The sequence below is a fragment of the Phoenix dactylifera genome, unplaced genomic scaffold (genome assembly GCF_009389715.1).
Source record: "Phoenix dactylifera cultivar Barhee BC4 unplaced genomic scaffold, palm_55x_up_171113_PBpolish2nd_filt_p 001227F, whole genome shotgun sequence".
NCBI lineage: Eukaryota > Viridiplantae > Streptophyta > Magnoliopsida > Arecales > Arecaceae > Phoenix > Phoenix dactylifera.
The window spans coordinates 1-59,981 of record NW_024068562.1 but is presented as its reverse complement, the minus strand read 5'-3'; the positions used below and the strand labels follow the sequence as shown (position 1 = coordinate 59,981).

The 59,981-nt window shown below is 38.0% G+C and overlaps 4 protein-coding genes, 1 long non-coding RNA gene and 1 pseudogene across 5 annotated transcripts; all 6 read right to left on the bottom strand.

Annotated features, from left to right (window-relative positions):
* Positions 1 to 25,667: 25,667 nt before the first annotated feature.
* Positions 25,668 to 28,087, bottom strand: LOC120108212 (NAC domain-containing protein 2-like). Its single transcript, XM_039121792.1, has 4 exons — positions 27,395 to 28,087; positions 27,173 to 27,292; positions 26,478 to 27,066; positions 25,668 to 26,372 (listed from the first exon to the last, which is right to left on the bottom strand). Exons 3-4 carry the CDS (start codon positions 26,781 to 26,783, stop codon positions 25,992 to 25,994), a joined length of 687 nt encoding a protein of 228 aa, XP_038977720.1. The 5' UTR covers positions 26,784 to 27,066; positions 27,173 to 27,292; positions 27,395 to 28,087; the 3' UTR covers positions 25,668 to 25,991.
* On the bottom strand, positions 27,017 to 27,931 carry LOC120108210 (NAC domain-containing protein 68-like). Its single transcript, XM_039121791.1, has 3 exons — positions 27,787 to 27,931; positions 27,395 to 27,702; positions 27,017 to 27,292 (listed from the first exon to the last, which is right to left on the bottom strand). The coding sequence occupies exons 1-3, from the start codon at positions 27,929 to 27,931 to the stop codon at positions 27,017 to 27,019; spliced, it is 729 nt and encodes a 242-aa protein (XP_038977719.1).
* Positions 28,088 to 34,406: 6,319 nt separating the features above from the next.
* Positions 34,407 to 34,854, bottom strand: LOC120108215. The gene is made up of 3 exons (XR_005509676.1): positions 34,722 to 34,854; positions 34,559 to 34,634; positions 34,407 to 34,462 (listed from the first exon to the last, which is right to left on the bottom strand). It is a non-coding gene; the product is annotated as an uncharacterized LOC120108215 (long non-coding RNA).
* Positions 34,855 to 39,596: 4,742 nt separating this feature from the next.
* LOC103698141 (vacuolar protein 8) lies at positions 39,597 to 40,682 on the bottom strand. The gene is given in 3 exon segments (XM_008780129.4): positions 39,597 to 39,892; positions 39,895 to 40,398; positions 40,401 to 40,682. Coding segments are annotated over 3 exon segments (783 nt in total). The 5' UTR covers positions 40,507 to 40,682; the 3' UTR covers positions 39,597 to 39,719.
* Positions 40,683 to 40,863: 181 nt separating this feature from the next.
* LOC120108211 lies at positions 40,864 to 52,704 on the bottom strand (annotated as a pseudogene).
* Positions 52,705 to 57,248: 4,544 nt separating this feature from the next.
* LOC120108214 (regulator of nonsense transcripts UPF2-like) lies at positions 57,249 to 58,888 on the bottom strand (the record flags this gene model as incomplete). Its single annotated transcript, XM_039121794.1, has 3 exons — positions 57,249 to 57,426; positions 58,401 to 58,528; positions 58,736 to 58,888. Coding segments are annotated over 3 exons (417 nt in total), but the record flags the coding sequence as incomplete, so codon positions are not given.
* Positions 58,889 to 59,981: the final 1,093 nt, after the last annotated feature.

The following is a 59,981-nucleotide window of genomic DNA, read 5'->3' as shown; positions in this document are numbered from 1 at the left end:
CCACCCCCCATCGCCTCCATAACACCACTATGCACTATCATCACTATCTCTACCATAGCACCACCAACCTCGCTACCAACATCATCATATTCTTTATTGCCTCTTGTTAAAAGAAAAGTTTCAGCTCCATTGCAATCAACACCCCAAGAAACGCAAGCAGAGAATAGAGAAGGAGCAGAGGAAATGCCACGTAGTTGGAAGGAAATGAAAGAATGGTTTATTCTGCTCTTTTTCAGTTACATCTGTGTATTTATTTACAATTAAAAAAGCTAACTCTATGTTGTACATTAAAAGAATAACATGAGGTAAGTGTGTGTGCCTTCTATTACAGCTGTACAGAAAACTAACTTCACCAAACATGTGTCCTTGCAAGTGTGTGATCATGTTGACTCTTCTAAAACCTCCACTACTACCCCAATTATCTTTGCTTCCATAGTTATATTTATGTTTATAATAATCGATTATACAATACATATTTATATTTTAAAAAAATAAAAAATATTTCTAAAAATAAAAGATTAAAAGTGATAGCGAAAACATCTAAATAGAGATTCAAATTATGAAAATGAAATTCAGATCGAGCTCTCTAAACTAAAACCTCATTACCAGCCTTCTCTTGACATCTCTCTTTGCAATACTTTCCCATGTCTCTCCTCTCTCTCTCTCAAAAATTATCTAAATGGAATAGGATAGATGCTTTTTAAACTTTAAATTCATGGCCTACCTTGTCATAGCACACACCTCCCCCTCTCCCCTTCAATGTGCATGTGAATGTGTTGGGGAGCCCTTATGCAAGCTATTAATAGTCATGGGAAAGAGTTGGTTTTTTGAATCTAGTTTAATTGCAATTTGTTGTTAAGTTTAACTGGTTTTTTTAGCAAAATGGAATTATTAGAACCCTCCACAATGGCCAGATACAGACCTAAATTTGAACAAGTGTTTTCCGAAAAGAACAAACAAAGACTTGGATAATTTGCAAAGGAATTTGTGATTATACAATTTATGTTTATTGAAATGAGCATGATATTACCCTAGAAAAACCCTGTAGAGGGAATAATGCAGTTTCAAGTCACATAAAACACCTTAGATCAAAAAAAAAAAGAAAAAAAAAACCTCAAACTTTGTGCCTCAACACTCGTGACTCACTGCATTAATGAACAACCATATAAAGAAGCAGTTGTCTTGTAAAAACAACATAACAGTTGATTAGAATTTGTCAGTTAATGATTTTTATGGGATCACTGTGTAAACTATTATACTTCCTAATTTTTTGATATTGTCCATTTCAATCTGGCTTTAGTATGCTTAAGAGTATGAGATGGAATGCTATAATATTTCGAGTGCCAAACTACTGTAAAAGTACCCAAAACTAGAAACACAAAGCTTGGCAATATAACAACAAACCAAATACTAAGTCACTGAGCAGCCCAACCCTGATTTTTATGATTACAGTAGCTTATGACTTCCTAATTGATCACCAAGCCCTTGGATCAATTGATTTGGGTGCCCAATAACCATAGTAAAGAAGGGGGCAACAAAATCGTCCTAAGGCCAACACCATTTAAAATAAGTTTGAAGTGAACTGTGATCTAGGTAGTTTGCTAAATAAATTGGTTGCTTTAAAATATTTATTAAAATAAAGTATTATATTTAAATATTTGTCATACCTCGAACCCAACACCTAGGTCGGCTACGTATTAGTGATCTGTGCCTAGGTATTGAGATGAAAACTAAGAAAAATGGTTAAAGGATTGTTTCGATACGGAGTGTATATCATCACATCTCGAACCGATACTGGTATCGTACCTGGTATCGATATTGCTGCACTTGCAATGAATAGCTTCCATTAGAGAAATATTTCATTATGATCCTTACAAACTTTTCTAGTTAGGTCACAGTTATAATGAAAGGGTGCTCTTTCTCGTATGAAGCCTACTTTACCCTAATGGTGTTGTCTTGCGCTATAAAGAGGCAGAAAAATGTTGTAATTGTATTGCTTTGTAGTATATATATATTTTTTAAAAAATCAAGCTTACTCTTTTCATTTTAGATCTCAATGCTTCACTGTCTTTGCTTTTATTTGGGCCAAGGATTGCACCTTTTGGACAAAGATTGGAACATACCAGCTGATATCATTCCTGATTTGTTGTTTCTTTCTCAGCAACATAAATAGTTATATTGGATAATGTTTCTATTGTAGATTGTCATCCAAGGTTGCACTACATAGGTTTAAATTACTTCTCCCTTGAGGATGATAGTGTTATTTTGATGATTAACAAGCAATTATCTAGAGTATGCTATAAGTTAAATTGATACTTCATTTATAAGTTCATTACTCTCAGTATATTTGGTTAATTGAAAATAGATACATGACCTTGTTCATTTGAATGAATCTAACCTTGAGAATGCAGCAAAGTGTGGATTGAGTCAACCCAAAGGTTGATTGGGTCAACCCCGGCACATCAAGAAATCATTTGGCACACTCCTGCAAAAATGGCACAAATGAACAGTGAGTTGGGTCGACCCAAGGTAAGCATGAGTCGACCCAACCTTGAAGAACCTCAAAAACACAACTGAAGAATGCTCTCTGGATTTACTGAGAGGGTCGACCCAAACAGTGGTTGAGTCGACCCAAGCTTGAGTCGACCCAAACCCTGAGAGGGTCGACCCAAAGGCAAGACAGAAAGACAGACAGAAATTGGTTCTCTGGAATTACTGAGAGGGTCGACCCAAGAAGAAGTTGAGTCGACCCAAGTGGACTTTGAGTCGACCCAAAGAATGGTTGGGTCGACCCATGGGAAGGAAGGCTGAAATTGAAGTTTCTGTGGTTTCTGAGAGGGTCGACCCAAGGAATGTTTGAGTCGACCCAAGGCAAAGTTGGGTCGACCCAAGGACAGGTTGAGCCGACCCAAACACGGGCTGAACAGTAACGGCTAGTTCTGCAACTGTACTTTTTGTCCTTTCCAAGGTGAGTAACGGCTAGTTTTTCAAATCTAACCATTGGGACTTGTCCTAAGAAGGTGGGAAGCTATTTAAAGGGGCACTATTCATCAGAGAGAACAACTTTTGAGTTGAATATCAAAGAGTACCCAAGAATACAAAAGTGCCCTAATCTTCTTCATCAAGAGCTTCATTCAAGAATCAAAGAAAGGGATTGAGCAGATTCAAAGAGGCATCAAGAGCTCCATCCCCTTTAAAGAGTGAAGCATCCTTGACAAAGAAGAGCAAAGCGACTTCAAAGCGATAAATACTTTCTAACTCTTCCTTGTAGCTTATATTGTTTCATATGCTCATTTAGGAGTTTGAATCTTTCCTTTTGTTAATTAAACACTTTGTAAAGGTTCGTTGGTGAGCCCGCAAAACCAACAAAGGTTTTTGGTGAACCCGGAAAACCAAAGTGTAAAGGTTAGTTGGTGAGCCCGCAAAACCAACAAAGGTTTTTGGTGAACCCGGAAAACCAAAGTGTAAAGGTTAGTTGGTGAGCCCGCAAAACCAACAAAGGTTTTTGGTGAACCCGGAAAACCAAAGTGTATAGGTTCGTTGGTGAGCCCGTAAAACCAACAAAGGTTTTTGGATTGTGAGCCCGGAAAACAATCCAACTGTAATCCGCGAGATTATAGTGAATTTCCAAGGGGACGCTTGGAGAGTGGACGTAGGTGCTAAGGAGAGCACCGAACCACTATATATTGTTGTGTTTGTGTTGTGCTTGTGTTTTCATTTACTCTTGCATCATCTTCTACTCTTGCGTTAGTTTAACTCACTCAAATAGCTTAAGAAAGCATCCACCGCACTTAATTAAGAAAACGTTTAAAGCATCAAAATTTAGAAGAAACCAATTCACCCCCCCCTCTTGGCTTGTCACCTTGGGCAACAAGTGGTATCAGAGCGAGGTGCTCTAATAGTGCTCATTGATCTAACAATCAAGAGTTAAAGATCATGACAACCCAAGTGGGATGTGCAATGAGTGAGAGGCAATCCACAAATAGACCACCTCTATTTAATGGCACAAACTACACATATTGAAAAGCTAGAATGAAGATATTCATTCAAGCTTCGGACTATGAACTGTGGCAAATCATCACTAGAGGACCTCACATACCCACACTTAACATAGATGGCACTATCATACCCAAACCAGAAATAGATTGGAATGAAAGTAATAGAAGATTAGCACAGTTAAATGCAAAAGCTGTAAATACACTTTACTGCTCTTTAGATGTAAATGAATTTAATAGAATATCCACTTGCACCACCGCCAAAGAAATTTGGGATAGACTTGAGGTCACACATGAAGGGACCAATCAAGTTAAGGAGTCCAAGATAAACATATTAGTACACAAGTATGAACTGTTTAAAATGGAATCTACTGAGTCCATAACTGATATGTTTACTCGTTTTACTGATATTATAAATGGGCTTAAAAGTTTAGGAAAGTCTTATTCTAACTCTGATTTGGTGCGTAAAATTCTCAGGTCTCTACCAAGGAATTGGGAGGCCAAGGTAACCGCTATTCAAGAGGCAAAGGACCTCAACACACTGCAGTTAGAGGAGCTCCTAGGATCTCTCATGACCCATGAGTTGACAATGAGGCAAAATTCAGAAGATGAGGTCAAGAGAAGAAAACCCATTGCCCTAAAGACTACTACCCCTAGACAACAAACTGAATCGGAAGATTCAGATGATGATGAAGATATTGATGAAGAAGGGATGGCAGTGCTTGGGAGAAAATTCAGAAGATTCATGAGAGGTAAGAATAAGTTCCATAAAAAGAAACCCTTTCTTAAAGGTAACTCAAGCAAAGAAAAGGTTAAGGATAAGGAAAAAGAAAAGGAGACTCCCATTTGCTATGAGTGTAACAAACCCGGGCATTATAAGATAGATTGCCCAGATTTGAAGAGGATGGCAAGAAAGTTGACAAAGAAGAATTTTATGGCCGATTGGAGTGAAAGTGAGGAATCAAGTTCGGAGGACGAAGATCATCAAGACACGGCCCAAATATGTCATATGGCCAATGACGATGAGGTAGATTCTGAACTTGACTGTGATTTTACTGTTGATGAATTGCATGATGCATTCTTAGAACTCATGGAAGAACATAAGAAAGTAATTAATAAAAATAAAGCTCTAAAAGAAGAAAATCAATCTCTCATTAAAGATAAGATAAAACTGTCTCATAACTATGAAACATTAAGTAGGAAACTTGAAAATGAAACCAAAAATCTAATTGCTGAAAATGTCAAGCTAAAAGAAGATGCTGAAAAATATAAATCTTTGGTAGATAGATTTACTCTTAGTTTCACCAAATTAAACTTGATTCTTGATAGCCAAAAAGCTGTATATGATAAGGCCGGTTTAGGGTATAGAACAAATAGGAAACAAAAACTCTTAAAGAATATTTTTGTAAAAGCTAAAAGGGAAAATATTACTTGTTATTGTTGTAATAAGATAGGACATAGAGCATATGAATGTAATTTTAGAAAGTCTAGTCAAAACAGATCAAGTAATAATCAAAAGATAAAATTCAAGAAAGTTTGGGTTCCAAAAGGAACATGGAGTACTAACCCTAAAGGACCCAACTTAGCTTGGGTACCTAAAGGTTCTTCTTGATCTTGATTGCAGGTGTGTCTTGCAGCTGATAAAATGGAAAAACGATGGTATCTAGATAGTGGCTGTTCAAGACACATGACCGGTGACGAAGATCAATTTGTCACCTTGGAACCAAAGAAAGGTGGAGTAGTGACCTATGGAGACAATAGTAAAGGGTATATCATTGGAAAGGGTAAAATTTTCATTGCTCCATCTATTTTTATAGAAAATGTTTTATTAGTTAAGGGTTTGAAACATAACCTTCTTAGCATAAGTCAATTTTGTGATAAAGGATTTAAAGTTACATTTGAAGCATCTGTATGCATAATCACAAATCCTAAAGATAATAGCATTGTACTTGTAGGACAAAGGCAAAGAAATATTTACTTAGTAGATCTTCATGAGTTAGGCAAGAAAAATGGTTTATGCTTAATTACTAATGAAGAAAAGAAAATTGAAACTAGTTGGCTTTGGCATCGAAGATTAGGACATGCTAGTATGGAATTAATATCAAAACTAGTTAAGAAGGAATTAATAAAGGATGTGCCAAAATTGATTTTTGAAAAGGACAAAATATGTGGACCATGTTCATTGGGAAAACAAACTAAGTCATCTTTCAAATCGAAAAACGTAGTATCAACAACTAGACCATTTGAACTCATACACATGGATTTATTTGGACCTACTAGAACTACAAGTCTAGGAGGAAAGAAATATGGACTAGTTATTGTTGATGATTTTTCAAGGTATACATGGGTTTCATTTTTGGCACATAAGAATGAAGCATTTTCAGAATTTTTGAAACTATATAATAAAATCATAAATGAAAAGAAACTCACCTTAGTAGCCATTCGAAGTGATCATGGTACTGAATTTGAAAATCAACACTTCGAGGAATTTTGCACTAAAAATGGAATATCACATCAATTTTCAGCACCTAGAACGCCTCAACAAAATGGGATTGTTGAAAGGAAAAATAGGACATTGGCAGAAATGGCACGCACAATGTTGTGCGAGTCAAATCTTCCAAAGTACTTTTGGGCTGAAGCTATAAACACCTCTTGCCATATTCTAAATCGAGTTTTAATACGACCTATAACTAAGAAAACTCCTTATGAACTTTGGAAGAATAAGAAACCAACTGCAAAATATTTTAAAGTGTTTGGATGTAGATGTTTTATCTTAAATAATGGCAAGGAGGACTTAAGTAAATTTGATGCCAAGTCAGATGAAGGTATCTTCTTAGGATACTCCACATCTAGCAAGGCATACAGAGTATTCAACAAAAGAACCTTAGTAGTAGAAGAGTCAGTCAATATTATATTTGATGAGTCTGATAGTGAGTCTGCTAGGAAAGAAAATACTATTGATGATGATACAGGAATTATCGACTTTGAAAAGTTGAAAATTGATGACGTGCCAAATCAAGATAAGGGAGATGATTGCGTGCCACCACAACCCCAAGACGTGCCAAAAGAATGGAGGTATGCACATGGACATCCTAAAGATTTAATCATTGGTGATCCATCTCAAGGGGTAAGAACTCGATCATCTCTTAGAAATTTAAATGATTATCTTGCTTTTGTTTCACAATTAGAACCTAAAACTTATGAAGAGACTGAAAAAGATACTAACTGGATAAATGCCATGCAAGAGGAATTAAATCAATTTAAAAGAAGTAATGTATGGACATTAACTGAAAGACCAAAGCATAATTCAGTAATTGGAACAAAATGGGTATTTAGAAATAAATTAGATGAAAATGGATTAGTTATAAGGAATAAGGCTAGACTTGTAGCTAAGGGATACAATCAAGAAGAAGGAATAGATTTTGATGAGACATTTGCTCCTGTAGCTAGATTAGAGGCTATTAGATTGCTTCTGGCATTTGCATGTTTCATGGATTTTAAATTATATCAAATGGATGTGAAGAGTGCATTCTTAAATGGTATTATTGAGGAGAAAGTATATGTAGAACAACCTCCAGGATTTGAAAATCATGAATTGCCAAATCATGTGTTTAAACTACATAAGGCATTATATGGATTAAAGCAAGCACCTAGGGCTTGGTATGATCGACTAAGTAAATTTCTGCTTGAAAATGATTTTTGTAGAGGAAATGTAGATAAAACTTTATTCATCAAAAGAAAGGACAAAAATCTATTAGTGGTGCAAATATATGTAGATGACATAATCTTTGGTGCCACTAATGATACTCTATGCAAAGAATTCGCTGATTTAATGCATGGAGAATTTGATATGAGTTTGATGGGAGAACTAAGCTTCTTTCTAGGATTACAAATCAAACAAACCAAAGAAGGCATTTTCATTCATCAAACTAAGTATACAAAGGAAATACTGAAGAAGTTTGGGAATGAAAATCATAAGGGAATTGGCACTCCAATGAATCCTACTAGTAAGCTAGACAAAGATGAAAAAGGAAAAAGTGTTGATATTAAGCTCTATAGAGGACTAATTGGATCCTTGCTCTATCTTATTGCTAGTAGACCCGACATTGTATTTAGTGTAGCGATATGTGCTAGATACCAATCGGATCCTAAGGAGTCACATTTAAGTGCTGTTAAGAGAATCCTTAGATACTTAAGAGGAACTACCACCATTGGATTATGGTACTCGAGAGACTCCTGTCTAGATTTGCTTGCATATTCAGATGCTGACTTTGCTGGATGCAAGTTAGATAGGAAGAGCACAAGTGGCACATGTCAATTCTTAGGAAATAACTTAGTATCATGGTTTAGTAAGAAGCAGAACTCAGTGGCACTGTCCACAGCTGAAGCTGAATACATAGCTGCTGGTAGTTGTTGTGCTCAAGTATTATGGCTCAAGCAACAACTAGAGGACTATGGAGTCAAACTAGATAATATTCCTATTAAGTGTGATAATACTAGTACTATCAATCTCACTAAAAATCCAGTTCAGCACTCTAAAGCCAAACACATAGAAATAAGGTACCATTTTATTAGGGATCATGTGCAAAATGGAAATGTATGTATTGAGCATATATGCACGAAAAAATAATTGGCCGACATATTTACCAAACCATTGAGTGAAGATAGATTCTGTATGCTCAGGAGGGAATTAGGCATATGTGATCCTTTTTATTAAAGAAATATAAAAGGGAGATAGTAGTCTCATGATACATTCCTCTAATTTCAAAAATCCCATGAAACATGAGTCAAATTTGTTATCTATAGATTTCTTACTCATGTATCATTGTTCCATAAAGAGTTTATAAGGATTGGAAGCAAGGAAAACTTTTTAGAAGCAAAAAGGAAGAGAAAAGAAAATTTCTGCACTTGGGTCGACCCAACCCAGAACATGGGTCGACCCAACGTTGAGTCGACCCAAGAAAAATCTTGAGTCGACCCAACGTCGGGACCCCACTGTTAAAAGGGGGCCCGAGAGCACATCTAGGGCACTGTTTGCCCTTTGTCTTCTTCCGAAAAGACTAGCCCCCACTCTCCAATCTCCACTAAACTCCTCCAAACAGTAGATTTCCTAAGGATCTTGGAGAAATGGGACCCAAACGAGCCGTAGCCAAGAGATCCGGAAGAGTGACCCGGGTCCAACAAGAGGAAAAGCACCCTACCGAGCCTTCTCCCGTGTCTCCAAGACGTGAGGCACGTGCGGAGGTCCCTCCTCCTCCTTCCCCCTTAGTGATCCTTGCAAGATTTGCGAGGAGGCCGGTTACTACCGGGAGAAGGATCCATTCGGAGTTTTTCAATCAAGAAGGGTTTCGGATTTGGGAATGGATCCAAAGACAAGGTTGGGAGTATCTTTGCTCCCTAGATGTGGTCATCTACCCCGGGTTGGTACAAGAGTTCTATGCCTTCCTCAAGACTGGTATGGGAGGGCTTGTGTCGGAAGTTCGAGGGGTTCGGATCCGTGTATCCGAGGAGAGCTTGAGTGAGTTACTACACCTACCCTGCATAGGAGCCACTCCGGAGAGGCCAGAAGACAAAATAAGAGCTCTGCAATTGATCATGGAAAACGAGAACTTCGATTTTTCTCAGAAGGTAATAGCTAGTTCTCTTTCCGCTGAGATGAGGTTATTGCTCAATATGATAAATAGGATTTTATTTCCGAAGACCGGGAGATTTGATCTCATCTCAGAGCGAGATCTAGCAGTTATGGAGTGCATGATTCGGGGGACTCCTCTAAATCTTCCGGCTATGATATTAAGGCAGATGAGGAAGGTGATGTGCAGCAACAGGGTATCACTACCTTATGGTATGATACTTACATTGATCTTCCGTCAGCATGGTTTACCTCTTGAGGAGGAGGCATCCAAGAGTCTGCATCACACGGACACGTACACTGCACGGACACTCATACGCATGGGATATGCGAAAGTGAACGGGCAGTGGATTCACACCGGTGCAGGCATTCAGGGTGAGGCACCAGAGGGAGAGGCACCAGAGGATGAGGATGAGGAGCCTATGGATCATCCTACTGTACCCTCAGAGGCTGGACCATCGTCATCCGCTCCTCCGACAGATACGGATGACTTCTGGAGCAGGATGACAGAGCTCATGACAGCTCAGGCGAGGACTATTACTGACGGGCTCACGAGCCGATTGGACGCCCGGTTGGATGTCATGTCTGCTGAGATCAGTGATCTGAGGCAGCAGATAGGAGCACTCCGGAGAGAGAGAGAGACACATGGACCGTCTATGCCACAGGCTGCTGAGTCAGAAATATCGGCACAGAGTCATCCCGCTCGTCGTGCTCCACGCCAGACACAGTCTCACCAGGCTCGACCTCCCCTCGCCACGTATGCTAGGAGGATGAGGACTAGATCCCAGCCATTAGATTCCCCCTAGGCTGATCTTAGCGTCTATGTTTAGAGCCTAGGCTAGATATCTAGTTCTCACATGTATCTTGCTTTTCTCCTATGTATCTTGTTTTTATCTTATGTATCTTTAAATCTTGATTAAGGAACATTGTATCTGTCTTTGTTTTTGACATGAATGTATGAAAATGTTCCTATTTTGATCAATGAAGTTTGAAGTTTATTATTTATTGCATCTTTTCCCATATATATATTTTTGATGATAACAAAAAGGGGGAGAAGAAAAGAAAGAGTATTTAAGAAAAGAAAGAGTATTCAATTTAAGTAAAGAAAGAGTATTTTATTTAAGAAGTAAAGAAAGAGTATTAATTTTGGGAGAAGTAAAGAAATATAACAAAAAGGGGAGAAATAAAGATAAAAGTTATGTAAAGAAAAGAGAAATAAATGGGCAAACAAATTGAAAATCATATAAGAAAGCTTATACATCTAAGGGGGAGCAATTTGTAACAATGAAATTGACTAAATCAAAAATTTCCATCAAAGTTCAGAATTTGGCACATATAAATTCAGAATTTGGCACGCACCTCTCGCACCCCGATACATAACCTGAAACTCAGAGTTTATCTCCAATTTTTGAAGTTTCATTGCTAATGAATTATAAATGAAAGGGGGAGCAATTCAAAAAGTCAAATTGGCAACATTTGAATGATATAGGGGGAGATTTCACAAGTATATATGAAAAGCTGAAATTCAGCAATTTAATCCCTTTTATAAACTGATTTTAAAGACAAGTATCAATAGACTTATACTCTTTATTTTGTAATCATCAAAAAGGGGGAGATTGAGGATGATAGTGTTATTTTGATGATTAACAAGCAATTATCTAGAGTATGCTATAAGTTAAATTGATACTTCATTTATAAGTTCATTACTCTCAGTATATTTGGTTAATTGAAAATAGATACATGACCTTGTTCATTTGAATGAATCTAACCTTGAGAATGCAGCAAAGTGTGGATTGAGTCGACCCAAAGGTTGATTGGGTCAACCCCGGCACATCAAGAAATCATTTGGCACACTCCTGCAAAAATGGCACAAATGAACAGTGAGTTGGGTCGACCCAAGGTAAGCATAAGTCGACCCAACCTTGAAGAACCTCAAAAACACAACTGAAGAATGCTCTCTGGATTTACTGAGAGGGTCGACCCAAACAGTGGTTGAGTCGACCCAAGCTTGAGTCGACCCAAACCCTGAGAGGGTCGACCCAAAGGCAAGACAGAAAGACAGACAGAAATTGGTTCTCTGGGTCGACCCAAGAAGAAGTTGAGTCGACCCAAGTGGACTTTGAGTCGACCCAAAGAATGGTTGGGTCGACCCATGGGAAGGAAGGCTGAAATTGAAGTTTCTGTGGTTTCTGAGAGGGTCGACCCAAGGAATGTTTGAGTCGACCCAAGGCAAAGTTGGGTCGACCCAAGGACAGGTTGAGCCGACCCAAACACGGGCTGAACAGTAACGGCTAGTTCTGCAACTGTACTTTTTGTCCTTTCCAAGGTGAGTAACGGCTAGTTTTTCAAATCTAACCATTGGGACTTGTCCTAAGAAGGTGGGAAGCTATTTAAAGGGGCACTATTCATCAGAGAGAACAACTTTTGAGTTGAATATCAAAGAGTACCCAAGAATACAAAAGTGCCCTAATCTTCTTCATCAAGAGCTTCATTCAAGAATCAAAGAAAGGGATTGAGCAGATTCAAAGAGGCATCAAGAGCTCCATCCCCTTTAAAGAGTGAAGCATCCTTGACAAAGAAGAGCAAAGCGACTTCAAAGCGATAAATACTTTCTAACTCTTCCTTGTAGCTTATATTGTTTCATATGCTCATTTAGGAGTTTGAATCTTTCCTTTTGTTAATTAAACACTTTGTAAAGGTTCGTTGGTGAGCCCGCAAAACCAACAAAGGTTTTTGGTGAACCCGGAAAACCAAAGTGTAAAGGTTAGTTGGTGAGCCCGCAAAACCAACAAAGGTTTTTGGTGAACCCGGAAAACCAAAGTGTATAGGTTCGTTGGTGAGCCCGTAAAACCAACAAAGGTTTTTGGATTGTGAGCCCGGAAAACAATCCAACTGTAATCCGCGAGATTATAGTGAATTCCCAAGGGGACGCTTGGGGAGTGGACGTAGGTGCTAAGGAGAGCACCGAACCACTATATATTGTTGTGTTTGTGTTGTGCTTGTGTTTTCATTTACTCTTGCATCATCTTCTACTCTTGCGTTAGTTTAACTCACTCAAATAGCTTAAGAAAGCATCCACCGCACTTAATTAAGAAAACGTTTAAAGCATCAAAATTTAGAAGAAACCAATTCACCCCCCCCCCCTCTTGGCTTGTCACCTTGGGCAACATCCCTTCACAACTATTGCTCCTTCACCCTAATGTAATACCTATAACAAATTTGGGTAGCAAAATCTCAACAGATGACAAAGCCTGAATCCTTTCCCTTCATCAATTTAGTATCAAAGTGAACTTTTGTTAATAGATAGATTGATTATCTAAACAATCCTTGGCAAGAATTTTTAGAATTTGTAGCGAACATTGACAGGAGATGTTGAGATCTTGATGAATATCATGGAGGAATTAAATGATAAGCTCAAGCACCTAGCATAAGGGATTACGTGCCATGATGAAACTCCTTTCCCACCAGATGAATCTAGCCCATTTCACATTATATTGCTCTCATTCATTGAGATTTATAAACCACCATAACATTAGGAAACTTCTTCTCCGTGTCATTATGCTCCCATAACTGTGGTTAGCAAGACACAATCCATCCCTTTCCACTACACATAAATGTGTTTTGAAAGGAAAAAGTTCAGGACCATCCTTAATCTAAAGAATAGTGTGATCGGTGATGGATTTTCCGTATCCCCTTGAACCACAAGAAGAATTTCCATGGTGATGTGTAGTTTGCTAGAAATGCATATTAAATCCTACATTCTTGCATACACAAATGCATCTTAAATAGTAATTCAAGAACTGAGAAGTTAAACTGTGAAAAAAAACTGAATATATTGTTGAAGAAAGAGATCAACGAAGTGCACACCTTATTTTTGATACTATTAAGCTTGTCAGGTTGCTGATTTACAGAAAATATATCAAAAGGTTAAGCACAATTATAACAAAAGGTTTGTTGTACCAACCGTACCGACGTACCGGTGGGCACCGGTACCGGTACGGTACCAGTACCATACCAAACCGAATCGATACTGTACCGGTTCAGCTGGTTTAGGCCAAAAGCCAAAAAAAAATTGAGGTCGGCATGGGCCGATACCGGTCGGTACGGGCCGGAACCGAGTCGGTACGTACCGGCCCATCCGGTACCGGTACGGAACATACCGGCCCGTGCCGATCCGTACCGATCGGTACGGCAGACTTGACTCAAAACTCTAGTTCCTGAAAAAAATAGCTTTTCATTGGTTTCCTTTTCATGGAAACTTTTAGTGCTTTCAACGGTTTCGCTCCCGTCCTTTCAAAACCTCCCCTAAAAACTGAAATTGTGATTTATTGAATCAATTTACAAATAAACAATCCAAAAGAACCATAGAAAATCACATCAATGCAAAGCTTAATGCTGGTCGTGAAGCACAATTTCTTTATTTCTCTTAGTGTAAAACTGCTTCTATCTTCTGGAGAAAACAATTACAAGCTCAACATAAATCGTCAATATTTTCACCTTCAAAATTGTCGTATATATATTTCATGACATAAGAAATCACCAGCCTATGTAGGACTAGGTGGTGTTTCCTGCAGCTTCTATTCAAGTATGCAAAATCTCTTGCTAAATCACAGGATCTTGCTAATCTGTGATCATCCTATAACTCTGAATCTTTTTAGCCAAACTATGATTGTTAGAGCTATCCTAGAATTACTGCACTAGCAAAATATCTCAAGATTGCATAATTGATTGACTGGAATAGTAATGCTAAATTGAAGGTTTTCACGTATATATACATTCTCGTTCCATTTCTCTTACTTGTTTCAAATAAAATAAACTAAAAAGGTTGTTTTAGGATGTCTGGATTGTGAAGGGGAGAGAGAGAGAGAGAGAGCTAAGAAGGAAAGTGTATGAAGGAAGGGGTTGTGAGCTTGAATGATACTACTCAAATAAACTCTCAGTTGCATGATCTTGTCATTTTTCTGAATTTACAACATGCAGCCAAACTTCATTTCAGATAAAAGCATACATTGCAAAATCACAAAATATCATGATTATGAATTACATTCAAGCGGGTGGGTCGCTGCCAGCCTTTTCTTTCGTTATCGGAAGCTCATCGGTACATCACCTATATTCTCAAACAAGCTACCTTCCCATTCAAGAAGTTACCGAGGTTCCCCGCCGAGCATGGAGAAAAAGATCTTTTAAGATGACAGACTAATAGAATTGTTAAATAAATAACAAGAACATGATGCCCGAGAAAGTTGTTTTTATATGTTTGGTTAACCATGAAAAGTGGTACATTCCAAAGTAGCTTATATTTAGTTTACAAATGAGACTCTTGGTGTCGATTTAGTTGGGTTTATATGGCTGGTTGGGCGGATACGAGTGGATGAAGGGCGAGGAGTTGGGCCTGATCTCGTTCCCACGGGATGGCTTAGTATTTTTTTTTTTCAAGAATGAGTCTTCGTGGAAACTAAACGTCTCCTAAAAAGTGAAACTGTAGTTTATTGAATTAATTTACAAATGAACAATCAAAAGGACCATAGAAAATCACATCAATGCAATGCTTAATATTGGTTGTGAAGTGCATAATTTGTTTATTTCTTGCTGTGTAAAGCTTGGAAAAAATGATTACAAACTCAACGTAAATAGGCAATATTCTCATCTACAAAATGGTCATAAATATATTTCATGATATAAAAAATCACAACCTATGTAGAACAAGGTGTGCTTCCTACAGCTTCTATTCAGGCAATTAAGGAGAAAAGCTCATCATGCCATGTTGCTCAACACCGACGTCTTCATTGGGTGCAACCTCTTTGCTCCAGTTTACTTCCTCTTCCTTTTGATTGGCATATGTGGCACAGGCAGAGGGTTATAAAATTCCATATTTTGTTTCTCGACTTTAGCTAGCTGACAAGTATGAAACTGGAAAACTTTCAGCTGACTCCTCCAACGCTTGGCATGGTCTAGCTGGTCATAGTACCTGTTGGTTGTACCCTTTGCTGCATCACATTGCATACACAAAATAATTGTAACTATAAGGTATGACAAGTGCATTGACAATTCTAAAATAACCTTACATGCTAGGAGGCTCAAAGCAACTTACTGGAAATAGGATTACCACTATTGGATGATAGAAAAATAAATAACTACTTGACAAGCAAATTTTAACTAACCTGAATGTCAAACTCAATATCTAGTGGTATTGGACCTTTGCTAAGGACGTATCTCTGAAAATATATCAAAAATCTATCAAGTTTCCTCTTTGAAGAACCTCGATCAAAATAGCGACCGCATGTCTGAAGAAGTGTTATTATCATCCTGATCCGAAAGTAGTCTTCTGGTGGATCCAGTGCATCTTGCTTTACAATAAGAAAAATAAAAAAATGCACTAATAAGAAAAATTGGCCAAAGAATATTTCCATCATGTTACATGAAGTAGAAAAATGAAGGAAAAGAAAAACTTGATTTCATGAACAAGGACAAGTTCAGATTGCAAAGTTAAAATGCTATTCACAACACCAAATAACTGAATGAATTAAAACAACATCATGTTTTTGATGTGTTGGGCATATTGCAGTCAATGCTTGTGCCATTCTTGTATCGAATATATGCATCTACCAATTATGATTCTGTCAATATCTTAACTTTTGAACAATGATGCAGTTTTTGTCTTTACCCCCGAGATTTCTAGAAGTTACAGTAATAAGATAAGGAACAACAGTTGGCAATTTGTGCATTCAGACTTCAGAGCATTAGTTCTCTTACCCTCTTTCTTATTCTCCTTCTCTTTGTTGTACTGCCTTTATTTTTTCACATAACTAGAAAAGCTGTTGTTTGATCGCAACACACTATCTCCATGCATCTTCATGTCTGATTTTTACATATGTTAATATAGTCCCTATGTACCCCAAAGAAAATTTATTGCTTTATGATGAAAGTATGCAAGATACGGATATGCACAAGCAGTATACTATTGAAAGAATCGCATGTTATATATTTCCACAAGAACCATATTCTGTCAATATATCATGGCTAAACTGAAGAGTGCTCCGGACCTCGAGTAATTAGGTGGGTATTCAGTATATCTCAGCCTCCTTGTCTATAATATTGAAATTCTGTCTTAGTTACTTTCACCTTAATCTGCCAGCCATGTGGATCTGGCCATTCAATCTGATCACTAATAACTAGCAGAAAATTAAAGTTTCCTGGCCTCTACTAAACTGCAATAGGACTAATTATCTTCATAAAGGCTATGTATTTTAAAGTACATAGTGCTCAAAGTTAAAGATTTCCACACTTTACATATGATGACTGAGAATTAGCAGTTTCCTTCATTCGAAATAATGATGATCCCATTGGTTTAGAGTTCCATTAAATGAACTGGAACTCCCATGTGGGACTCTACAAGCTTATGCCTCACCAACATCAGCAACAAAGGGTACATGACATTACTTTTATCTGTTTTTCATCTGTACTTTATAATTCTTTATGAACAACCTCAAATCTTGACCATAATTTTTTTAAATTATGTCTTGATTGACTAAACTTGATTGTAACAAATTTTTAGATTGTTGATTCTGTGGAATGCCCAAGCCTGCTCACAAGAAACTGAAAGAGCATGAAATGAGAAGGAAGTGTCTTTATGTACATTGAATCCAGAAGCTATGTAGAAACATCAAGCTTTGGTAGTTGGTTACACCAGTTCTCTCCTAGCGACCATTTCACATCGCATTTTTAACATCGTGACTAACTGGAGCAAAGCTTCCTGTTTTCATGATCATAAACAGTTAACTTAAAAATGCCCCAAGTAAGAACAGTTTCAAATAGTATTACATGGTTTGGCAAGAAGGAAAAAATAATAGAGAAACAGCAAAAATAAAACGCTAGTAATTAATGGGAGAAAAGTGATTAGGACACAAGTAGCATGAGAAGAAAGCATTTCTATTATAAATCTATTATCCAGGATTTTATAAAATTAAAAGACATTTCATGATTATGTAACAACTAGGATAAAGTCATGCAAAAACATTGGAAACAAGGATCTAATTAGAACTTGCAATCAGAAGATTTTAAGCTTGACCACAATTATTTAACTTTTTGTCCATTTAAGTCATTCATCACCAAAATCTAAGAAGCTTTAAGCTTCAAATTTCAAAAGCATCATAGATCAGTCATCTGTATACATGAATCCCTCAAATGCAGGTCAACAAGGTTATCAATTTGTAGAACCCATAACATAATAGATATAAAACCTTGGTGAATATAATAATTGATAATTTTTTTTTAACTTCTGGTATGCAAATTAACCAAGTATATAGTGCAATAGAATTGTTAGTCAAATAACCAACCCTTGCCAAATCCCAAAAACCAGATATGGCTTTAACTTTAATCATTCATGTAATGTTTTCCACTATGCCAGCAACAAAATTTCTACAAACATTAATATAAAAATTGAAAACTTGAGGTAAGAAATACAAATAAGAATTTCAATAATCAATAATAATAAGGCACATTACTTACTTCTGGTGTTCCATGGCTGAAAATGATAATCAAGTATAATGTTTCAAAAATTACAGATGAATCAATATGCTCATAGTTGTATAGCTCTCCTAAGAGTCGCATGTAAGCAAGGCGCTGCTGCTGCATTCCATAATCATTCAATTCTAACCCAATTCTAATCTCCTCCAAAACCTGAAATTGTTTATCATTCTTTTTTAAAAATAATTATACAATGATATTTTTAAATGCACCAGCCATTAACTGAAAAAAATAAAGCATAGTACCTTTGGGGCTGGAAAATTCTACTGAGCATCTTAATAAGTGTTCTGATATTTAGGTTTAAGGGTTGAAAAGCAGAATAGGAGACCAAAGAAGATGGATGGATATGGCGAAATATGATATTGTGGTTCATAAAACTTCGGATGTCTAGGCTTTACATATGTCATGAACATTTATTGGCTGCTTATTTCTTGTTTATCTCTATATTCAGTATGTTCAACACATTGTAATTTCCGTCGGCCATCTTTTACATATGGCCCCTCGATACATATTACATATGTCATGTGATTACATGACTTGTACTCAAAATATGAACTTCCATACGAGTTGAAACGAAAAATATGCAATGTATGTGCAATGACTAGATCAAAAGTGTATACATCTAATGACCAGATCACGCTGATTCTTCAAAAGAAACCCAAAAATGATAGAAGGCTTAAATGGCCAACAAGCCTCCTTGTAGTTTCATCGACTTCCAAAAATGCTGAGATGAAACTCCAGAATATGGTCAGCGGAACCATCCCGAACCGCCCGGTTCAGAGCGTACCAAGCCGTATCGGCGGCGAACTGGGACGGTTCCAGCAACCAAACCGAAATGCCGTCTTCGGAGGGATAGAAGGAGAAAAAAAAAGGAAACGAGAGAGAATGGGGGAGGGAGGGAGAGGGAGAGGAGGGAAGAGAGGTCGTCCCAAGGCTTGCCGGCGGAGGCCGGGGAGCCTCTGCGTGGAGGAGGCAAAGGCCGGAGAGATGCGGAGGCGGGGCTCCACCTCCAGTCCCTTGTTTCGTTCGAAATAGGGGCCTGAAGGGGAGCCCTTTTATTTTTGCATATTTCAGTTGAAGCCGGCAAACCTATTGCCAACTTCACTTAATTTTTTAAAAATTTTTTTGTAAACTTCACTTAAAAATTGCAAAATTTTTTAGCGGTCGGACCCTATTTCGAACGAAACAGAGACCTAGCCGCAGCCTCCGCCACCTATCCGGGCACTGGCCTTCGCTAGCGCTCCTCTCCCCCTCCCTCTCTCCCTTTTCTCTCACCTGTTCACTCTCTCTCCTGCCTCCTCTGCTGTGTCAGTACAGGCTCGGCACAGCATGGCGTGGGCCCGTACCGACTCATGCCGCCAGGCAACTAGTACGATGCCCGGTACCAGAACAACAGACCTTGCTTAGAAAATAACAAACTCGCCACTCATTTAACTCTGACCAACAAAGCATAAAACTCAAAACCTACATATGACAAATCATATAATTGAGAAATCTAGGGGAAGGTCTCCATTAAAATTATGAAAGCCAGAGAAATCATTCTTTCCTTATCAAATGAAAGGCACCGAACTTGTTGAAATAAAAGCTAAATGAAATGTAAAAGGAGCTTTTTGTAGCAATTCTAGCAAATTATATTAATCAATTCAGATTTAACAAGATAAAGAAAAAAAATCAAATCTGAGGATACTAAAAACTTTACATATCTCAGGATCCTAAACAGGGTCGGTGAAACCATCCCGAATAGGGTGGTTTCGGCCGTTCCGAGTCGTTCCGACGGCTGACTGGCACAGTTCCAGCAACAGAAACAAAATCCATTGCCGGAGGGGGAGAAGGAGAAAGAAATAGAGAAAAAGAGAGCGAGTGGGGGAGGGAGAGGGAGTGGAAGGAAGAGAGAGGAAGAGGTGGAAGCCATCCGGCGGAGGCCGGTTAGCCACGCGAAGGACGCTCCTCCGGCCTCTGCAGTTCCACAAACAAAAAATAGGGTGGGTCTCTTGTTTCGACCCCTTTTTTTATTTTACAATTTTTAAGTCAAGTCGAAATGATTTGCTTTCACTTAAAAACCGCAAAATAAAAAAAAGGGTCGGACCCTAGTTTCGAACGAAACAGGGGACCCGCCCTGGTTTTTGGCAACGAAGGTTTCCTCCGTCTCTTGCCCGGGTCGCCGACCTTCGACGGCCCTCCGCCGGCCTCCACCGGCCCTCCGCCGGCCTTCACCACCCTCCGCCGGCCTCCCTCCCTCTCTCCCCCTTCTCTCTCTCTTTTCTCTCTCTCCAGCCTCCTCTACTGTGTCGGTACGGGCCCCGTACGGCACGGAATGGGCCGAAACCGACTTGTCCCACCAGGCAACTGGTATGGTGCCCAATACCAGTTCATCCGACATCGATCACATTTTAAGATGGGGATCCCCTTAATTTTTTTAAAACAAAAAAAACATTTTGAAGATGAGGAGTATACACTTCCACAAATTACACCCAGCCTAGATATACCTAATCCATAAAAGAATACAGCTGAACAAGAGACGAGTCAGAATAATCTGCTAAACTAACTTGAATGCTCAATTTTGAAACTATAAAATCCACATGTATCAGAACATGTAAAACTTTAAGATACCAGTAGTCAGGAGAGATTTAATATGAACTAGAACATATACTGTTATGATGCAAGATACCTCAAGATCTACCAATAGGAGCTTAAATTAGCTTTTGAAGGAAGACGACTCTGTTTCTTATATTCATAATTAATTTTAAAAAAAGGAAAAAAAGACAAATTCCCTAGCAAGAAAGCTGACGTCATCTACTACTGCCACTGCAAATTCATCATGATAGCGACTGCGGCCTGCAGTGAGTAAAGCAGTTAGATGAACATGACTGTACTTCCTCTTGTGGACCTTCAAAAAGCACTTTAAGATATAAGGTTCGCATTCTGCCCAAGGTAACTTGCGCAACTGCCTAAGAACATGTTCAACAGTTGACTTATCGAGGTCTGAGAAAAGCAATTTCCTGATATACAGCAGAAGACAACAAAATATTAACTTACACAACTTATTGCAACTGTGTAATCTGAACAAAAGAATTGAAGAAGTACTAATGTGATACCTGATGTAATGGAGGGCGTACTTTAGAAACTCTAGCAGATCGTTCAGGTGGTTTGCACAAGTAGTAGGCATTTTCTACCAGTGTACTATGACATGGATCCAAAATTTTGACATTCTTTAAACGCATCATTATTTCCAACATGTTTGCCATGCGTATTGCTGTTTCTGCAGATCGATACAGAAAACGGCCACATGTCTCAAGAAGATTGCAAGCAACATCTATGTTTTGATGAGTGAAGTCATCTAAACAAGCCTGAACAAAAAGAGATGACCCTCAGGTAAAAACAATGTTGAAAGCTGCCTATGTTAACATGGACTATGTTGAAATGACCATGATATTACCCTAGAAAAACCCTATAGAGGGAATAATGCAGTTTCAAGTCACATAAAACACCTTAGATCAAAAAGAAAAAAGAAAAAAAAAACTCAAATTTTGTGCCTCAACACTCGTGGCTCACTGCATTAATGAACAACCATATAAAGAAGCAGTTGTCATGTAAAAACAACATAACAGTTGATTAGAATTTGTCAGTTAATGATTTTTATGGGATCGCTGTGTAAACTATTATACTTCCTAATTTTTTGATATTGTCCATTTCAATCTGGCTTTAGTATGATTAAGAGTATGAGATGGAATCCTATAATATTTCGAGGGTCAAACTACTGTAAAAGTACCCAAAACTAGAAACACAAAGCTTGGCAATATAACAACAAATCAAATACTAAGTCACTGAGCAGCCCAACCCTGATTTTTATGATTACAGTAGCTTATGACTTCCTAATTGATCACCAAGCCCTTGGATCTATTGATTTGGGTGCCCAATAACCATAGTAAAGAAGGGGGCAACAAAATCGTCCTAAGGCCAACACCATTTAAAATAAGTTTGAAGTGAACTGTGATCTAGGTAGTTTGCTAAATAAATTGGTTGCTTTAAACTATTTATTAAAATAAAGTATTATATTTAAATATTTGTCATACCTCGAACCCAACACCTAGGTCGGCTACGTATTAGTGATCTGTGCCAAGGAGGATTGAGATAAAAACTGAGAAAAATGGTTAAAGGATTGTTTCGATACGGAGTGTATACCATAACATCTCAAACCGATACTGGTACCGTACCTGGTATCGAAATTGCAGAACTTGCTATGAACAGCTTCCATTAAAGAAATATTTCATTATGATCCTTACAAACTTTTCTAGTTAGGTCATAGTTATAATGAAATGGTGCCCTTTCTCGTATGAAACCTACTTTACCCTATTGGTGTTGTCTTAAGCTATAAAGAGGCGGAAAAATGTTGTAATTGTATTGCTTTGTAGTATATATAGTTTTTTAAACAAATCAAGCTTACTCTTTTCATTTTAGATCTCAATGCTTCACTGTCTTTGCTTTTATTTGGGCCAAGGATTGCACCTTTTGGACAAAGATTGGAACATACCAGCTGATATCATTCCTGATTTGTTGTTTCCTTCTCAACATCGTAAATAGTTATATTGGATAATGTTTCTATTGTAGATTGTCATCCAAGGTTGCACTACATAGGTTTAAATTACTTCTCCCTTCACAACTATTGCTCCTTCACCCTAATGTAATACCTATAGCAAATTTGGGCAGCAAAATCTCAACAGATGACAAAGCCTGAATCCTTTCCCTTCATCAATTTAGTATGAAAGTGAACTTTTGTTAATAGATAGATTGATTATCTAAACAATCCTTGGCAAGAATTTTTAGAATTTGTAGCGAACATTGACAGGACATGTTGAGATCTTGATGAAATCATGAAGGAATTAAATGATAAGCTCAAGCACCTAGCATAAGGGATTACGTGCCATGATGAAACTCCTTTACCACCAGATGAATCTAGCCCATTTCACATTGTATTGCTCTCATTCATTGAGATTTATAAACCACCATAACATTAGGAAACTTCTTCTCCATGTCATTATGCTCCCATAACTGTGGTTAGCAAGACACAATCCATCCCTTTCCACTACACATAAATGTGTTTTGAAAGGAAAGAGTTGAGGACCATCCTTAATCTAAAGAATAGTGTGATCGGTGATGGATTTTCCGTATCCCCTTGAACCACAAGAAGAATTTCCATGGTGATATGTAGTTTGATAGAAATGCATATTAAATCCTACATTCTTGCATACACAAATGCATTTTGAATAGTAATTCAAGAACTGAGAAGTTAAACTGGGAAAAAAAACTGAATATATTGTTGAAGAAAGAGATCAACGAAGTGCACACCTTATTTTTGATACTATTAAGCTTGTTAGGTTGCTGATTTATAGAAAATATCACAAGTTCTGAAAATTTACAGCATCTCTTTCCCTTCAAGGTATTTTTTGGCTGCAACTTGCAAAGCATAATTATATCAAAACCAAGGTTCGTTGTACCGACCGTACCGACGTACCAGTGGGCACCGGTACAGGCACGGTACTGGTACCATACCGAACCGAAGCGGTACTGTGCCGGTTCGGCTGGTTCGGGCCAAAAGCCAAAACTAATTTGAGGTCGGGGGGGGCCGGTACCATTCGGTACGGACCGGTACCGGGTCGGCTCGGGCCGGTACCAGGTTGGCACGGTACCGGTATGTACCGGCCCATCCGGTACCGGTACGTACCGCACCAGTTCTGTCCGGTACTGGTACGTACCGGCCCGCACCGTTCAGTACCAATCGGTACGGCAAACTTGACTCAAAACTCTAGTTCCTGAAAAAATAAGCTTTTCATTGGTTTCCTTTCCATGGAAACTTTTAGTACTTTCAACGATTTCCTTCCTGTTCTTTCAAAACCTCCCTAAAAACTGAAATTGTGATTTATTGAATCAATTTACAAATAAACAATCCAAAAGAACCATAGAAAATCATATCAATGCAAAGCTTAATGCTGGTCGCGAAGCACAATTTCTTTATTTCTCTTAATGTAAAACTGCTTCTATCTTCTGGAGAAAACAATTACAAGCTCAACATAAATAGTCAATATTTTCATCTTCAAAATTGTCGTAAATATATTTCATGACATAAGCAGTCACCAGCCTATGTAGAACTAGGTGGTGTTTCCTGCAGCTTCTATTCAAGTATGCAAAATCTCTTGCTAAATCATAGGATCTTGCTAATCTGTGATCATCCTATAACTCTGAATCTTTTTAGCTAAACTATGATTGTTAGAGCTCTCCTAGAATTACTGACCAGCAAAATATCTCAAGATTACATAATTGATTGACTGGAATATTAATGCTAAATTGAAAGTTTTCACTTATATATATATTCCCGTTCCATTTCTCTTACTTGTTTCAAATAAAATAAACTAAAAAGGTTGTTTTAGGATGTCTGGATTGTGAAGAAGAGAGAGAGAGAAAGAGAACTAAGAAGGAAAGTGTATGAAGGAAGGGGTTGTGAGCTTGAATGATACTACTCAAATAAACTCTCAGTTGCATGATCTTGTCATTTTTCTGAATTTACAACATGCAGCCAAACTTCATTTCAGATAAAAGCATACATTGCAAAATCACAAAATATCACGATTATGAATTACATGCAAGCGGGTGGGTCACTGCCAGCCTTTCCTTTCACTATCGGAAGCTCATTGGTACATCGCCTATATTCTCAGACAAGCTACCTTTCCATTCAAGAAGTTACCGAGGTTCCATGCCGAGCATGGAGAAAAAGATCTTTTAAGATGATAGACTAAAAGAATTCTTAAATAAATAACAAGAACATGATGCCTGAGAAAGTTGTTTTTATATGTTTGGTTAACCATGAAAAGTGGTACATTCCAAAGCAGCTTATATTTAGTTTACAAATGAGACTCTTGGTGTCGATTTAGTTGGGTTTATATGGTTGGTTGGGTGGATACAAGTGGATGAAGGGCAAGGAGGTGGACTACATGCCAACTTGCATTATTCTTCAGAAATCTGATACTTTGATCAGTATCTCTCCTTTATGATTGAAGAGAGAGAAAACATAACTTCAAGGTGTAAAGTTCCTCTGCTTCTTGGGGTTCCTTTCTGTATTCTGCAATTATGGAACTATGCAACAAAGCTTGAATACTTGGAAGCGTAGCTAAATTTATTATTATAAGGAAAGGCCAACTTTGATTTCTGCTGCACCTTTATTCAAAGCAGAGAGACCAGAATTGCAAACCCAGCAGCAAAATCCAAACCTTTTTCATTTTTCGTGAGATGTGCCATAAACTAGAGCATCTTTTATAAGGCTTTACCTGCCACTAAACTGAAAGGTGAATTAAGAAGCATTTGAAAAATATTTGGAACAAAATAACTCTCACCAAAGGTTACAAACAAATGTTATATTGTTCACATCAGAAAACATACTGGAAGATGGTTCCCATGGAAGGGTTAGATTTTTTTTTTTCAAGAATGAGTCTTCGTGGAAACTAAACCTCTCCTAAAAAGTGAAACTGTAATTTATTGAATCAATTTACAAGTGAACAATCAAAAGGACCATAGAAAATCACATCAATGCACCGCTGAATATTTGTTGTGAAGTGCATAATTTGTTTATTTCTTGCTGTGTAAAACTTGGAAAAAATGATTACAAACTCAACGTAAATAGGCAATGTTTTCATCTACAAAATGGTCATAAATATATTTCATGATATAAAAAATCACAACCTATGTAGAACAAGGTGTGCTTCCTGTAGCTTCTATTCAGGCAATTAAGGAGAAAAGCTCATCATGCCATGTTGCTCAACACCGACGCCTTCATTGGGTGCATCAGCGAATTATTGGAGAATCTCATCAGCCAGTGGTGGTTCAAAAATCTTTTCTAGCTCATCAAGAGTCGGCAATTGCAGAATATCCAAGTTTGTATCAGGTGCATCAGCGAATTGTTGGAGGATCTTTTCAGCTGGCAGTGATTCAAAATTCTCTTGTAGTTCATCAGGAGATGGATACTGTAGTGAGCTATCATGCGACTTATAAGAACAAAACTCCACCTCTTGGTCAAATCCTTCAGTGATCTGCTGAATTGGTAATACAAAAGGTTGATACCATATTTCTTGCACCTCCAGCTCTCTGCTTTCCATTGTAGGAAGTTCTGTACCACACAATTCTTTGCGAGCACTCGGCCTCAGATAAATCTTGCAAACAACCCAGTCATCCAGCTGCCATAGAGGACGAGAGGCACAGAGTTAATATAATAATGAAAGATATTTCATTAGCAACTACTAACAAGAGATGTATGATATTTATGGAAGCATGACAAATACCTTGTTTCGGTCCATCGTCATAGCTGCATCACCACATCTTCTTCTAAGGTTCTGGATGGAGTACTCTTCCATCAACCAGATGCTCTTTTCCTCCTTGCCCAAGGGGGTGCGTTCCATATAGATGAAGTTTTGCTTGGAGCCAATGACCTGGCCCTTGCTGTTGAGCACTAGCTTCACCGATTGGGTAGATTTCCAACGACCTTGGCCTGCAACCCGAGATGCCCTTGTGCTGGCTTCTGCATTTGGATGCTTTCGAGTGGTCCAGGTGAAGAAGAACCACTCCGAGTTTCTATTTTCCATGGCCATTTGACCTAAAGAAAGGAACCCAAGAAAAGGATGACGAGTTAGGAACCTTAATCATAGCAAATATAGATAGAGAATAAGAAAAAGAAGAGATCATGGTGTTGATATATATATATATAATATGTTTACCAGTAAGGTTGCTAGGGTGGTTTCCATAGACATCGGCTTCTTTGATTATGTCGCATGGAAGTGGCTGATGGAGGAGCTTCTCCTTGAGGAAGAAATCCAAGAGCTCCTCATCCGTTGGCTGGAAAATAAATCCAGGTGGCACCATCATGTATTCTAGCTGTGGTATCAGAAGATGAGAGGGAGTCGGCAAAGGAGACAGACAAAAAGTCAAATAGGAGAAGAAGACCAATAAGAAGAAGAAAAGATGGAGAAGAGTAAGGCACCTCTATCCTTCTTCTTTTGAAAGCGGGTTCCAATGTAGCACTAGCAAATTGTTTCAAATCAGCGTGAGCCTTGCGAGCTTTTGGAGTCAAGTAAATCTTGCTGATGACCCAGTCATCCAACTGCAAGTAAAGGATTAGAGATGCAACGTTAGAACATCAATTCCTACACTCAAGAAAAACACAGCAACAAGAACATTGACAGTTATTTAGGGTGATATGCACCTCATTTGTGTCCCTCATCTCACCAGCACTACCTCTCCTTCTAAGGTTCTGCATAGAGAACTCCTCCATCAACCAGATACTTTTGTTCTCGCCACCGTCCGAGTTCTGTTCCATGTAACAGAAACTCTTCTTCGACCCAATGGTGTTATTCTTGGAATCCACCACGTTCTTGACACCTTTCGTGGCCTTCCATCGTCCCAGGCCTGCGCGCCGAGATGCACGGCTGGTTTCGCTTGCGCCTGGATGCTTCCGAGGGGTAGAAGTGAAGAAGAACCACTCGAAGTCCCTGTTTGCCATGAGATACTCCACTGAAACAACCCAAGAAAACTCAAAGAAAGGGTTAGAAACCGTGAATCAAAAAAGAAGACAATGGAGAAGCACAAGATGATTACAAGCCAAGTCCTGGGGGTGGCATCCATAGACGTCAGCCTCCACAATAACATCGCAGGGAAGAGGCCACTGAAGTAACTTGTTCTTGAGGTAGGTGACGAGGAGAACCTCGTCGCTCGGTCTGAACAAGAAGCCCGGCGGCAGCATTGTCGTCCCAGCGACCTCTCTTGGACTCCAAGCTTCTCAGACGAAGATCAGAGGATTGAGGAGCAAAAGATCGCACAAGAGAGACGGAGAGAGCGAGAGAGGAAGAAGGATCAGGTGAGGAGGAACGACTGACCGAAGTACAGATAGAATACAGAGAGGCAGTGATTGACCCTCTAGATATTCTTTCACACAGGCGAACCCGCGCGCTAACGGTCACATTTTTGCTCGAAACGGTTGCAATCGCTGCCGGTTTTGCTCCGGTGGAAATCCTGGAGATTAGCTCATCTTTAGTAAACCGTTGTGTCCCCGGAAATCTTGGATTTGGCTGGCCCGGACCTCTCTTTCAACTAATTCCTTGTCTTCTCTGGATTCAGCTGCCACGTTCTATATTTGGATTAAATTTGGCCTCCGAAGGCCAAATTTCACTTCGATTTAGTTCTAGCTTGTTGCTATAAGGGCCTTACTGAGATTACGTTGACCCTTAGTTTGCAAATCCTGATACTTGGGAAGGTTTAGTAATTATGGTTTATGGGATTTCATGTTTGGAGGATTATGAGTTATTTGAGGCTAAGCTTCCTCAATCTTATCAATGGCTCAAGGGATTTGAAACTATCACTAATGATTTATTTTTTGCACAGCCTTGTACACGAACCATATTCAGTTGTTATGTTCACGAGAAATTCATTGAATTCTGTAACAAACACCAGCTGTTATTACTTATGTACAGCTTGCTGTGCACCGTTACCCAGGGTGTGACCAGGGACTTCAATCTAATTCAGATGATGATGCACCGATACAAAACCAGCATGCATACTCGTCTGCAGCTTTTTGAATTTGTCTACTGAAATGTTTGGCTACTGAAATGTTGATCAACACCTGGGGAATACTTTGTGGCACTAACCCACAGAATGTCTTATGGCTGCAACTGCATGGTGAGAAAAGAAAGACAATTTTTTGAGACCGTAACCAACCCATATTTTTGAATATAGCCATGTATCAATAGACTTTTGCTTTCCACTCCCACACCACAATCACCCACTAAATAAACACAGAATCCTTGATGCACTGATTTTTTATAAATATGATGGCATTTGATGACTTGTTATCTTATCTGCTCTTTCTCACGTTCAAACTTCTGATTCCAGAATCATGAAAGGAAGGACTAGAAATGATAAAGTGCATGGGTTAGTTAATTCAGCAAATTTGATGTTCATGCAATTAGGACAAAAAAATATTATAACATTAAGTTGTAAGGGCACAGATACATCCTCGGTATATAGAAAGCTCCAGCTAGGCCAAAAATCTTCCGGTGGAATAGAAAGCTCTAGCTCTTTAATAAAATCACAAATTTCAATTTTCAGTCTGAATGCTGCGCCAAGAGATGCCCTAGTCTTGATCCTACATGTGGGAAAACTGCTTTAATTCTATGGAGCAGCGTGTGCAGGTTCTAAAATGTTCTTTGCCAAAATATATGTCCGCATCAATTCAAAAAGGTGAAAAAGTAACACCAAAGAAGAAAAATCATATAAAGAATTGTAAGAGTCAGTTTCTATAGAAAAAATAGATATATAATATAAGCCTATAATTGATGATTTTTTAGAACCTAGTCAAAGGTGCTCGGATTGAACTTATATTGGTCTACTTGTCATAGCTTAGTATTTCTTAGATATCTCTAATCCACTAAGAAAGATCATCCAAAAATGACTAAAATCCACTCAGAAGTAATTAGAAAAGGAAAAAAAAGTGAGAGATTCGATATTTTGAGCTCTAACTTTCCCTTCCAAACTTCACCATTGATTCCCTCTGTCTCTAGCTCAAGTAGCCCCTTGGAGGAGAATTGGATCTCATTCTCCCATTTTAGATCTCTGTTAGTTTTTTTGAGCTCTTTTCTAGTCATTGATTTCTTAGTTTGAGCTCAGATTCCCTTTAACTTTCTCTATCCCCCTTGCCTTCCGTTCAGCTTCTCCCACAATTCTATTAAATCTAGATCACCCAAATTCTAGGAGCAAGATCCATTTTAAATCCAAGAATGCTTAAAGAAAAGAAAAGTTCAAGATAGAGGAGATCCTTAAGGGCCTCCTCCAAAAAGTTGGATACAAGTTAAATCATGCCAATCTATATACTACCAGAGAATTCTTCTTTCCCCTTTTTTTATTTTTCTTGCTATGAACTTGTTATCTCCATATATATCTTGTAATTGACTTGATTTTAATAACAATTCTTTGCCCTGTATGATAAGATTGGGTGTGTCTTTATTTTCTTACTTATTTCAGCTTAATTCTTGTATCTTAGTTAAGTAGATTGTGGTCTTTTACTTTCTTTTATTTTTAGAATATCTAAATGGATGGATAGAGTCCAAAATCTCTTGATCTAACTTCTTAGAAAGCTCTTGTACTATCAAAACCCTAATTGTAGCATTGTAGAGTGCGCATGGGGATTAAACTTTTGGTTTTTAAATCTCAGCCTCCGACTGCTTAATAGGTGTATGGTATATATGCCCTGGACTCCTTCTACATGAGGAAGTATGAGCCTAGGCCTTCATTCGAGGGGTTCTCCATCTTTTAGCCTTCCCTAATTGTACATGCAAGTCTTACTCAAGACTTAGGTTTTGTGATGTTGTCATTATCTACTCTTTTCTTTTGATTTTTTGGTTCTTTCTGATTTTAAAGGGCAGGTGATGACTCCAAACCTACCACAGACCATGGCCCTTTGTCTAGAGGTATTTGCACTGATAAGATGAAGGGACTATAATGCATGATGGATCATAGAGAAACATAGGCAGGCAGCAATCACATGTCATTGTCTCCCAACCAAAAATATGCAAATCAGATAAAAATAAATAGTTAATTTGTTACGAGGTAATATTGACTCATAAAAGGAAAAAAAATGATATATAAAATATGTGTCAATTAATACAAAATAAAAAAAATTACACATCGATTAAAAAAATTCAAAATTCAAATTGACTATTAAAAGAATATTCCAAATATATGCAAAAAAGAATATGCACATCAATTCAATGGTTCAACAAAAATTATGTCTAAATCTAAAGTATATTTGAAGTTTAATTTTCAAAAAAGAAAATTCTCAAACGAACATGACAAGAGCTAGATGCTAATTGAAGTAGAACAAAACTTGTGTATTGGATTTAGAGATTTTGAATTCAATGGTTGAACAAAAATTATGTCTAAATCTAAAGTTAATTTGAAGTTTAATTTTCAAAAAGCAAATTTTCAAACCAACATCACAAGAACTATATGCTAATTGAAGCAGGACAAAACTTATATATTAGATTTAGAGATTTTGAATTTCATTAAAAAGGAAAATATCAAGCCAACGCACAAGAGATATGTTCTAGAATAGACTAAAGCATTACATCATGCATCATATTGATGTAAATGTAGAAATAAAAATTTCCAACCAATACAGGCAATATGCGTCTATTATCATAGAAGAATGAAAGTCAAAAAAAAGAAAATTAAACCATGATTTGGGGTGGAAGTATTTTTCCAAAATTAATATCTAATTGCTAAAAATGGAATTGTGGTTCAAAAACAAACATCATGTCCTTAGAGACATTCTAATATCTCCATGTAACATATTGAATAGGGGTCTTTATTAATCAACTTGTATGCTATCTGATCATTTGTTTAAGTTGTGCTCAACTCATTAAATAGGTCATCTTAGATTTAAATTTGATTGGGTATAAATGGGAGATTTATTTCTAGCACTTTTCAGATTTCGAATTAGAATAAATAGAGAATACTTATGTTTGAATTTGAAAATTTTTATTATTAAACAATTGTAGGTTTCCAAATTTTATTTTTTGATTGCTTAAAAATATTAAGAAAAAATTATAGGGTCACTCCCTCAACTTAGGGCCTACCCTAGAGATATTCCTTCAACTTTAAAATTTCTAAATGAGTTCTTCAAGTTTCCAAATTAGTCCTCTAGATCCCCAACTAGCGGACGTTGTTAGATGGCCAACCAAAATACCCTCACCCACTCAAGAGTGCGGATAAATGAAGGGGTTTGAAGTGCTTTGAGATCTGTGCGGTGGGTGATATTTAACCATGGGCCATATACTATAGGTGCTTTGAGATCTGTGTAGATGAATGGAGTTCATAATGCTTTGAGACCTGGGTGATATGTTATCTTTATCTATGGGCCATATACTAAGGGTGAATGTATGAAGGGTTTTATGTGCTTTGAGATTTGCACGGCGGGTGATCCTTTTTCTCTCAGCTACTTTTTCTGAAGCAGTTGTCTCTGCTGTTCAGGCTGTCTTGTCTCGTACAGTCTCCGCTTGGGTTCCGGTGCTTGCCCCTTCCAATGTTAGGCTGTCTATGCTAGAGAATAAATGAAGAGGTTTTGAGTGCTTTGAGATTTGTGCAGTGAATGATCCTTATTTAACTTTAGGTTCTATACTAAGGATGCTTTGAGATCTGCGCAGGCGGATGAATGAAGAGGTTCGGAGTGCTTTGAGTTCTATGCGGTGGGTGATCTTTCACTATAGGCTATATACTAAGGATGCTTTGAGATCTATGCTATAGATGAATGAAGGTGTTCAAAGTGCTTTGAGATCTATGCAACAAATGATCTTTAACTGTGGACCATATAATAAGGGTGCTTTCAGATCTGTGCTATAGATGAATGAAGGGGTTCGGTGTGCTTTGAGATTTGCATGATGGGTGATCCTTATTGTGGGTCACATACTATTAGTCATATTTATTTTAGGATATCTAGTCCTATTTTAGCTAAATGAGGAATCCAACCCAAATTGTGAAAAAGGAATCTCGCTGGGATTATAAATAGGAGCTATGTATCTCAGTTTAGATGGTGTAGATAATCAATAAAATAAAAAAGGACTTAAGCCCTATTTTTGTGATTCTTCCATCTTCTTCTCGATTTCTTTTGAGAGATTTTAGTTGAGCGGGTTAACGAAAATCTTTCTTCTTCTTAATCGGATTATGTTGGTATTAGAGCCAAATTTCTCTACATCTATGGGAGTAAGTTGATATGATAGCCATGCTCTTACCTGATGGAATTCTATCTTGATCTAATTAGATCAAGTTAGTATTAGCGCTTTGATCTTCTACATCTATAGGAGTAATTAATATCAGAACTAGATTCCTTTACATTTATGGGAGTAAGTTGGTATCAAAGTCAGGAATTCTTCTTTCTCCTCGATCAAATTAAGTTGGCATCAAAGCTTTGATCCTCTACACACTACAGAAATAGTACCTTTTACCGACGTTTTTCACAGCCTTTACCGACACTAATAAGCGTCGGTAAAAATTCCGCCGATGTCAGAGAAAGCATCGTAAACGCATCGGCGATAACTGAGTGGGAAAGGTTTTTGCTGATGCTAAAGAAAAGCATTGGCAAAACCCGGAATTTACCGACGCTAAAAAAAAGCGTCGGTGTAGGCGCTTTTGCCGACGCAAACACGCATCGGCATAAACTACTACTCGGGCGTGCCGCCATAGTTGCTGGGATTTTTGCCGACGCTTATAAGCATCGGTGAATAGTTTTACCGATGCTTTTAAAGCGTCGGCGAAAGCGTTCCAGCCACTGGTTTTTAACGACGCTTTAAAGCATCGGGAGAGGAATTTTTTTAAAAAAAATATTAGAAAAACACATGCATATCATAAATCAACATTTACATCAATATAAACCTGCATTACATTTACATCAACACAAATATTCAAATCATGCAAAACATTCATATTGTCATATATGATTAATAAGTTTAGAATTACAATGTACTTTGAAAAATATAAGAAAGATATATATAAAATTTCTTAAATAACAGTCTAAAAAGTAAGAGGGACCAAATTCAGCACCATCATCATCTCTACGAGTTGTTGAAGTATCAAAAATCTACAAAAAAAAAGAGAAACTTTAGATGTTAGGATATGAAAATCATTAACTCATGCAAAATAAGTGATAATTATATAAAGTCATCAAATACATATAGTGATTTACCTAAGGAGGGAGAAATCGTTGTAACATAGATGAAATATGCTCGAGCTGAGACTGCAAAGTTTGTTAGTTCTACTTCAGCTCCACCAACTCTGCCTGATGGCGATCCTTCATATCTTCAATTGATGCCCGAAGTCTACTAACTTCTGCATTGTACTGCCTTCTCCAGCTTTTTTTGTATACATGCCCATTGCAGACAACTGAGTGGGGGTAACTCCAACGCCATAACCCCTCACTCTACCATAATGCTCTGGGCCTAATAATTCAGCGAGCACCTGAGCTTTGACATGATTGGTCGTGTCAGATGATGATGACTCCCCGACGTGCTCTAAAATAAGAGTTGTTGCCCTGTCCTATATCTCTCAAAAGAAAAAATCATATTAATGTATGCCAATAATAGAACTAATAAAAATATCGTTGAAAGATTCAAAAATGAATACATACAACTATATCTCTTGACTCCTTTCGAACAAAACTGCTATCTCGGTGGGTGTGAGTCATCTTATAAAACTCCACCTTATCAGGCTCCCTCCCATTATCATCCATCTATAACAAAAAGTATATTGGCAAGCTAGTTATCATGATATATGCTATATGATAGAGCAGTTTAAAATAGTTTCAAAGAGTTTCAAAAAAACTTACGAATTCAGCTCTACGTCGAGCATAACTCATCGAGCCTGGAGTATGAGGAATAGTCTGTACCAATGTTGGAATATGTCTTCCCAAAAAAAGAATGAACAATATAAATTTGTAATCTAAATTATTAGTAAATACAATATAAGGTATTGAAAAAAATATATACAACCTGAGCTTTCATGGAAAACTAATAGTGGACAAGCTCCCTCTACTGATGAGGGATTACATCAGGAGGAAAAACACGGGCAATCTCCTCTTCTGTCATACCATCGTGCTTCCAGTCTACCTTTAACTTGGCCCTATATTCTTTTCACTTGCGGTTGACGGACTTCAGCACCCAATCATGGCTCTCTCTTTAAGGAGCAAAAACTTTTTCTACATCAAAGTAATTAAAGAATGTTATAACAATGTTAAATCAAAAAATAAAATTATAATAGTAAACAAATTCAATTCTTTACCTCAATAACTTTAATAAGCTCAACCTTATTTGAAGGAAGCATTTTATTTCTTTTCGTATAGTTGAGCGAACACAACTGACCCTTCCACTCAACCGATACTAGAAAAATCGATAAAATGCTTGCAGCCCTCTTGATAGGCTGCCCTAGTTCATTGCAATGTACCACGATCTTCTCATCCTCGCATAAGCTCCACATGTCCCATGCTCGAGTGGGTCCTCGTGTCCTCCTCACTCTGCCCAGTCCATCTATAAAATAAAATAAAATATCCATCCATTAATTAAAATATTAAAGGCAAATAATTTAATATAATTAGATTGTAAGAAAAATTAATATATAAAATATAAATCAAATTACCCTGGATGTGCACGTCATCCATGTATGGACAATCAGTAGGTGGAACGTGCTCAGACTGAGACTCGTGCTGAGTATGGGACTCATGCTGAGAATGGGACTCGTGCTGCTGGGGCTCGTCAGGCTGCTGGGACCGCAGGGACTGATTGGAAGAAGATCCCACGGACGTGTACTGAAACTCAACATCTCTGAATCATTTTTCTCACAGCATGTTGTTACCTAATATGCACAAAAAGAAACAATATTAGTTAAATAATAAATAAAATCTATATGAATTGATAATTAATTAAATGTGACCAGCTGAGCAATTGAAATTGACCTTGTCAACAATTATCTTGCAAAGAGATCGCAGCAATCCTATAATCACAAAGAATCTTTCTATTGCCAACATGGCATACGGCAAATGGCACAAAGAGAGATTGGTTTATAAACTATATATATATATATATATATATATATATATATATATATATATATATATATATATATATATATATATATATATATATATATAATGGTCTGGCTGGGTTAGAATATTAAGACATCCAACCCCTTAACCTGGAAATGAACTAATTCAATTAGTGAGAATTGGAACCAAACTAATCTATATTATTTAGACCTTGCACTGATAATGTACTTCTTATTATCTGATGAAATATTACTCAGAAAACATTTCTATATCAAGAACAGTTGCTGACCATGCCAGGGACCTTCTCTGTTTTTCAGTTACTATATTTTGCATAGGTTGTCATTCTTGGATTCCATCAGCGCACGTATCTGTAGTTTGATGCGGTAGAAATTATTATAAGGGCTTAAGGTTTTCATTTCTTATTTAGGTAGAGTTAGTAGTCTATGACATTAGAGTTTATAGTGGTGGATTAGAATCTTCGCACATAATGTGAAGATTTATTTAGAATTATCTGAATGCATTGCGGTGTCCTCCTTCCTACCAATATTGGCCGGCAGTTTGGGGGTTGGAAGCATTAATTGCTTCAGAGCGTTTGGTCTGTGGTCTCCATATTTTGCATTGCATAAGCTTATGTTTAAACACTGAGCCTTCAACAGTAGACAATAAAAGCCATGTTAATTTTCTGAAAGTGAAAAATATTTGTCAAAAACTGGGCACTGTTTCAGTGAAAACAGGCGGAGGTTCCATCTTCTCTCTTTTGTTTACAGTGATGCTAATCTCCTCGACCATGTAACCAAAGAAAAAACAGTAAAAAGGACAGAAGACCTATCCTGCACCCACAGCAAGCGGGCCATCCTGCTCGTGATGCTCCCAGACACGCCTAAACAAAACTTCCATGAAATGTTCTTTCTCTATCTTGTAGCAGAGGACTAAGAAACAAGCCCCGTAAAAATAGCTGCCCATTTATATTCCTTTTTTGGGGGGGTTTCGAATAAGGCCAATAAAATCAAGAACAAAATGCAAAGAAGGATTACAGAAATTCTATATAGAATCAGAAAAATCAAGTGCTGCAATAACAACCGAGGAAAATCTAAGAGGCAAGATAACGTAAAAAAACCATATAAGTATCCAAAAATAAGCACCACAAATCACCGCAAATAAGATTAGAAGTAACAGACAATACATCATGCATATAAATAAGGACTTCATATAGGCATTGTTTCTATGGACCAATCCACGAGTTACTAATATTTGGTTAATTCTAAAATTTGAAATGCCGGAGAGGGTTGGGAAAAAAACTCTCCTGCTATTAAATGCCAGAGAGGAGGGAGGAGGAGAGGAGCTTGCCGTCGGACGTCGCTCGGCGCCGGAGAGGACAAGGGTCGGCCGCTCGTCGTCGGAGAGGAGGGAGGAGGAGAGGAGCTTGCCATCGAACGTCGCTCGGCACCGGAGAAGACAAGGGTCAGCCACTCGTCGTCGGAAAGGAGGGAGGAGGAGAGGAGCTTGCCGTCGACGTCGCTCAGCGCCGGAGAGGATAAGGGTCGGCCGCTCGTCGTCGGAGAGGAGGGAGGAGGAGAGGAGCTAGGGCTAGCCTTGATCGGGATGCAGAATTTGGAGGGGAACGGCCGCTACGTTTTGATGTCAATTTTACTTCTAACGATGCGTATAAGCATTGTCTTAGACCACAGTCTACGACGACGCTAATTAGCGTCGTCTATGGCCGTCGCTTTTTAAAAGCATTGGCAAGTTTTGGCGCTAGTCCGAAAAGCGCTGACGCTTGGGAAAAGCGTCGGCAAAAAAGGGTCGTTAAAGCACGATTTTCCTATAGTGCCACCTGTAGGAGTAAGTTAGTATCAGAACCAGATTCCTCTACATTAATGAGTGTAAGTTGGCACCAAAGCTAGAAATTCTTCTTTCTCCCCAATCGGATTAGGTTGGTATCAAAGCTCTAATCCTCTATATCCATGGGGGCCTCTATTCATGGTCCAAACACATGAACAACAAGCAATCAAGAGAAGTTCTATCCGTGTTTCAAGTACATCAAAGGAAAAAGACGAGTATGGATGCTAGTTCTTCCTCGACGGATAATGAGACAAAGGGACGTCTCATACAACTGGAGGAGAAGATTGGCTGACTCACTAAGATCATCTCCAGATTGGTGATACCTTCAGCATAAGCACAAGCACAAGCAACTCCTATTGCCAAGTTGTTTCCTACATCTCAAGATGGCAATCCACCATCCAGAAAGGAGGATGGGATAAGCAGCCTACAGGTACAAAAAATCTCTCTCGTCAACTATTTAAAGTTAAAGGTCGAGTCGAGAACCGTTAGCTAGACCAGTTGAGACATACTTTACTGTCTATAGATACTCTAGCATCCAAAAGATAGCTTTTGCCCATCTCAAGCTTCTAGCAATGGTCTTACCTGGTGGAATTCGTATATGAGGAAAGCAACGTCTCAAATCTAACATAGAATAAATTCAAGAGTCTAACCAAGTTGTTCTACCCAATCAACCATGAGAAGAATCGGTGGATCAAGCAACAGTACCTATGGCGTATGATCAGTCTATCCAAAATTACACTACCGAGATCCACAAGCGAGCAATTTCATTCAGAATCTCCATCGATCACGTAGTTTTTATCAAGTACATCGAAGGTCTCCACGAGAGCATCCGAAAGAAGCTAAAACTCTTCAAAGGTAATGACATTAGCGAAGCCAATGTGAAGACCATAAGGATTGAGGAGAAGAATCGACCTAGGGAAGGTAAAAAGGGGGACAAGTTTAAGAAAGGCAGCAAAAAACCAAGCCAAAAAGGAGGAGCAAGGCAAGAAGCAAGCCAACACGACTTGGAGAAATTCTTGCGATTATTGTAACCTCCATGGACACACTACGAAACTTCACCTCGACCTGTGACCGAAGAGGAAGATATAAAAGGATGAGGACCCGAAAAAGAAGGAAAAGACAGTTCTCAATACTGTAGAAGTTGAGGATCTGCCTGAGTTTGAGCAAGCATACTCCAAATTGAGCCTGATGGCGAGAAACTCGAGACAACAACTCAAGCAAATCTAGAAGCACGAGCGAAACTCTTTCGCCTAAAGATCTAAGTAGAACATCATAAAGACTATTATAGATCTTGAAAACCAGAAGAACCTCATCTCTGACAATTTGGTTCGGAAACTGACGTCGCAGAGAAAGCCTCATCCACATCCCTATCCTCTTGATTAGATTCAAAAGGGCGTTGAATTGAATATCACTAAGCAGTGTACCTTCAAATTCGCCATAATTGAGATGCATATTAATAAGGTAACTTATGAAGTACTTTTTTCAAATGTTTGTCAGATTATCTTTAGAAGTCTGTACTTTTAAGATCGAGATGCAGTCTTCTATCGACGTCTGAAAAAGTATTATCTCATAAAAGATGAAAAGGAGTTTATGATCAATGCCTCCAAAATACAAGATAATATTGACCTTGTAGCTGCTACCCAAGCAAAACGACTTGTTAATACCTGCAACAAGTTTGTAATAATAACCACCACCCACCCAAGGCAATGCTCTTTCCCGCACCATGGAAGGCAGATGTGGGATGATCACTCTTAGGCTCTTTGGCACAAAAAGACCAAGTGCTAGTTATTGACATAAATTGGGCGAAAAGAAAAATAAGCTGCTCTATAGAAGCAAATCTCACATGAAACATATCCCAGCTGGGTATCATAATCTCCCCTAAAAGCAGGCTATTGAATAAAAACGAGGCCAAACGCATTTCTATTGCTGCTGGCATGTATATCTTGATCATAACTGCTGCAATATTAATCACAACGCAACAACATCGTCAAAATCTTCTTCATTAAAAGAGATGAAATCAAACAAAAAAAGTTACAAGATGAAAAACAAACAACGACGAAGAACCTGTAACAGCACAATAACATCTGATAGAATACCATCAAAAGAGTCACATTAGTTCTGGGTCCGATGTGCATTGTTCAGCACTTATCAGTCTCATAGACCTGACCATGTGCTCATCAGAAGCCCGGATTCTGCTTAACCTCTCTTGTACGGCCAGGAATGAAGGGGTATCAAAAGCTTCAGAAACTCTCTCATGGTAAAGCAGGTCTTCTGCAAATTAATCAGAACTTGCCTAGCATATTCCCTCAGTTCCTCTTCTGAATCACCTCTCAACAGATCAATCAGGACTGGTATAGCACCAGCTTCCACCATAGCTTCCCTGTTCACTCCTTCATTACTTAATTGTGCAATGGTTCCTGCAGCTTTCTCCCTAAGGTCACCATTCCCATTTCGCAAAAGCTCAGTTAGAAGTGGAATAGCACCCGATTCTCGCACAATTGAAATGGAATGTTTGTACCCTGAAAGATCCCACAAGACATCTACAGCTGCAGATTTTGCTGCTTCTTCATTGCCCTGGAGAATCCTCACCAGCTCTTCCACAATCAACACAGCGTTCTCCTCTGCCACGGCCAGTACACAAAAGACATCCACTGCAATTTCTTTCCCAAGGGGTTCAGGTTCTCTAGGCAGCTCCACATACATAGGTATTGCACCAGCTTGAACTACTGGCCTAAGATAGTCAAAGTGAGATGAGATAATACCAAGAACATTACCAGCAATGATGCATCACGTAGTAATTGAATGAGTGCCGGAATAGCCCCCAAGTCTACAAGCATATGCCGAACTCTTCTAGCAACCCCAAGCAACCCAATGGCTTGAGCAGCTAGAGTCATTGAGAACAATTTACCAGATGATACAGCTTCAAGGAGGAACGGAAGTCCGCCAAGGTAATAGCCCTCCTCACCTCTCACAACATTGCCTGAAACTCTTATAGAACCATAAAACAACAATTGCAGAAGGGTACTTTCCTCCACTCCTCTCTTTGTATTCTATTTTACATTACTAATATATGTAATATATCAAATTGTATTCAGCATTATATGGTCTATAGATCAAAATAATCACAAGCTCTAGCCTTTAAACAAGAAACCAGATACAAGCTTTAGCACCATGGTAAAACTTTACTAAGGCACAATAAACAAGCTACATCCATTGTCCAAGTAGAGGTCCATTCTCCAAGTAGAGGTCCATTTAAGGCTAATTGCCAACTTTCATGGTGGCATCTTCATAGCATGCTAAAACAGAAGATGTACTACATAAAAGAAATAGAATTTCTAGTAAGAGCATAAATATTATCTAATCTTAACTTCTGAGATCAACAAACGCCAAACAACTATATCCAAGACGATGATAGAAAGAGTATATACAGACTCACAAATACTTCACTCTGAAGACAAATGCCTGGGTGGTGCAGCAGCTTGCATTTATCAGGCTGCACCGAACAAGTTCCAGGAGTATTGATTTCGGATAGGTGACTATTGACTACCATTCTTCAAAACTTGAACCTTAACGATGTTGAGGAACAGGCTTAGATGGCAGTTCCAATGACCATCCTTTCAGATAAACCCACTCTTCATTTGTAAGAAAAATCAAAAAGTACCATGGCACCAATAACTGTCATCTGTTCATCTCCTCCTGCCATACCCATGATAGAACCCCCCAGATGAATGGTGTCGCTGCCGTGCTCCTGGCTTTCCAGCACTATCCCAATTGCCACGACCCACCAGCCTACTGTTACCACCACTGCTCCCAACTTGCATCCAGTTTCCGGCCTGGGATGAAATCCCATTTGATTCCTCCTCTTCCCTCTCATTGTACTCCAGGATCCTCCGCTTAATGCTCTGCTTCTCCTCCAGCTCTGCAGCCTCTTTCTGCTTTGTGCTCTGCACGAGTGAGCAGTCCTGAGGGATATACATCTGCTTTGTCTGCTGTTTGTTCCCCTTCTTAACAAGCACCTTCACTCTCACCTTGTTACCTCCACCACTGCCACCCTCCTCATCCATTGTCTCCTCCCCGCTCTCCCCCTCAATGGTCCTTGAATCTTTAGAACCCTCAAAAATATTCATTGGTATCATCATGTTCAGAGTGGGCCTTGCCCGTAGCTCTAATTTGCGGGACTCCAAACTCTCCTGCATCAGGGCTCTCATTTCCCGATCAAATTCCTCTTCCTCCTTCGGATCAACTTCCACCAACTTCTGCCTGACCTGGACACTGTCTTCCTCATCAGAACCAATGGGTCCCCCATCATCTTCATCGTCGCCATCCCCTTCAGATCTGTCATCTGATTTGTCCTCATACAACAGATCTTCCTCGTCTTCATGTCCCTCCTGATCAATGCTGCCACTATCTGAATAGCTTTCACTGTCTGGTGGTTCTTCCTGGCCCCTGCCATTTTCCTCCATTCTGTTTGCTACACTGCTGCCATTGGCTTTGATGGTTGTAGTTGTTTGGGATGGAGCTTTCTGAGATTCACCATCAGAGTGTTTCTCACTGCTGGCCTTCTCCATTGAGGCTATGCGCTCATGTTCTTCAAGTTCAATCAGTGCCGCATTAACTTCCTCAATGGATGAGTATCGAGTCATGTTTGGTCGTAAATCGGCGAACATATCCTGCAAGCATTTTAATTAATGAGAATTATCCACTAAATTTATTAATGCAGAATAAATACAGAATTTCTTTGTTTCTTCTATTATTTCCTTTTGTTTTCCAAGAATTATAGTGGGAGGGTCACGTGCCAGGATCAAACCTGGATCCCCTCCTTGGAGCTAGCACCAAGGAGGGAGGTGCCAATTGACAAACCAAAATCCAATCAGCCAGAATCTCTATGTTTCATTCAGCAATACTATAAAAAGAACTTTATTTCCATAGTCAAAGCTAAAAAGAGATATGTGACTTTTTCAAAGCATAAGAATTATGCACATTGTGATGCAGCACGGGATACAACCAACATGTACTATAACTAGTTAGACCATGTCAAGCGTTGGAGGAGCCAGTGGATTCATCAAATTTTCTTATAGATTTTTCATTAAGAACAATATCAAATTTTAGCCAGATTTCCATATTTGCAGTAGAATAACTCCAGCATATTTCCTTATTGTCGAGTCCTATTTCAAGTATGATTTTGTATCGAGTTTAATGCCCGAATTAGGGTTAGGGGATTATATCCTATAAATATGTGTATAATACATTGTAAGAGGTAGCCTTTGGCACGATAATACAATTTTTCAAAAGAATTTCCATCACCAAGTAAAAGGGTTCTTCAATCCAGTTTACTTTTATTTGCATGTTAATATTCAAAGTGCAACCTCTTTTCTCCAGTTTACTTCCTCTTCCTTTTGATTGGCATATGTGGCACAGGCAAAGGGTTATAAAATTCCATATTTTGTTTTTTGACTTTAGCCAGCTGACAAGTATGAAACTGGAAAACTTTCATCTGACTCCTCCAACGCTTGGCATGGTCTAGCTGGTCATAGTACTTGTTGGTTGTACCCTTTGCTGCATCACATTGCATACACAAAATAATTGTAACTATAAGGTATGACAAGTGCATCGACAATTCTAAAATAACCTTGCATGCTAGGAGGCTTAAAGCAACTTACTGGAGAAGGAATACCACTATTGGATGATAGAAAAATAAATAACTACTTGACAAGTAAATTTTAACTAACCTGAATGTCAAACTCAATATCTAGTGGTATTGGACCTTTGCTAAGGACGTATCTCTGAAAATATATCAAAAATCTATCAAGTTTCCTCTTTGAAGAACCTCGATCAAAATAGTGACCGCATGTCTGAAGAAGTGTTATTATCATCCTGATCCGAAAATAGTCTTCTGGTGGATCCAGTGCATCTTGCTTTACAATAAGAAAAATAAAAAAATGCACTAATAAGAAAAATTGGCCAAAGAATATTTCCATCATGTTACATGAAGTAGAAAAATGAAGGAAAAGAAACACTTGATTTCATGAACAAGGACAAGTTCAGATTGCAAAGTTAAAATGCTATTCACAACACCAAATAACTGAATGCATTAAAACAACATCATCTTTTTGATGTGTCGGGCATATTGCAGTCAATGCCTGTGCCATTCTTGTATCGAATATATGCATCTACCAATTATGATTTTGTCAATATCTTAACTTCTGAACAATGACACAGTTTTTGTCTTTACCCCCGAGATTTCTAGAAGTTACAGTAATAAGATAAGGAACAACAGTTGGCAATTTGTGCATTCAGAGCATTAGTTCTCTTACCCTCTTTCTTATTCTCCTTCTCTTTGTTGTACTGCCTTTATTTTTTCACATAACTAGAAAAGCTGTTGTTTGATCGCAACACACTATCTCCATGCAGCTTCATGCCTGATTTTTACATATGTTAATATAGTCCCTATGTACCCCAAAGAAAATTTATTGCTTTATGAGGAAAGTATGCAAGATACGGATATGCACAAGCAGTATACTATTGAAAGAATCGCATGTTATATATTTCCACAAGAACCATATTCTGTCAATATATCATGGCTAAACTGAAGAGTGCTCCGGACCTTGAGTAATTAGGTGGGCATTCAGTATATCTCAGCCTCCTTGTCTATAATATTGAAATTCTGTCTTAGTTACTTTCACCTTAATCTGCCAGCCATGTGGATCTGGCCATTCAATCTGATCACTAATAACTAGCAGAAAATTAAAGTTTCCCAACCTCTACTAAACTGCAATAGGACTAATTATCTTCAATGAAAGGTACACGACATTACTTTTATCAGTTTTTCATCTGTACTTTATAATTCTTTATGAACAACCTCAAGTCTTGACCATAATTTTTTTAAATTATGTCTTGATTGACTAAACTTGATTGTAACAAATTTTTAGATTGTTGAGCCTGTGGAATGCCCAAGCCAGCTCACAAGAAACTGAAAGAGCATGAAATGAGAGGGAAGTGTCTTTATCTACATTGAATCCAGAAGCTATGTAGAAACATCAAGCTTTGGTAGTTGGTTACACCAGTTCTCTCCTAGCGACCATTTCACATCGCATTTTTAACATCATGACTAACTGGAGCAAAGCTTCCTGTTTTCGTGATCATAAACAGTTGACTTAAAAATGCCCCAAGTAACAACAGTTTCAAATAGTATTACATGGTTCAGCAAGAAGGAAAAAACAATAGAGAAACAGCAAAAATAAAATGTTAGTAATTAATGGGAGAAAAGTGATTAGGACACAAGTAGCATGAGAAGAAAGCATTTCTATTATAAATTCATTATACAGGATTTTATAAAATTAAAAGACATTTCATGATTATGTAACGACTAGGATAAAGTCATGCAAAAACATTGGAAACAAGGATCCAATTAGAACTTGCAATCAGAAGATTTTAAGCTTGACCGCAATTGTTTAACTTTTTGTCCATTTAAATCATTCATCACCAAAATCTAAGAAGCTTTAAGCTTCAAATTTCAAAAGCATCATAGATCAGTCATCTGTATACATGAATCCCTCAAATGCAGGTCAACAAGGTTATCAATTTGTAGAACCCATAACATAATAGATATAAAACTTTGATGAATATAATAATTGTTAATTTTTTTTAACTTCTGGTATGCAAATTAACCAAGTATATAATGCAATAGAACTGTTAGTCAAATAACCAACCCTTGTCAAATCCCAAAAACCAGATATGGCTTTAACTTTAATCATTCATGTAATGTTTTCTACTATGCCAGCAACAAAATTTCTACAAACATTAATATAAAAATTGAAAATTTGAGGTAAGAAATACAAATAAGAATTTCAATAATCAATAATAATAAGGCACATTACTTACTTCTGGTGTTCCATGGCCGAAAATGATAATCAAGTATAATGTTTCAAAAATTACAGATGAATCAATATGCTCATAGTTGTATAGCTCTCCTAAGAATCGCATGTAAGCAAGGCGCTGCTGCTGCATTCCATAATCATTCAATTCTAACCCAAGCCTAATCTCCTCCAAAACCTGAAATTGTATATCATGTTTTTTTAAAAATAATTATACAATGATATTTTTAAATGCACCAGCCATTAACTGAAAAAAATAAAGCATAGTACCTTTGGGGCTGGAAAATTCTACTGAGCATCTTAATAAGTGTTCTGATATTTAGGTTTAAGGGTTGGAAAGCAGAACAGGAGACCAAAGAAGATGGATGGAAATGGCGAAATATGATATTGTGGTTCATAGCACTTCGAATGTCTAGGCTTTACACATGTCATGAACATTTACTGGCTGCTTATTTCTTGTTTATCTCTATATTCAGTATGTTCAATACATTGTACTTTCCGTCGGCCATCTTTTACATATGGCCTCTCGATACATATTACATATGTCATGTGATTACATGACTTGTACTCAAAATATGAACTTCCATACGAGTTGAAACGAAAAATATGCAATGTATATGCAATGACTAGATCAAAAGGGTATACATCTAATGACCAGATCACACTGATTTTTCAAAAGAAACCCAAAAATGACAGAAGGCTTAAATGACCAACGAGCCTCCTTATAGTTTCATCGACTTCCAAAAATCATGAAATGAAACTTCAGAATATGGTCAGCGGAACCATCCCGAACCACCCGGTTCCGAGCGTACCAAACCGTATCGGCGGCAGACTGGGACGGTTCCAGCAACCAAACCGAAACGCCGTCTTCGGAGGGATAGAAGGAGAAAAAAAAGGAAACGAGAGAGAATGGGGGAGGGAGGGAGAGGGAGAGGAGGGAAGAGAGGTCATCCCAAGGCTGGCCAGTGGAGGCCGGGGAGCCTCCGTGTGGAGGAGGCAAAGGCCGGAGAGATGCGGAGGCGGGGCTCCGCCTCCGGTCCCTTGTTTCATTCAAAATAGGGGCCCGGAGGAGGGCCCTTTTATTTTTGTAGATTTCAGTTGAAGCCGGCAAACCCATTGCCAACTTCACTTAATTTTTTTTAAATTTTTTTTGTAATTTCACGATATTTAAGTGAAGTCAGCAAATGATTTGCGACTTCACTTAAAAATTGCAAAAATTTTTAGCGGTCGGACCCTATTTCGAACGAAACAAAGACCTAGCCGCAGCCTCCGCCTCCTGTCCGGGCGCCGGCCTCCGCCAGCGCTCCTCTCTCCCTCCCTCTCTCCCTTTTCTCACCTGTTCACTCTCTCTCCTGCCTCCTCTGCTGTGTCCGTACAGGCCCGACACAGCATGGCGTGGGCCCGTACCGACTCGTGCCGCTGGATAACTAGTACGATGCCCGGTACCAGCACAACAGACCTTGCTTAGAAAATAACAAACTCGCCACTCATTTAACTCTGACCAACAAAGCATAAAACACAAATCCTACATATGACAAATCATATAATTGAGAAATCTAGGGGAAGGTCTCCATTAAAATTATGAAAGCCAGAGAAATCATTCTTTCCTTATCAAATGAAAGGCACCGGAGTTGTTGAAATAAAAACTAAATGAAATGTAAAAGAAGCTTTTTGTAGCAATTCTAGCAAATTATATTAATCAATTCAGATTTAACAAGATAAAGAAAAAAATCAAATCTGAGGATACTAAAGACTTTACCTATCTCAGGATCCTAAACAGGGTCGGTGGAACCGTCCCGAATAGGGCGGTTTCGGCCGTTCCGAGCCGTTCCGACAGCTGACCGGCACGGTTCCGGCAACAGAAACAAAATCCGTTACCAGAGGGGGAGAAGGAGAAAGAGAGAAAAAGAGAGCGAGCGGGAGAGGGAGAGAGAGAGGGAGAGGTGGAAGCCAGCCGGCGAAGGCCGGCTAGCCACGAGAAGGACGCTCCTCCAGCCTCTGCAGCTCCACAGACGAAAAATAGAGCGGGTTTCCTATTTCGACCCCTTTTTTTTATTTTACAATTTTTAAGTGAAGTCGAAATGATTTGCTTTCACTTAAAAACCGCAAAATAAAAAAAGGGTCGGACCCCAATTTCGAACGAAACAGGGGACCCGCCCTATTTTCTGGCAGCGAAGGTTTCCTTCGTCTCTTGCCCGGGTCGCCAACCTTCGACGGCCCTTCGCCGGCCTTCACCACCCTCCGCCGGCCTCCCTCCCTCTCTCCCCCTTCTCTCTCTCTTTTTCTCTCTCCCCCGCCTCCTCTACTGTGTCGGTACGGGCCCAGTACGGCATGGAATGGGCCCAAACCGACTTGTCCCACCAGGCAACTGGTATGGTGCCCAATACCGGTTCAGCCGACATTGATCCTAAATTGACATTTTAAGATGGGGATCCCCTTAATTTTTTTTTTAAAAAAAAAAAACATTTTGAAGATGGGGAGTATACACTTCCACAAATTACACCCAGCCTAGATATACCTAATCCATAAAAGAATACAGTTGAACAAGAGACGAGTCAGAATAATCTGCTAAACTAACTTGAATGCTCAATTTTGAAACTATAAAATCCACATGTATCAGAACATGTAAAACTTTAAGATACCAATAGTCAGGAGAGATTTAATATGAACTAGAACATATACTGTTATGATGCAAGATACCTCAAGATCTACCAATATAAGCTTAAATTAGCTTTTGAAGGAAGACGACTCTGTTTCTTATATTCATAATTAATTTAAAAAAAAAGGAAAAAAAGACAAATTCCCTAGCAAGAAAGCTGACCTCATCCACTACTGCCACTGCAAATTCATCATGATAGCGACTGAGGCCTGCAGTGAGTAAAGCAATCAGATGAACATGATTGTACTTCCCCTTGTGGACCTTCAAAAAGCACTTTAAGATATAAGGTTCGCATTCTGCCCAAGGTAACTTGCGCAATTGCCTAAGAACATGTTCAACTGTTGACTTATCGAGGTCTGAGAAAAGCAATTTCCTGATATACTGCAGAAGACAACAATATATTAACTTACACAACTTATTGCAACTGTGTAATCTGAACAAAAGAATTGAAGAAGTACTAATGTGATACCTGATGCAATGGAGGGCGTACTTTAGAAACTCTAGCAGATCGTTCAGGTGGTTTGCACAAGTAGTAGGCATTTTCTACCAGTGTACTATGACGTGGATCCAAATTTTTGACATTCTTTAAACGCATCATTATTTCCAACATGTTTGCCATGCGTATTGTTGTTTCTGGAGATCGATACAGAAAACGGCCACATGTCTCAAGAAGATTGCAAGCAACATCTATGTTATGATGAGTGAAGTCATCTAAACAGGCCTGAACAAAAAGAGATGACCCTCAGGTAAAAACAATGTTGAAAGCTGCCTATGTTAACATGGACTATGTGCTCTAGTAAAATTATCCGCAGGTCACAGTACAGATGGCTTATACCACACTTGAAAACATCATAACACAGCAGATTAATATAAGAATTACGCATAAAAAGTTGACCATAGCAATTTAAATATGAGATACTTGTAATGCCAAGACAGACAAAACTGTGGAAGATGTGGTAAAGCCAGTAAAGAAGGTGGAACCTGACAACCAGCAGCATGACATACCCTAGACATGCAAGTGGAGTAATGTTGAGGCATCTAAAGTCCAGCTGGGTGCAACAACTCTCACTGCTGCAAGCATCAGTGCTGGATTCCATTTTAGCCCGAAATAAACTATTTAAGCATCCAAACAAGTTTAAGAACCTTCAGGTCGAGGTTTTAAAATAGTTCAGACTTCAGTACGATCTGTATCACTTCTTAAGATTTAGGACTATTAGATTTATAGTTCTCTGCTCAGAAATCCAGTTTCGGACTGGAGGTTTCAACAATATATAAATTTACATCCTATCCAATTCTTATCAACTCAAAGCTGGAAATTTTTTCCCTTTTCTCCTCAAAACCCCTGAAGTGGTACAATTGTCATAATAAGAGTTAAATAAACTGTCAGTTTGGGGTTACAGATGACTAGCTCATGATTCATAAGGGCATTACATTAAAGAGAACAAAACAAGGTGAGGCATACAGAATCAGATGCAACAGGGCTGCATTACATTACAGAAAATAAAACAAGGTCAAGCATAAAATCCTGGGCACAGCAGGGCTACACATCTTCAAAAATATTTTTCTAAGTGACCTCAAGTTTGCTTGCTAATAATTTGGGTAAGTAAATGCCATGCATCAAGGAATCTCAACCATTCTAAACTAAATTTCCTCAACCTAAGAAACAGCTGAAATAGGAATAAAACAGGCTTAAGGCATAAAGGTTCAGATACATTAGGACAACATATCTATAATAAGGGGAACACTCTTATATGTACAGAGACCTAAACATACTCATCGTAACACAAAACTAAATATAACTTCTAGACACATTTTACTAAAAATTCCATTCTCACAATGAAAGGACATGTGCCTTAACAGAACAATCGACAATAGTTGACCCACAAGATTTACAATAAACCTAATGTTAAACATGTTAAATAACCTTCACTGTAAAATATCCATGAGTTGAAATTAGTCAACAGGAGTGACTTTTTCCTTGATTGAATGATTAAAGATAGTATACAAGTAAATAGTGAATATTAACACACTTCATTACATGACTATGGTACTCTTACTTTCTGACATATGAGATCATCAGGCAGTTCCAATCAGTCAATTTTCTACTTGATCTCAGTGAATAAACAGACTGTGATTTCTCTGAACCTTAAATTTGATCTTGAACCTCTTCAATTTGATCCAGATTCTGCAATTGCATCAATAGTTTACTAAAGGAAAGTCTACCTATCAGAAGGAGTTTTTTTATCAAGTTTCTCTGTATTTAGCAAAGGTTAATTTAACAATTTATACTTCCAACTAGGAGAATCAGGCTTTTAGCACATTTTAGACCATTAACATGCCAGTCACCAGTTAGTATTCATATCTACCCAGACACCAGAGCCTGATCTACTAAGCTTTAAGATTTAAAGATAATGGACTTTTCATCAGTAAATCCATTTAATTATCAGCAATTAAGCTTATAAAGGACAACTATTTTTTGCATGTAGCAGTATCAAAAGATGTTGGATATAACAAAAAGGAACTTCAAGTTGGTTGGAAACCAACAAATTTCAGCACATGATCTTATCGACTTGGCATTAAATGTGAAGTGATGATGAATGCCCAAAATTATAAGGTAATAAGGAGTTTTACCAAAATCTTAAGTTTTGTTTATGTATCCACATAAATTGTAAATATAATTCGGACTCAAACTGGCAATTATTTCTAATGCCATTCATTCACTGCTTTAATTAAATCTGACAGATTGTACTAAAATTTATAAAGGGAAAAGAAAAGGATTAGTGTGATAAAAATGGTGAGATTAAGCAATGGAAAAAAAACTCAATAAGGCAGACCACTGAATGGTAGTTATCCTGCTCATCCAACAACTTGGTACTGTAATTTCAAACAAATGTTTTAATCTTCGAGGGCTCACTAATGTTCTCAGCTAAGATACAACAGATCATCTTACATTAACAACGTAATCATCTAACAGTCAATATTCAGGTACTTGCGGGTCTCTTGCATTAAAACTATCAGATCATAAACTCTATCTATGGAAACTAACTCGGTCCAACCTTGACTTCCACAGAGTACATACCTTCAAGCAACTAAAAACAAGGCCTGCAGGTGCAATTTTAAATTTGCAAAGCTCTCCAATAAACCTGATGTTCTTTATCTTTGTTTCAATGTTTGTTTGATCCTGAAAGAAGATAGTCACAAAAGTAAGTCCAATGAGAATATTAAAAACATACAGAAAATGGATGGGAGTAACCGATGTCCACCATGCATCAGAATACACACATGGTAATGTTCATCTATTACCAAAAACAAGTCATTTATGGATATTAGCATGAGGTTTGTGCAGATCCAGTATAGTGTCATTTTCGCTCCACAAAGATCAAGATCAAATGAATGATCATTCTTTTTCTTTCAAAGAAATATGTATCTTTGACCTCTTAATGACTAATCATCGAGTAAGACATAACTCCTTATAAAAGTTAAAATCCTTCTGGGATTCCTATGACAACATCTGCTAGACTCAAGCAGCTGATGCTGCCATGGGTCGTAAGAAAATAGTGGTTTTTTTATTTTTTATTTAAAAAGAGGCTCCATAGCCTATGACTCTTTTAGTATAGATAGATAAAAGGTGTATACTACGCAAAATCTGTTAGGACCAGTATGTGAAATATCCTAATGTAAAGCTGATGGCACAACTGCATACTGTACAAAATATTTTTTTTCACAAAACATGATGGGTCTTATGGCTTCTTGAATATGTCTGGTCACACAGGTATCAGACATATATAGTAGTAAAAAATTGAAACAAACCAACCAATAAACTAAATAATGAAAGTAGTAGACAAACCTTTTTATTTATCAAAAAGTTGAACTCTTCTTCCAACATTGACAAAAGCATAGTTGGAACATCTTTCATACATGTTGACAATGTTGCTACCATTCGAGAATAATATGGCAGTAATTCTAAGGAAGTCCTAGGGACATTGAACAAAGCCCTGACAAGTTTCTTTCGATTTGCCTTTGAATTCAAGTAGCAAAATTCTACCTGCAAAGCGTACAATATTTGTGCACCAGACTAGGTTGAGACCAAAACAAATCAAATATAATATATATATATATATGTGTGTGTGTGTGTGTGTGTGTGTGTGTGTGTGTAAATATTATGCAAGAAAACCAAGTGGAGATTACCGTCAATTGATCAATAAGATCACGGCTCACACAACCTGGAAGCCTCTGTAACAAACCCATCCAAGCTTGTGCCATCAAGGCCTTTAACTTTATCCTTTTCGCCTTCTCCTTTCTTTTCCGTGTCCTCTTTTAAATTTTTCTTTTTCCGAATCTTTCATCTTTTCCTTATCTTTGTCCTCTTTATCCTTACCTTTTTCCTCTGCTTTTCCATCTGGTAAAGGCTCTGAGTCTCCACAGCCCTCAGCAATATCTTGCACTTCCATGTCTGGCTCCACAGCAGATTCCTTTGAACGATAACTCTCCCAAAGTTAATTGCTACCAAAAATAATATCAAATACAAGGATAGAAATCATAGAACAATATATACCATAAAAGGGTGCCAAAGAAAAAAGAGAGTTTTTCAAAGGTAACACTGAGGCACTGGCAGTAAATGCCATAGAATAAGTTAACAAGGAGTGGGCTGCAGAAAGTATCTCTAATGGACTGGATAAAAAATGATAAGATGGCAAAAATAAACTAGCTTTTAAATTATGTATAACAAAAGAACAAATCTTGGTTCAAAAAGCATTGCCAGTGAGAATATGGAATAATTCGGGCATTTGGTCACAAGGGCAGGGCATGGAAGTGTTACAGTACAACATTAAGTCTTTGTTAAGTGATGAGAAGGAAAACAAACAAAACAAACAAATAAATAAGATATAAAACGGATGACAATTTCACGTTGGCATTTAAAAATTAAAAAAGTTTGGTTAAGGAATTCAAACCATAGGAGAAGCATAGCAAGGTTTCATTGCGTGATTTCCCATCAAAAAGCATGATGAATTAACACATTCACTCACTTAGGTCAAGGATTTTAATCATGAGGGATGAAAACTAACCTCAGGTTGGAAAAAACTCTTATGATTGATAACAGCAAAGAAATTTTGAAATATTAACAGACTTGATGCTTTAAAAGACAATTACAATGGGATCATACCCCCAAAAACAAAATAAAAATTAATTAAAATTTTTAATATAGATTCACAACAAAACAGAGATATAAAAAGGAAATGTAAAGGAGGACAGCAGATTTATCATCATTCCTTTTCCTTTTTTCAAAGAAAAATAAAAAGGAATGATAGTTCAGCTAACTTGATGCAACAACAAGTGTCTAAAAAAATGAATAAATCAACATGAGATTGGAAATAAACAACAAATCAAGAATTGGTAAAACTTATGAGTAAGGTGTTTTCACCATTGAAAAGACATGGTTGTTCTCAACTAAGATGCCTAACAATTCACATTGCCCCACTTAATACACAAACAACCCAAAAAGCTTGTCCAAACTTGACTCAACAAGCCTCCTCTACCTAGGCAAGCAGCTTAAGCATCACCTAGGAAGCAAGTCAGTTGGGCTAAGTAGATCAAAATAAGAGGTTGGTTCTCCTAGTACAATCCATCTAAACCAAAGGAAGTTATGCTAAAAGCATTTTTGTTAAGATCATGTTATGAAACTAGAACTATGCAAGATGCTGGCAATGTACTGAATCTATCTACAAGATCCAACGTCAGTGAGCGCAGACATCATACTAAAAAGCAAGTACAACAAAATGATAGTCCTTTTGAGAAAGGATTATCCAATCCGCAGAGGTTCTTCCAAATCCTCTAGTATTTTTGCTACAGGTCTCCCTAGCCTAAGTATCACAGTTAATTAGGTTGACGTTATCATATAAATGTTTCGATGGAAGGCATGCTCCTAAAAAACTAGGAAAGGTTTGCCAGATGGTCATGGCATGAGAAACATTGAAGAGTTGCATTTTGCACTCCTTGGTAGATAGGAATGGAAGCTTGTTGGTTATAATTATGATATTTGCAAGCAAAGTTCGCCAAATAGTACTAAGGGTCATAATGGCTAACGACCAGTTCGGTATGGCACCGGTAAATACCATACTAGTCTGATGCATACCGAATCGGGGAGGGGAAGAGGGAGAAGAAAAGGAAGAAGGGAAGAGAGAGAGGGCCCTGGAGCAAGGGAGAGTAAGGAGAGGGAAGAAGAGAGAGGGAAAGGAAGAGGGAGGAGAGAAGGAGAGAAGGAGAGAAGGGGGCTTACGAAGAGGGGGAAGGGAGAAGACGAGGGAATAAGAGAGAGGAAGGGAGGGAGGACCAGGACTTACAGAGAGGAGGGAGAACAGAGAGCAAGAGAGAGGGGGGCTTACCTCATCGACGGCAGCAGCCGGAACCCCTGCATGGTCTCAATCAGTATCAAAGAGGAGAGCGAGTGCTAGCGAGCGAGGGAGAGAACCTGTTGGGGGGTGAGGGGGAAAAGTTTTTTAACCCGAACCGACCATCATTGTCAAACAATCCCACATTGCGGAACCGTCCAATTTGGTGTCACTTCAATTCGGTATAGACCGAACCGCCCAATTGGGTCAATTGGGTGATCCTTCTTTGGAAAGTTTTAAACCAAAGTTGCTATCACCTTTTGAAACTTAAGGCAGCTTGAATTTGCATATAGATCATTTATCATTTGCAAGGTCCCTTAAAGAGAGAAATTTGGACTTAAGATCATGTGTCGCTATGTCTGCTAGTTTGAGTGCATGTGTGTTCTCTTTTTAAAATAAATAGATAGGTAGGCTTAGATTAACTGGTCACTTTACTAGCTGGTTACAAACATTATCAACGACATAGACAGGCCAGATTATTTGGAAGTAACTTATAAATAAACCCAAGTTCTATTGATGCATCTTCACAATTCAAATAATATCAAGAAGAAGAGTTATTGTTACAAACATTACAACGAGAAATTGTTAAAGGGAAGTTTAAGTCATCTTTCAGATATATTGGTCCTTTTCTTCCTTTTTAGATTTGGACATGGGGAATCCTAATTGGCATCATTTCAAAGTTACAATATTCGGCAAAGATATGCACACATCCACAAAGACTTTCTCTAAGAATACTAAAAAAGAACGTAGAACGTCCCCATCGATGCTTATAACCAGCCAAAGCACAAGGTTAAGCATCCAAACTCTCAAAGTGGGCCTAAGCAATGAAAGCAATGGGATGCTATCTTGTACTAAGCCCGTACCAGTGCCACCTAGTCACATATCAGTACGCCCGGTATGGAGGCGATTCGGCGTACCAAGTGTCGGCACGCCCTCATACCATATACCGGTACTGAACCGGCGCAGTACAGTATGCTCCATACGGTCCCGGTTCAATACGGTATGGCATACCATAAATGAAAGGTAATTTGCTTTGACTCTCTCTTTGTAAAAAAAGGCATTTACAAAATTACAAGAAAAGTTCAAGGAAACTAGAAAAATAAAGGCAAATTGAATGTTGTATGGAGACTTCATCAAATCAAATTTTGGCATTGAGGATCTTAACCAACAAATTACATATATGCAGAAAAGATGAAGGGTACATTGTAAAGAATGACCAGTATCACCCATTTAATACTCATAAAGCTTTAAGGACCCAAAACTACAAGATTTCCTGCTGCATACTCCCACAAAGTTCATCACAAGCAACAATCCCATCAAAGAAAAGATGAATAAAATCCACCTTTTTTCAATTGGTTCAAGCCAAAGGTTAATGTGTGTCCAACCAATAAAATGCATGAGTAAGACAAAAGGTTAGCAGCTCAAGTGATTACTCCTACTTATACATACATATAATATTATATGTAACAATTACTCTTGAGAAGAGCAAGGTCATCTCTCTCTATATACATATAGTGAAATTATTGACTGAAAGCTTTTTATCACATATAGAACATACAAAAGTCTTCTCAAACACTATAAATTGCTACATGAATTTAATAACTCCAGATCTTCAGTATATTCTAAGTGTGGTCCTAGAATTGCCTTAAGATTTGGGAGGGAAAAGGATTTCAATTTTGCTTCTTCCACCTCATTCTCATTTTTAAGTTCTTCAATTAATGGGATTTTCCTCCAGAGTCATCACTTAGGTTTTCTTGGTTATTTAATGTGGATTTATTAGCAGAACCTTGCATATCACACCATCCCTTCGAACACATGCAACAGCATTTAGAAAAAACTGCAACTGAACATCTCAAAAGAACATATATGCATGTGCAAATAAATATATGTTCCGACAGTTTTCCCCTTGGTGGTTTAAGAACCTGACATTTTGCCAAAGGATGCATCCCACTCCTTTTTACATCACCATCATTCCCCTACTCAATTCTCTTTTTTTTACAACTAAGATATGGAACCAAGCTCAGCAAAGTCACCCTAAACAATTAATGGAAGACATCATTTCAGTTCAAATCTTACCATTTTCGGATTTTAACAGACAAACTAACCATGGAAAAATGATGCTAGGGCCAAATCACCCTTTAGTGTAACAATACCCATAACCTGAAGCAGATTTTTAAGGTTTTTTGGGATAAATTTTTAAGGCATTTTCAACACAAAAATACTAAATGAGATCTCTGATAGTAAAACTATCATGCTCCTAATAACTCTACACTTCGCTACTTTAGTAACATGATAAGGAGCACCTCAGCTTCTAAGATTATTAGTTCCCTAACAAATTTGATTACAGTACACCATTCTCCAAAAATATTAATGCAAATTTTAAGGCATATATTCTTTTAATAAACTTTTAAAACTCATTGGAGAGATGCCAGAAGATAACCATTTCATCTTAACATTTTGTCGTCTGGTGTCTTTGGATGTTGGCTCATATCGACCCTTCGGTTCTGCTTCTCCCAATATAACAGCAGGAACAAAAGCTCTGGTTATAAAATATGCCAATTTGTATCACAAGAACTACAAACAAACAGAAATAACAGAAATCTCTCACATAGATAATAAGAAACAGTATCTTTAACTGAAAATTCACAGAGTATAATTCTATATAATAGTTCTGAATGATAGCATAAGCAACACTAGTAAAAGTTTTAACCAACCTCAGATCAGGTAAGGATTCATAAAATGCCCTTGTGTCTTCATCATCCCCACACAGGTTCAAGCACAGAAGACTCCTTTCCAGAAGCGGAAGATGATACATCCACACCTGTGGTTAACCTAGTCGTGTGCCCATCATCTGCAATTACTGGAGGCTGCATATCAAGGGCCTCAGCTAAACTGTATACCGAAAAATAGGGGAAAAAAAGGAAATGAGATTGTAGATGGAAGCACAATAATGAAGCTAATGAGAAATAAACAAAAGGCAGGAAGAAAAAAAGAAAAAAGAAGGAAAGAAAACTATAGAGGAGAGAGAAAAGGGAGGGCGCAAAAAGCATGCAACATCAATAAACTAATGTTTGGCATGTGTTAGGCACATGAAAGGAAAAATTGACGGCTATGGATTCCCATAGCTAACAGATTACTTTATATTATTTATGAAACTGGATAAATGAACTGCTAACTTAGGCTGACACACCTTTTATTCTCTCCCTCAGAAGGAGTTACAAAATCAAACCTAAGGATGTGCATTTATGAAGACTTCGAGCTCATATAGACATGACTGACAGATGAAGTAACGAGTCCATTCTGATGAAAACGTTTCTCCACTGAGACATGTAACTTGAAAGATACTCCCCCTATTACATAGTATGCTTCTCCTGTCTCTTCAAGACAGAAATGAAGCAAAAGGTTGTATCCACTAAAGATGAGCTTGTGTAGTTATACAAGAGTGACGCTCAAACATGAAATCAAGCTGAGAGCTTGCAACATAAATAGCAATTGTCGTTGGCACATGCAATGCACATGTGGAAGCACAACTGGTTGTCGGTACCTCTTCTAACTAAAGACTTTTGTAAATTATGTAATTTGAAAGAAAGTTTCCGCGTTTAATTGGTACATCTCCGAACTCTTTCCTTAAAAGATTGAGAACTGAACCAAAAGAAGTATGTATACTAGAGATAATAGCATATACAAAGATAATGGTCACTCAAAGTGACATATTAAGATAAAGGCAGGATGTCTTAGTTTGCATTACAATATAATAAAGAGATTAATCTACTCATGAAAACAAGAAAAGACATTAGAATAGGAACTATGAGACATTTAAGTTCAAAGCAAAATATCAAGATAGAAAGTTTGGCTAACGATCTTACGAGGAGACACCACGAAATAAGTGATCATAAGATTTCCTAAGCTTCTCGTACGAAGCTGCATTCTCATCGCTAAGCTCCCCTTTAGCACTCAAGATCTTTGCATTCTCAAGTTCCAGCATTCGAAGAGACTGCATAGTAAAAAAAAAATCAATATTATTCAATGCTTCTGGAAAGTTGTTGCACAAACATGGAAAAACATAAAAGGATAATACTAATACATCAAAAATGAAGGGTAAAGCAAATGAATTACAATCAAAGCAAGCAGCACATGCTCAACCAGGCTAAGAGAAGCATATTCAGATTATGCCAAAATTTTAGACAGTTCCAAAACTTACATTATGCTCAGATTGAAGTAGTTCAGCTACAGCATCATAATATGAGTGCAATGCTTTCTTGAAGAACTTCTTTTGATCTGCAGTGACATTAAGGCCTCTAAAGAACTGCAAGAGACATGGTAGAAAGTTAATTGAGGAAGAAGGAATCTGCAATCATACAGTTAGAAAATAAAGATGACCAATCTAGTACTTACTGAACAAAATAAAATCTAATAAGAATTTAAGAAAGCCTATGAAGAGTGACCTATGTTTCATACAGCCAATAAGTCAATCTTACCGTACCTAATATTCTGGCATGCTATTCAAAGCTAAAGAAGATGGAAGAAATGAGCTTTGACAAATTCTGAACAATAAGTATCTGAAATTAACAGTGCTGCAACTATGCTTTTTATACCAATACATGCCAATATAGGAGCAAGCTTTTAAGTGCAATTTACTCTTTCTTCCCAATGCCAACATTTTGGGCTCGTTTGGTTCGCGGGAAGCATTTTCCTTCCTAGGAATATGATTCCTGGAAAACAAATTCCTAGGAAGAGGATGCCTAGGAAAGTATTTTTGGCATGTTTGGTTGACCATGGAAAAGTGACAAATTTCCAAGGTGCTTATGTTTGGTTGGCCATCCACTTTCCTAGGAAAGTTATATATAATTCCTATTATGCCCTTAATAAAAATTAGGTTTTTAATGCCTCTTTAATGCTTCTTTAATACTGAAGGGACTTTTTGGGAAAAAGTAAAAATGAAGTGATTCCCGCCTCATGGGAAAGTAACTTTCCCATGTTTCTCATGGGAAAGACTTTCCCATGAAATGTGGGAATCACATTCCCATGGGAATACAACTTTTCCTTCTCTCTCCTTTGAAAACTCCAACCAAACAAGAGGCATCTCATTACTTTCCCGTTGACCACACTTTCCCCCCTTCTTTTCCCGCGAACCAAACGAGCCCTTTATGATAAAATGGAACATGAACACAGCTTTCATCATGCATGTGAAGAATTCTCACATTTTTGGCAAAGTATAATATTAAGCCATTGCAGCAACTGAAAAATGAGAGAAATATTCTGGGATGACTAAAATAGACTTATAGCTGAAGTTAAGACATGCTTTTCCTGGAAAAGAAAAAGAGATGAACCTCCAAGATTGATGGACACAGAATTCACAGCATCTGCTGAGCTGCTGAACGTATCTATGTCCAGTAATTTATTTATGAACATATAAATGTAGCCATTCAGGACATGCCAATTGCCTT

What these genes read in the sequence shown, in the direction of transcription:
- LOC120108212 (XM_039121792.1), bottom strand. Translation starts at nt 26,783, where the DNA reads ATGGCCATGGAAAATAGAAACTCGGAGTGGTTCTTCTTCACCTGGACC. An exon ending in TGACGATGGACCGAAACAAG is followed by an intron (nt 26,373 to 26,477) that starts GTATTTGTCATG and finishes CCTCTATGGCAG; the next exon opens with CTGGATGACTGGGTTGTTTG.
- LOC120108210 (XM_039121791.1), bottom strand. Translation starts at nt 27,931, where the DNA reads ATGCTGCCGCCGGGCTTCTTGTTCAGACCGAGCGACGAGGTTCTCCTC. An exon ending in CCACCCCCAGGACTTGGCTT is followed by an intron (nt 27,703 to 27,786) that starts GTAATCATCTTG and finishes GGGTTGTTTCAG; the next exon opens with TGGAGTATCTCATGGCAAAC. An exon ending in AGATGAGGGACACAAATGAG is followed by an intron (nt 27,293 to 27,394) that starts GTGCATATCACC and finishes CTTTACTTGCAG; the next exon opens with TTGGATGACTGGGTCATCAG.